The following is a 53,767-nucleotide window of genomic DNA, read 5'->3' as shown; positions in this document are numbered from 1 at the left end:
CTCAATACTCAGACCCACGTTGTAATACGGCTCCACACAAAAGTACGAAGCTAGAATTCATGTGTTCGAATTAATCCATAACGATTTTTGTCACAAACAATGTTGTCTTTACGATCTCCAGAGTGGGCTCAAGCACCCACGGGGAGTGTACGCGACGCGACGTGCTGTCATTCTTTGAGCTTTAATAAGAATACCTTTATAGATAGATATTAATCGAAAATCATATCATCCCGACGGCTGGGTTTCGCAAACAAACTCATACAAATTGAGAGAACAAAGGGCAATTTCATGAGTGACACTATTGCCTTTGAAAGCGGCACGTACACTGCGCCAAATGAATACAGTCATGAATGTCATAGGCTTATAAATGTGGATGTGAGCTTGACAGACGCTGCAGTGATCGACTGATAATCTTGAAACGTACCCTTCATAACGTATTTTATAGTATAACTCAGGTTTTTGTCGTGATCGATACAACATTCAAAACAAATCATCATGTACATTCAAACGTTTTGGGACTTATACAGACAGGAGATAAAATTTACTCGTTATATAGCAAGGGCACATTGTCCATGTTGACAAGTTGCGCTGCGTATACTGACACAAGACACAGGTATACACTCGTATATACCACAGAGCACAGGTCATCTTGGAAAAATACACTGCATAATATGTCGCGTACATTTCAGTGAGACAATACTACATGTAAATCAAGATCGTTGGGATAATAAGGTACTATAGCTATTCATGTATTATGCACCGATTTCGGCAACATACACGGTGCAGCATGGCCAACGTAGAGTTATATATCTCCACGTACTGCATATACTTACTGTAAAAATGGAGATGGAAATGTATGCCTCTGGGAAACTATATACCGAAACTCGTTCGCAGCTCCGCTCAGTGAAAGTAGATGCAGATGAAATGCCCAAGGTTTTCGCGTAAATTTTGACCAGCAGGTCCTTGGAAATTGATTACGCTCAGCTTCACCGGTATAGGTCGAGAATAATTATTTTTACCCGCGATAGCTGGCTTGCCAACCCCGCCTCCCGATCCGTCTCCGAGTGTACAGCGTCCGTAGTCCGCTCCGTTTCTACGTACGCTTAAATATTTCACAACTGTACAGTAGTTCGTCACTGCGGAAAACTGTGTGCAGTACATACAACGATCGCCATAGCAAGTGCTACACGTCCTGCGTCGATATTGAAAATTTCTGACTCCTTCTGATCATATTTCACTGTTTATCTTGCTCACAGAGGTGACAAGAAGGGATTCTAACCACGGCTATTAGGTATCACTTCTTGGTGTCCGTTTCTTTCTATTCAATATTGCACATCCGCGTCACTTGCTGACTAATCGTGTTCTGTAACAATGCTGGGTCTACGTTGAACTGAACTGAAGCGTATCTTCAATTACAACTCGGTTTAGTCTCCTCCCTTCGCTGTCTATACGCCTATATCAACAAACAATGCTTTTCATCACAGTATTGCAGAAGGCTAAATTACACCCCGAAAAAACGTCCATGTATACTCAGTATACGAGTGATTTACAGGTCTGCTGTTTTCGTTATGATGTCCTTTCACGAGACTTTCATATAAGTCTGCGCATGGAAATCACAATGTTACCTAAAAAGCAATCCTAGCATAAGATTATATAAATGCAAGCAAAACTTTGAAGGTCACAGCTATGGTCTTGTGAAATACTGTGATCTCAGCTGCCTTTACCGAGCTCGTTTGTTAGTCTTCAATCGAAGGCCTCTTGCGTATTAACAAAGAAGGATTTTAATCATTCAAATTCACACAAGCTTTTGGCACAGTCATTTCTATTTTTTTAGAACATCGTAGGAACATCACAGCGTCAGCTAAAGTAATTTACCATTTACAGGTGGAACAAAATCCCAGTTTTACTGCTTCAAAATAGTTGTAAAATGTGAGTTTAAGGACAGAAACAACCAATGTGAAAAATTTGAACCAGCATAACTATTGTTAAGTATTGTTAAATATACAACATGTGAACAATAGTTATAATAGAAATGTTTCCAGATTAAACCGTCTACAGTTACGGTTTGATGAGAAAAATAGTGATATCTCGTTATTATGTTGGGCTTTATTGGGAAAATTATATATAGTATGATGTTTTGTGATACAACTGACCTACACAATATGCATCACAAGTGATATCATAAACATTTTTAAAATCACTGCTTTCAAAGGTAAACAGGACCTTTAACATTTATTTTTTGTTGCGATCCAGTAGATAGTTGTGTATTTCTAATCCGTGAGAATGTTTATATCGGAAGAAATGTAGATGACAGTGTTTTGGTCCCCTCTAGGTAAAATGAGGGAGGTGAGAAGAAAAAAAAAATCAACAGTTGTATATGATAGCCTGTGGCATAGCGTGAACACCCGTCCGGTCCGTAGCTGCCAATGAGTATGGTGTCGTGAGAAGCTTTTTAGATATCAATTTGTCGTTGATCAGTTCATGACATAATTTAAAAGGATAGCAAGATAACGTCAAGTGGTTTATACGCTTATACCATGGGATATGATCTATGTTATCCAAGATTAGTGAAACCATTTCTGACCTTATTGAGGAAAGCGTATGATTCGTTCCAAAAGTAATACCTTCCATGAATAGCCTAATGTGTCGTCCTTTCTAAATGGGAAATCTACAACACTTTGTGAGGTACTGCAGTAGTACATAATCTACATGTATTATTGCATACTAAGTGTATATAGGTATGATTGTATGAGATATAAATATATTTTTGAATGATTTCATTGCCGATCTGTTACCGAGATGTAAAGGGAAAATAACACATACCACCATGCCTTCTGTAAGGGAACTTTAGTCAAGGCGATCTTCAGTTATTCTAAAACAATCATAGAAAATCAGTTGTGAAGCCGTTTCTTAACTTTTATTCCGATTGCATTCTTTTTTTTTTCTCTCTCTCTCCCTTTAATAGAGTGAGGTTTGAACGTGAAATGATAATTAATGAACGTTATGGTATTTATTTCTTTACACATGTGAGTTCAATCATTTATTTTTGATATTTCACAAGAATGTGCAATACACACTGGTTTTTATTAATTGGATGCAGAGAAATAAACGAAGTCAGTAAAGTGATATGAAAGTGATACAGAAAAAAAAAAATAGAAAAAATAATGCATACAAGACTATAATTATGACGAACTCGAAACTAGACAAGACAGTAATGATAATCCCAACCTATTTCTCAATCAATCTTATACATGTATACTGCTACTTTGCTACGCTCAATCTAAATGTTGTTGTTGTTTTTTTCAGCACAATGTTTTCGAAAAAGTTTTCCACGAAGTAAATCCCACGCGAAAACGATCTTAAGCTCTCAGCAATATGCAATAAAGTCTGTGTTTACAGACATGCTTCATGGGTTTTTGTTATTGTTTTTTGTTTTTGTTTTTTGTTTTTTTGTAATATTCCCATTGATTCCTCACCCCCTTCCACCCCACACACATCGTCTCCAATACATTGAACAGCAGCATCACAGCGTCACAAAAGAGCTGCTTTTCATTTAGTATAACCAAGGAGGAGAGAACCTCCTTGGTATAACGTAATTCGCGAAGACGCTGTTGTCCTTTAATGAAATTAAGTGTCTTTATCGATCGGTTGAATGAATGGTATAACGTAATTCGCGAAGACGCTGTTGTCCTTTAATGAAATTAAGTGTCTTTATCGATCGGTTGAATGAATAGTCTGTCGGCCCGTGAGTGGAACGGCCATGAAAATCCGTTGGATCTCTTTTCCTTGCGACACGATTCCCATTATTTTGATCTTCGTCAATCGCCTATTGTTCTCTTTCGCCTTATTCAAAGCTCGTCACGAAAGCCCTCATCTATACGACTTGCCGCTGTCGTGAAGTGTCCAATTACCTAATTTGATGAAGCATCAGGGACGAAGTTTGTACAAGATTAGGACGTTTTCCCTCAGCCTCGTCATGTAGGTATAGTCATAATAGATGACTCATGATAAAATGAGTACAAGGGTTTATTTCCTTCTTTTCTTTTTGATTTTGCTTTGTAACGAAAGACCTATACCGGTACCCAATATTGGGTAGAATGGGTAAGAGTGAATAATAATCGAGCGCGGGAGCGCCGTGCGAATCACGCTTTTTTAGAGTCCCTTTTTAATGACGTCTCGCCTAACAGTGTTTAATCCTTTAGGCGAATAAGGCATTTTTCCTTGTAGTGGACGCCATAATACTTTCCACTCGTTCCTCTTCAGTCATTAAGGGGGAAAAAGACAGAAAAGATACCGGGTAAACAATGTCGACTGTTTCAACAATGAATCGCGGAACACGCAATATTCATGAATCGTGATGAATGGATAATTATAGAGGGAGAAAGAGAAACTCTTACTTGATCCTTCGGACATGGAGGGGTTTCAAATACATGTATTGTGCTGTCGGAAAAAGTAGCACAAGACGCAATGTTATGCTGAAAGGGTTCAAATAATAGTAATGATAATAATAATAATAATAATAATAATAATAATAATAATAATAATAATAATAATAATAATAATAATAATCAAAGTAACCCCCTAAAAAAAAGAAAAAAAAAAATCTCTTCTGCAAATCCCAAATATCTGTGTAAATATGTAATGACTTTATCAAAAAAAAATAGATATCGTATCTCGTGAGATTAAAAGTAACGAGCACATAAAAGGGCTTTTCAAGAAAAAGAGTTAGATTACTATTCTAGTTATGCTCAAGATACTTTTGCCTTTTTTTTTTAAATAATGAATCACGTTGGCATTTATACGCAAAACTTAAAGGCATAATTTACCATTTGCAGATGAAACAAAAACCCAGCATTAGTGTTTTAAAATAGTTCTAAAATGTGAGTTAGGGATAGAAACAACAACTGCAAAAATTTGAATCGGTAAAATCGATGTGAAGTATTGTTAAATGATATACCAAATGAGAACAATGGTTATAATAAGAATGTTTCCAGGCTAAACCGTCTACAGTTACGGTTTATTGAGAAAAATACAGATATCTCCTTGTATTTTAGGCTTTATCGCGAAAATTTTATATGTAGGATGTTTTGTGGTACAACAGACCTACACATATGCTATTAAAAAAAAAAATTTAAATCACTGTTCCCAAAGGTAAACAGGACCTTTAAGACAAAAGAGCAGGATCGTCCAGGCTTATTTTTAAGCAAATCCATCATAATGATAAAAAAAAAAGTTAGTTAAAAAGCTAGTTTGAATTTTGATTTTCTGAAAAAAAAAAGAAATTTGTTTAAATATTTTTGCATTTGTTTGAGTAGAACATTTTAATTGAACCGCCAGAAACTGCGCGTCTAAATCGCCGGAAACCGCCCGTTCGCTTTCTTCTTTCTTTGTTTTTTTCTTTTTTTTTTTGGGGGGGGGGGTAATAGTTTTAGGCTTTACCCTTTTCATTGTTTTCATATATACAGTACATAGAATATATTGTTATAGCATAATTTGAAAAGAGGTCAAAGGTCAACATAAGTATGTCAGAATTACTTTTGTAACACACCGTGAAGTCTCTTGATAAAGTCTATAGGCTTTCAAATAAACATAAGCTATAACACAAACAAAAACAATTTAATATGCAGTGAGCTATTTTACATGATTTAAAAAAAAATCGAAATGAGAGTAATATTGCTGTACCTTTTATTAAAGGGAACAATAGGCCATTATGTACGGAATCTTCAGTTACTAAAGGGTTAACTCTATTTTGATATTTCATAGGCTTGTGAAAACAACATTAATAAAATAACTACAATCACCACATCTAAATTTAATCTTCACATGATACTACTTGGCAGTTGTGTTTATTACTTGCGTGTGAAAACACTTTCATATCAAACGTCATTGAAATTCTAAAACTAGTGTTGTCCGTTTCATTATTAGCTCCGATTTTATGGAAGCTCATTCAACAACAAAATCTTCTTTTTTAGTATGGCTTCACACAATATTCAGAAGTGCCAATTTAACATAATGAGAACCCTATTAAGTCTTCACACAGCTGCTGTCGTTGCATTGCCCGACAAGCAACACGTATACCAGGGAGATGGAAGCTCTCTCTTACCCCTTCCTGACGTATACTATGATGCTTGTACTTGTCTAATTCTGGGGCTAGAGGGGTACATGTGGGTACTTGACTGACATCTTGTCACAAAATAAACGCACCGGTGTAATGGGTTTGAATCCATGATATTAAACATGTTAAACATCCAGAGCCTCATTTCATCTTACGTATCTATAGTTATCTCGAGCCTCATTATTTTACTATTCCTAATTGATTTGGTCTCCCGAATAATAACCAGAACGTGTGAGAAAGCTATGGGGGAGCAAGCAGTTCTGGAGAAAAGGGAGGAAATCGTGTTCTGACCTCTACTATAACAGTGGATAAACAGGCCAAGGGTGCATTCACTCATATTCCACAGAGATCAGTCAACTGGTGGGTGCATAGAATGTTTATTGCAGATATATGTTATGTACATGTACTGTAATTTCAGCTATAATGTTCGAGGCGCAAGATGGCGCCCTATCTATTTTGTTTTAGCTAGGCCAAAGAGATTTTTCTCCTCCCCACCACTGGGGAAAATCTCTTTGAGCGAGGCTCACCCGCTCTGCTGACATTGCGCATGCCCATTAACGTTGCTAGGGTAAACGTACAGGTGACAGTGGGGTAGTGTATTGTGAATGCGAAGTGGCTGTTGCTCCATGTGTATGTTATGAATGGGCGAAGTTCGATCGAAGGTGTAAGGAGGACCGAAGGGCCGAATAAAATCAATATTATTTCCCTTTCACAAAAAACTTTTGGCCTCTTCCAAGATGATTGTAGGTGAGGAACAAGATGAAGCACTTTCCAGGGAATCTTTCGCCATCTATATGGCGGAAGGGGACGTCCTTTTTAAGCAAGGAGAGTACAAGAAGGCCCTGCAGAGTTACTCCACGGTGAGTCTGTGACACTGTGTATTTGTTGACATGAACAATCATCATCAATCATAAGCAACTATCTGTACGATTATCGATTCTGAATGATAACCTGATAATATTATCATTGCAGACCCTTCGGCCAAATTAGGATAAGAGTATGGGGCTTAAGCCAAAATCTTTATGAATGATGATCTATAAATTATGATTTTTGTTGGAGGGTGTGGTGGTACATTTGTAACGTTAGGACCCTAACGTACGTGTACTGAAGGTGTAGTCATGGACATTGTCATTAAATTTTGAGATTATAATTATTCACTCACCTCAGCAAGTCGAGCCGTGTTTTCCTCCACTCAGGGTAGCACTAGGGCCTACTTCTTCTTCTTCTTCCGATGAGTACATCCCTCTGATAAGAGTATTGTCGTACTTGGCAGGCAAAAGCGCAGTCACAGAAACACGCAAAAATAAAGAGTGCAATTTGGGTGCAATTTGGGACAAATAAAAATAAATAACTAACGTTAAGCTACCGTGCGAGTAATAATAACTCCCTTCGGCTGTCTTAAAGATGACTGTTATAAAAGAATAATTTTGGTGAAAAAAATCCTTCCCAAAAAGTGAAATTTAAACACATATTTCCAATAAAATCAGGAGCACTCTGAAAACTGCGCGTTGCCGCGACCGTGCCCTTACACCTGCGCACTTACACTAGCAGGGCTGGTGTAAGCGCACTTACACCCGCGCACTTACACTAGCAGGGCTGGCTGTAATGTGGGCGAGAGCCCACGAAGTCTCTATCATTTGGACTAAACGTGTTAGACCCCTTGCCCCTCTAGGCTCTAGTAATTATAGAAAACATAGCCTGCTACTTAGTACTTAAGAATAAGAGTAAGACTCTTTACTCATGCACCAAGCGCTGACAACGACCGGGAGGCTGACGACATCGTTACAGCAATTACAGGACCTAACCTTTCTCTCAGAGTCTGCGGGGATGCTGATGGATGCTGATGCTGCATGCTGCTGCTGCTGCTGATGATTGGTGATGACCTTTTGCACTTGGAGTGTGAGCTCTCCATTCTGGATGCAAGTTTGCCCAGCGAATATATTCAGGGTCCCATATTCCACCCATCGTTTCATATTTTGTGACAGACCCCTATATTTATTGGAATTCATTTTTTACAAAATTCTATCTTTAGACAACCTTGAAGGTTAACATTCATTTTGAGGAAAAACCAAAACAAATAAGCAAATACTCAATTAGACTATTCCTTTAAACAAAGAAGGTGGTGACTTACAAATGAACCCTTTTTTTTTTTTTGCTGAGAATGCATGGCATTTTTGACAAATGAATGACATCAGAAGCTAATTCCACAGTGATTAAGTGTATGGATTTCTGTTTTTAAAGAGCTCTGCACCCTACAGAGATATAAAGGAGTAGACTCCATGTGTTGCACAGGACATATCCTAGCTGTATTTTGGCACTGCGGTTTTTAAAGGTTTGTTATTCTCACACCTGCCCTCCCACCCCTTTTTAAAAGTCTACACGTCCTTCAAATCAATACCTCTCGATAATCATGATCAATACAACTTTCCATGACGGACAGCTGTGGGCCAGTAGTGAAAGTGAAGACTAAAGGAAGAGAGAGATTGTCCTTCAATCTATTGATGTTGTTCGTCCCTGCATGGCAGTCCCTATTCTTTTTCCGCATCATGAATATGCACAGCTGTTTGCCATAATCTCATGAATATGCATGAGGCTCTGTTGCTAGGACTTGAGTGAGGGCAAAGGGGCTTGTGTACAAATCAATGGTGAAACAAAATGGTTGCACGCTGTCTGCAGTAGCCGTATATGTGGAAGTGCACAGAACAAGGGCTCTACAGGAAAAACACTCAATTTGACAAAGAATCTGTGTGAATTTGATCGTGTCCATGATGGATGAATACGTGGATCCAGCGCTAGAGCGGGAGGAGCAACTGAAGCTCCTACAATCCTACATCGGAGAAGCGGAGGACCACATGAGAAAGAGGGACTACAGGCGGGCAATGGAGGGCTATAACTTAGTATGTAAACAACATCCATGGCCGCCCTTGTGAAAGCCAGTTGCTAAATCCTGTATTGCTGCGTGATGTGTCTCCCAAATAGTATAGAACAGAGAGTGCTGAAATGTTATCCCTGACCCTGTATCTTTATGTGACGAATGTAGTATGCAGTGGGTTCTACTTAGTTGTGTTAGATGTGTTAGATGTGAAATTACACTGTATGAGCATTCTAAGATCATGACAACGTGGTCACTTGATCTCTAGGGTATGCCCAAGAAAAATTAATGTATTAAGTAGAGGTTTTCACCTTCATGCAATGTGTCATGACTATTGTTTCATCAGTTGCCGCATAATATCTTTGAACACGTGTGACAATTTCTGCTTTGGAACAGCTTCTTGTGTTGGTACAGTCCTTAGCTAGACAATTTTCTTGGATGCATACTAACCCAGAACAGTAAAACCATGTGTGTGTGTGTGTGTGTAATAGCATGGTATAGTAAAAGTGAAAATATTACCATGCGCATTTCGCGTGACCAGCTACTAGTGTGAAAATAAATACAGTATGTACCACTATTAAATGTCTTGTTTCTGCTGAATTAAAAACGTGCAAAATTGATCTCATCTGGCCCAATGCAAAAAATTACTTGCGCAAAATTATCCAATTTTACAGTTTTCCTTCAATATGGAATATACCTTTATCAGCTACTTATACTTGAGACAATCATGTTGCATGCACAATTTGTGAGTATAGTAAAAAAAATAAAAAAAAAAAAAAGCAACAGTTATTTTGTGATTGATTGAATGGAGAAATAAGCTCAATCTGCTTCACAGCAAAACAACGGAAGAGACTAGTCTGCAGAGATAACAGTGAGATCCTGTTGACAGTTTAAAAAACAAACAAATAATATTTATGCTAGGAATGGCATTCAGCACATATCTTCATTGTCAAATATGTCATTGCCAATGTGGTCATTACATTATCATTATATTATTATATTCTTCATCTTTTCCCAGGCCCTGGAGATAGAACCGACAGACAAGAATTGCCTGGTGGCCCGCTCAAAGTGTCATCTCCAGCTTGGTGACTCCAAGGCAGCCCTCAAGGATGCTGAAGCAGCGCTGGAGGATGATGACAAATACATCAAGGTTTTCAACAATGACCTTTTGTCATTTACATGTAGAGTCCATTACCAGCAGCTTATAGCAGGTCAAGTCTTTGCAAATTCATGCTCAAGTGGACATTTGTAGGCATGTGAGTTGTAAGGCACAACACGGATGAAATCAGTAGATACAATGTATGGCCATATTTGTAACTCTTTGAACAATATGAGAGTCTCTTATATTTGTGTCACAATAGAATTCATGATTTGGCAGCACAACATCTATCAAGGTACATGTATCTGTAGATGTGGTTATTGTAATATTTTGTTTTAACAATTTCTTTCTAGAGAACATGGTCCATGTCTTCAAGGTTAATCGTTCATTTTTATTTGTATTGCATTGAAATCAATCATTTGCTTTGTACAACAAGTCATATACTTAGAAATGCAAACTACTTGTGTGTGCGCTGAATGCATGATACCTTTGAAAAATGTTCACAAATTTGATCAGTGTATTATTTCTCTTACTATGATTAATAGCAGCACAGCCTTCACATGAAATATTTGGAAATATCCACATGATGCCAGCAAAAGAGTGTACTGCAAGGAAGACCTAAATCTAAAGCATGGCCTGTCCATCTGGGGCCATTTCATGAAGCGTTTTGGTCTGATATTTTGTGTGTGTGTGTGTGTGTGAAATATTTCCTCTCTGCCAATCCGATGCAAGGATCGCAGTAGCTTGAAATAGTTTGTCAGAAAAAAAGAATATCTGACAAAACGTTTCATGAAATGCCCTTTGATCATTCGATAAGGTTCAATGCAGAAAACTGGGAAGAAATTTGAATTTGAAAGTGAATGTTAATCTGATTACTTGACAGGGTCTGTACCACAAGGCAGAGGCCCTCTACCAGATGGGGGACTTTGAGATGGGCCTGGTCTTCTATCACCGTGGAAACAAGCTGAGACCCGAACTACAAGAGTTCCGTCTCGGCATCCAGAAAGCACAAGAAGCCATCGATAACTCAATAGGAAGTGAGTGCAATCTGTATTCGATAATCAAGCAGAAGAAGATGTAATCCTGATGGATCATAAAAGATCATTCTTCAGAGTTATCGATCAAGGGAACATGGGAACAACTGAGATACTTTCACATTTGACAATTGTTGAATTCTTCATGTTGTTGTCTCCTGCTACAGTATAACTCATCATCAAGTATCATCCATTACATGTGCATGTATCGTGACACAAGAACCTGATGAATCAAGCATTATAATATACACCCTCACAGTGAGAGTTTGACTGGCTCCAAAGGTACAAATTGTACACTACATCATGTCCACTTCAGGTACAGGCAATGATTTTTTATTTTTTTATTTTTTTATTTTTAGAAGAGCATTATAATATCAATGTGCATAAACTTTGTGACAAGAAGGAGAATTGCAAATTTTGTTTTTTTACTCTCCCCTTCTCCCCAGGTCCATCAAAAGTCAAGCTAGAAAACAAAGGAGATCTATCATTCTTCACAAAACAAGATGAGGTAAGCATCAGTTAATCTTGTGTGTTTCAGACATAAAACTTAGACTGTGATGAAGTCATTGTTGCCATTATGTTGTTCATAATATCAAGAATGAATATCAAAATACTTTACAATTCTTTCACAATTTTTTTTATTGCTCGTTCTACTTACTGGTACTGTGTTACTATTTCATCATGCAGGTATTCTATTAGAGAATTGAAAAATAGAATTGATTTAACATTTTGTTGTATAAATCTTAATATCTGATGAATGATTGAACATGCTCACTGTCTCTGACTGATTTTTGCCAGGCCAAAAGCAAGAAGCCAGCCAGGATGGGCTACAGCAAGCCCATGGCCAAGCAGCAGGAGAACAAGAAGAAGCGGCCCACCAAGCCGGAGCAGACCGACGCCGAGAAAAAGACGGCTAAGCAGCTCCTGGGTGAACTCTACGCCGACAAAGAATACCTCGACATGCTTCTCAGAGACGACGGTAAGTGCAGTCTGCAAAAAGCGATGCTGGTCACCTCCACCGACACCCCTTGAGGCTGCTTCAAAGGCATCAGTTGGTCACCAACAACAAAAAATCTCCAATTAGGATGCAAGCTACTGACAGTCATTATGTGCTGTATATGCAAGACCACTTTGGCATACATTGAAGATGTGCAATTTGGCCCGTAGTGTTCTATTATACAGACAACCATGAATGTTGCAAAGACAACTGTATTATATGATTGATCACAGGATATGACACTATTTTTTTGCCTGTTTGGGCCACTAAAGTCTTTAACCCTAACTAGGCCGGGCTATTTAGGTAGATCATAGAGCCGGGGGGGCAGATCTCGGCCGTCGACCGCGCGATTGCAACGAAAATTGAAAATTGGCACACACATTGCCTATGATGTAATCTAGAGTACCACGAAGTTAAATTTTAAAAAGATTATCATTTATGCTAAATTATGCTAATTTATGCATAATGATGCATGAAATCAGACAATTTAGTATAAATCACTAAATAAAGCTCAAAATGGGCACTTTTTTTGTGTAAATATTCTTTTTAGTGTCCTGAGCAAATATAAGAGAAAGAAATTGTACCATCAGAAAAAATTTCTTAAGTATTTTATTAATTTTTGAATTTCTTATGTATTTCTCTGTTTTTTCAACTTTATGTTTTTCATTGTTTTCTCGATGAAACTTGTCCGCGACATTGTTTCAAACAAGAAAATATGTTATTAATTGATTTTAATCAATAAAACCCCAAAATAATCATGCTTTTATGAAATTTGCCTGTAAGCACAGTTTGCATTGAAATTGTACACGAATTCACGTTTTTGAGCAATTTTTGGTCTGACATGCACGTACATATTTACGCGCAACTTCGGAACCGCGCACCCGGGCATCGCAAATCTGGTGTCAAAAGATGCGGGAGACTCGAAAGAAAAAAGTCATGAAACGTTGCAGCGATAGCTTTTCACATTAACGATACATCGCGCGAAATGTCGAGGGGGGCCCCCCCCCCCCCCCCCCGGCCTAGTTAGGGTTAAATTTGAAACTTTGATGGTCCAGATATGTATTGCCCCGAAATAAAGGGAAATGTAACAATCTATTTTGGATCTTATAATAGCCCGATCAGGCTACCAACAGATAACTTTTTTGATACTTGGTGGCCCAACATGAATTTATGGTGGCCCTGGGCCTTTGAGCCACTGCCAATGTCGTGGAGCCATGGATTAGCATGACAGGACATGACATGGTTTGTTTCTAAGATGAGCTATGATTATGTCAGGTCTTCCTTTTCGTATTTCCCATTGTGCAGAATCATTGCACCCTGTTTAACATTTATTATCTAGCCATGCAATTGTTGAAAATTGTCTGTACATGTTGTATGGCACCAATATCACACAGCATGTTTCCATATTTTATAACATACCGGTATGGATAACACAAACTATTGAAATCATTACGTGGAAAAAGCACAATTCTTCAAAATAAAGTAAGATAACAACATTACCTTGGCAGAAGACCTTTTGTCCATCTTGACCGAAGCTGCAGTGTTTGTTACCATAACTACTGTACGAGCTGAAATTTTTGCGGTGGTTTTATTTTTGCGAATTTCGCGAATCGCCTTTGAACTGCGAAAATAACAACGCACGAATAACTAAGTTCAGTTAGACTCTCACAACCGCGAAATTAACAACACGCGAAAATGTCCTCCAAGTAGCATTTCGCAAAAATATCTGTATGCAAAAATTTCAGCTCGTACAGTACCCCAGTGTGCATATTTGTATTCAGCTTTGAGTCATTTGAGGATCTTGAAATCTTTGTGCCCGACTGCCTTCTTTCAGAGGAAAAAATAGTTAAATACACTTTTCCATATTTGTCCCATGTCTGTTGCACATGTTTTCAGTCATCATGCTGTAATCAGTCACCACTCAGCATGAATTACGATGCAGTTTCTCAGCAGTTCTTTATAGTTTTGAAAGAATTCTTTGGAACTACATGTACTACAAATGTACCACAGAGCTGATAAATACAGCTCCTGTAACAGCACCAACTGTTGTTTCTCGTGTGATGAGTTAATACTGTGCACACACTATGTTCCTTGTCAGATTTAACGAGGGCTGACACAGACAGCGGAAACCGAATCTACGATCTCGTGAACGAGGGCCTGCAGTATCTCGACACGAGGACGGAGTTCTGGCGGCAGCAGAAACCCATGTACGCCCGTAAGAGGGAGAAGGAGGAGGCGAAGGGGGCGAGGGAGAAGAACAAACAGAAACCTGCCGATCCTGCCAAGTACATCCTCAAGAACCTGGAAGACATTGATGCAGGTAAGGAGACATACATACTGTGGTGATGGTGATGATGATGATGATGATGATGATGATGATGGTGGTGGTTATGATAATAATATGGTTATTATGGTGATAATGATGATCACAATGTTGATCATGATAGCGATGATGAATGATGATGATTATAGGATTATTTGTGACGTTCATGATGATGATGATGGTGATGATGGTGATGATGATGATGATGATGGTGGTGGTGGTGATGATGATAATATGGTTATTATGGTGATGATGATGGCCACGATGTTGATCATGATAGCGATGATGATGATTATTATTCAAGTAGGATTATTCATGTTCATGAGGAAGATGATGGTGATGATGTTGGTTATTATGCTCATGATGATGATGTGATGAAGATGATGATTATGTCAGTGATAGTTGTAATGATGATTGTAAGAATGAAGATGATAATGTACTTACTATTAAGGATAATGATATTTTCAATGTTGCACAGGAAGGAACTTTGTTTTGAAGCCTGAGAAGGGTTCAAGACATGTGTGGAACAAATTTAGTCATTTAAAAAAAAAAAACACACACACGATTCGTAGCAAAACCAGATAATGATCACCTCTCTAAAATATACAAAATAATCATTATGCGAGAAACAGAAGTTGTGACATGTACTCAAGACATATAGAAGATCTTTATGTACACTGTATGACTTATGCATTGTATGCATTTTTAAAAAGAGAAAGATAGAAAAATAGAGCCATTTGATTGCGTACATGATAAGTTCCTCGTCTGAAATACCTTTCATGTCCAGCCCTGGCTGATGGCAGGCCGCGTGACGCCCTACGGCAGGCCCAAAAGGTCCTGAGGAATGTGGAGAGCTGGTCGCAAGACGACGTCCCAGAGAAGCAGGAGTTCATCGCCAACCTGCACAGCTGCATCGGCAATGCTTACCTCGACATGGGCAAGATGCCGGATGCTCAACAGAACCACCAACGGGACCTGGACATCTCCAAGGAGAAGTGAGTTTCTGCAACAGAATGAAACAAAATAGAAACTATCAATATATTTCATGAATTCTTCTCTTTTTTTTTCCGCGGGGGGGTGAGGGGCTTTATTTCTGTATGTAGACATTGTTCATTCACCATCAGCTTCATTTTGTCATTGAGAAGACAATATGAGTCGTTAGACATTCTCAATGTAAAGCTAAATATAATTCTGGGGAAAAAAATGCTGAAAATGTTACACAAAGCTTGAAGTATACTGGTTCTTATTGTCAGCTTTTGATAAAAATGATTACTTTTAGGAGACTGACAGTTTGTGTACTGCGCAAGCATCCATGCGTGCCTTCTATACTTCATCTATTGATGTTGATTAACAAGTGATATTATTGATAACGTTTATGGCAGTGTCATTATTTTGTCTTTTAATTTGATACTATGGTTTACATGATTGTGGACAGAAAAGAGAAAAGAAATGGTGTTATATCTCTGTTGGGCATGTCAACTGAATAGCACATGGTGTGATGTTGAAGGACTGTTCAATCATTTATCTTAGCTTGGTTTAGAGCAACAATACAGCCTCAACTTCATATTTTATTTGGAAGCTTCTATTTATTTATTTTTCCAATAAAGCGATAATGAGGAAGGCAAGTCACGGGCGTTGGATAACCTGGGTCGCGTGTACGCCCGTATCGGCAAGTTTGACGCGGCCGTGGCGCACTGGTCAGAGAAGCTACCACTGGTCAAGTCGGCGCTAGAGGGCACCTGGCTGTACCACGAGATCGGCCGCTGCCACCTGGAGCTGGGCGATTACCAGGAGGCCAGGGACTGCGGCCAGAAGAGTCTCCAGGCAGCCCAGGAGGCCGGGGACGACGTGTGGCAGCTCAACGCCAGTGTGCTCATCGCCCAATCAGAAGGTACCGATCCCTTGATGTCATTTTTTTTTTCCTTCTTATTGCCATTTTCACTTCATGGCTGCACTTTGCATGACGCTACATTGTTTTTTATATGAACTATGTAGAAACATGTACATACATCATAATCTAAGTACTCAATGTCAAGATGTTAATGATGCCTAAATTTTGTTACTTTATTGTGAATGCACCGTAGGTGATTGCTATCTCAGTCCTTTTTTAGCTGTGTAGCCTGCCCGTATGAAGAGCGATGAAAACCATTTTTGTCTTCATTCGTGCTATCATTCGACCAATGAATAAATCTTCCTCAAGTACCAGACAAATGTAATTGTTGACCCCTGACCCTTAACTATTTTTCTTTCTTTTTTTTCATTTCAGTCAAGCTGGGTGATCTCCAGGAGGCTATCGAGTCCTTCGAGCGTGCCCTAGAGATGGCCAAGGTCCAAGGGGACGAGCCGGCCCAGAAGGCCATCTCCAAGGCCCTGGAGGACCTCAACGAGAAGATCGTCCAGGGGCTGCAGGAGAAGGAGGCGGAGGGAGACGTCCTACCGGAGGAGCAGGATGGACAGAAGAAGGAGGAGGAGGAGGAGGAGAAGAAGGAGGAACAGAAAGAGGAGGAAGGTGAGTCACTGGAGTAAGAGTCGGTGCCAGTGTGAAATGGTTCATGTGGAATATGGACCTATGATGGATGAAGTAGCATGCATCATTTGGATAGGGATCCATAGGGCCCTGTTTCATAGAAAAAAGTTTCTATGATAGTAACTCTTCCTGCTGGAGTGGCAAATGTCATGGTAACAACCAAAATCCAGCTTCCTGATTGGCTGTTGCAACAAAAAATTGCTATTTTAGCAAAATTTGCTATCCTAACATCTTTTATGAAATGGGGCCCTGATTTCTGTCTTGTTTATTCGAATTCTTAGCATCTATTAAATCTGGCTTGGTTAGTGCATTATTAAAAATCTTTCCATCATCCTTTTCTTTTCTTTCTTTTTTTTTAGGGGTGGGGGGAGGGGGGTCAAAAGTGCACCTTAAAGATAATAAAAAGTTTTGGTACCTCAAAAATTTCCTTGTCTTAGTTTGTGTTTCAGGTTAAAGTACCTTTCATATAACTAACACTGTGAGACTTACTCACCCCAAAGTGCTCTCATGTCTTAGTAATCATGCAATTAACTGCGACCAGCAGCCCCATACGCATAGCGACCGGCAGTCCCATATGCATAGCGTAATTGGGCTTCGCATTGTAGCATTCAGGATCATGACAGATTTAGTATTGCAGGATAAATGTTAACTTAAAATCCCAAAAATTCTTCAATTTGAAGACTTACCAATTAAGGTGAAGTATTGAAAACAGGCTTCGGGCAACGTTTGGTTCTGCCTATAGTCCCTTTCTGTTCGAATTGATGACTGAATGTGACTCGGCCAATTTTAAATTGACATTTACCCGCGATACTAATTCTGTCATGATCCTGAATGTTACAATGCGAAGCCCCATTACGCTATGTGTATGGGGCTGCTGGTCGCAGTTAGCTATGCGTACAATGGGCTGCACGCTGCTGGTCGCAGTCAGTGGTTTCTTACAATATTTATCGACGCTGTACGGCGACGGCTCTGGTACGAAACCATTATTGCATGATTACTAAGACATGAGAGCACTTTGGGGCGAGTAATTCTCACAGACAACGTACTTTAACGTGAAACACAAACCAAGACAAGGAAATTCAGGGAAACTTTTGAGGTACCAAAACTTTTTATTATCTTTAACTGTGTCTTTAGAAAAAATGTGAGAGTTCTGAGTTTAATCTGATTTCAAATTTTTTCCTTCTACCCAAAACCCATTTTCAGACTTTTTGTCACTTCAAATGTGTTGAAATGTTCACAGTTTCATGCACTTCAGACTTTTCATTTTGTAAGTTTCAGATTTTTCCTTTTTTTTTTCTGCAAGTACTCTCACATCCCTGCAAGACAGAAATAGATGAAAAAAGGATGAAGGTTGTTATGCTGATTGTATGTCTCGTGTTGAGAGGAAAGAGTATGTTAATGTAAGGTGGAGAAAAAGAAGGAAAGTAGAATTCAGTGAGATGATAGCCTTGTGAGAATAGACCACAATTGAAGTTTCCACCATATACGAGTTAAAGGACAAGTCCACCCTCATATACTTGTGGATTGAATGAATGCAGCAATATTCGCAGAACACATCAGTGAAAGTTTGAGGAAAATCGGACAATCCGTTCAAAAGTTACGAATTTTTTAAGTATCTGGACAGTCACTGCTGGATGAGAAGACTACTACAGTGTATGATGTCACATGCGTAGAACGATATAACGAAAATACAAAGAGAATTTCACAAAATTTTATTTTTTGAAAAAAAAAAATGCAAATTTCCTTGACTTGTCACTGACGTATGTTAAGTGTAATATTATTCCCCCTGCCTACTGAAAGTGGTAAGTCAAGTGTTCTTTTATTATGTGGGAAAAGTGAAAATATGTTGAATTTTCTTTGTTTTCTCTATATCGTTCTACACAATGTGACATCACAAGCGGTAGTAGTCTTCTCATCCAGCGATGGCGGCACTGAAACTTCAGTGGGCAAAGATGAGCCAGTTTGATCTTTGGCATTTTGAGTCAAGTCTGGAGCTGTACATTTGTATGTTATTGTTGTTGTTTTTTCAGTGATGAAGAGCTTTTGATAGATGCACTTTGCATTCTGTCACTCTGATCGGAAGCATGGCCGAGCAATTTAATGAGACAAGCTTGAGCTTGATATGTCTCAAGCTTGAGATCAACAAACTTTAAGATCAGTTAAAAATTTGAGTACTGTAAAAGTGGATATTTTTTTGCGCAACTAATTTTTTCGCACTCTCCAGGTGAGATGAGTTTTGCATGTTTTTAATTCCGTGAAATCAAGATATCAACTATTGGAACATTGTGGCAAGCAAAAATATTCACATGCTTTAATTGTTTTCACGCTAGTTTCTGGTTGTACGAAATGCAAGAAAATTTCAACACTGCAAAAATTTCCACTTTTACAGTACATGTGCAGATTTACACTTTCTGTCAACCCAGGGAATAATTTTCAAATGAGATTTTGACATTGCCAGCCATGTGCATTTGGAATATACAAGTATGATGTATAAAGATCCCTCCTAAAATCACCTCGCCTCCATCGTGGAATAGTATTTGGCGGTCAGCAAAAAGAGGAAGAGGCGAACGATGCCGAGGTGGACGTCGGTCAGGCAAAAGAGGAGGAGAAGCCTGGGGAGGCAGAGATGCCTCAGCAGAAGGAAGATGACGTACAACAGAAGGAGGAGGAGGAGAAGGAGGAGGAGAAGGAAGAGAAAACGAAAGCTGATGGTGAAGACACGTTGTGTGGCTGGATGTTTAAATGTGTCATTATATATATACCCTCATGCTTGCTTTATCACGTCATTGGTGCATTACTATATATCTCGACATCAATCCCCCACCCGCGCTCCTTATCCCTCGTGACATCCTGTTCCATTGACTGAAGATGTTCCTCCAGTATGATGTTTTGTATGCACATTATTTCACCAGGTTCTTGTGGTACACTGGGATGTGATTTAAAAATTGTTTTGTCATTGTGGAAGCTCAGATATCTGCTCCTATAGTTAGTTGATGCTCTTCAAGTGACTTGACTTTTGTTTCCAAATATGAATAGGTTGAATGAATACTTTTGAATATCTGATAATTGTTCAATTATTTCAGAACATCAATTCTCTCATAAAACAATGGAACTTATGAGAAACAACAACAACAACAACAAAAAACACCCCCCCCCCAAAAAAAAAAAAAAAAAAAAACCAACCCCCCCCCCCCCAACAAACAAAAAAAGAAAAAAAAAAGAGAAATAAGTAGATAATGATAATCCTAGTATTCTGGTAGGCTTGCATGAAATAATGGGATATAGTTCCAAAGTCCTACTGTCTGTGCTAACTATTGCTACATCTGAATTATACATGTACTTGTACCTACTATACCATTCAGTAAGTCACTTAAACCCAGAAGAGGATCAAGTTGATGAAATTAGTAGTCTATGTGTTGGAAGGAAAGTGTTGTGTCCTTTGTCTAATTGCTCTCCAAGTTTTCTTCACTCTGTTGATTAGACATGGATAATTCTAAATTTTTACATTATATGATAAGTAATTCCAAGAATCTCATGCATCACACTGCAACCTGGTGAAATAATCGAGTGCATGATGGCTAATTCACAAGATGTCGTAGTTAAATTGACCCTAATGACTACATATTCCTACTCACATTCACTTGTTGACTGGATCGTGATGGCACAGTAACATGCTTCTTCCATCGTTGCTTCATACATCATATTGATCTGTTGCTGGCTTTAATCCCTTGTGCTGCTAGATATTTTCACATCCTTGAAATGCCATTCAGTGCTACATTTGTGCAAAGCTACTAGTCTTGCTCTTATCTAATATACACTTAGGCATATCGTATATTATGAGAGATTGGTTGCATTACAGGCCAGGAACATACATTGTATGTCATCTTTTTTCATTTTCATGATTTAAAAGCCTCCCGCCCTCCCCCCCCCCCCCAAAAAAAAAAAAAAAAGTAAGCAAACAAAATTGATAATGAGACTTGATAGTATTGATAATGAATCCTGTAGACTTTGAATAAGACAAATAACTTTCAAGACAAGGAACCTTCATGCATTGTTCGGATGATTAAAAAGGACTAAAATCAATTTTCATACAGAATAGCTACAATGTATGTCTGTGCTTTTTTTTTTTTTTTTTTGAGTGTAGATACGAAGCACCTCCTTCTAAACGTGCATTCTGTTCATTGCTCCCCACACAGCACATTCTCTGGATCTGTTTGTGCTGCGTGCAATTGTTTGAAAAGTAAACCCATTCCTGGGTTGCTCATTTTGAGCGAGTTAAAACATGCCGCACTTGTGCTGTGTTACTTGCCTGTGCAAGTCGCATATAACCATTCTTTTTTTTACACTCGTCCGTACATGACTTCAGCACTGTGTTTTGATGTATTAAAGCATAGCTCACCATCAGCAACCCTGAGTGAACAAACACACCACGTATAATTATTATTCTTTTTGCCATCACCAGACATTCGACTCTCTTCCCACTCCCTCTCATTGCTGCTCATGAGATTTTTTTTTTTTTTTTCGTGCAGATGAGTATGGAAAAATCTGCTAAGCTCTTATGACTAACTTGTAACCAACTTGTAAGGCACAGGTAGAATACATGTATTTGGTTTTATTATTTTTATTTTTTATTTTTTTAAATTGATTAATCAATACCATCTGAATAACACCCTGCAGCCAGGGTCTCACACACCTCCAAACTTGTAATGTACAATCCAGCTTAAGTATAGATGGGAGTTTTAGGTGGTCAGCAATTAAACAACAGGTATCAATCACCACTGACACAGACTATACTCACACATACTTTTGACAAGGTTACATGTACATGATCCTGTCTAAGTCTCTTTTCTCATCTCGCGGCCTCATGGGTCTTCCAGAAAGCATCACTACTCATTAGTATCCAGAATCTCAAGCAATGCTCCAACAGGAAGAACAGCCTTTTAAGTGCACTCTCACAATCAACTACTTTACCTTAGTGTCGTGAACCATGGTTTCAAGCATTTTCTATGGCTCTTAGTGACCTTCACTCAGATATCACACTACCCAATTCAAGATGCCACTTTCTTCAAAATAGAAATGGGCTACGAGATAGGTGGTAAAAAGTACTGCCAATAAGCGCTTTTAATAAAGGAAGCATCTTTTTTTTAAAGGGATTGCTTCGTACTTGAGATGGGAGATAGTGCTAATCAGGGCCGGGGTTTGAAGAGGATACATTTCCTCAAGCCAGTTTTTGAATATTTATTCATTTATTTTAATCACTCTTTAGTTGTTCTTTTTTGTTGCAAATTTCACAAATTTCAAAACTTCAAATGCATACAATGTACAAGTATGTGGTATGCTTTGAAATGACTGGCATTTCCACATGAGGTCATTTTGCTTCAAATACTTCAAGTCAAATAATGTTTTGTGGTGGACACTTATTCCTTTAAAATGAACGGATTTGGAATTCTGCCTATCGCTTTCTATATCCCATATACTCCTAGAAAAAAAAAAAATCAAAACCATGTATATGATTATGCATTGATCCAGGTTCAGATTTCATATTTTTTTCATGGACATAACCATAACCATTACCATAACCTGTTATCACATGTGGGTTGTGCGGAAGCTAATTTCCTTTTTCACATCTGTATCAAAGCTGTAAAATATCACCATTTGTAATAGTTGCAGTTGGTGCAGTTATTTTTTTTTTTTGTGCCTACTTTATTGTTTTCATTATTGTATACATAACTTATTCTCAAGAATAACAAGAATTGTCACTGTACTACCTCATTATTTCTTCTGAGTATTTTAAAGTAGATTTCAATATCTTATTTAATTTCTTCATCAAAATGTTGATTTTTAGTTCAAAATACCTCAGAAGACTGATAAGCCAGGGCTCGACACTAACGGTGGCCGGGTGGCCCGGGGCCACCAAAAATGAAAGTCGGGCCACCAAATTTTAAAAAAGGGCAAATTTGGTGGCCCGCCTCGGGCCACCAAAATTTTTTGAAAAGTATGTCAATAAATTCGTAACTTTTTGCGCCGGAAATTGGCAGTTAAATTTGTTTAAAGGATGGATGAAAAGGAATGAATGAGTGCCTGAGAGTGAGTGTTGCAAGTTGTTGAAGTTTATTTATGAGTAAATAATTATGTCCAACTTCTAATTCTTACTATCATAAAACTTAAATATTTGACTCATTAAAAAAAAAAAAGGATTTTTAATGTTTTTTATTGGGTTTTCTTCAGGACACCAAATTTTTCTCTCGGGCCACCAAAAATTTGAAATTTGGGATTTTGGTGGCCCCATTGGGCCACCAAACAAAAAAGTTAGTGTCGAGCCATGGATAAGCTTAATCATGTGGCAAAGAAGTGAAAACAAAATTTTCCTTCCAGAAGAAGGTAATGCATGGTCTTACAAAATGCAAAACAAGTTTTCAGTAACTAATATATCATTCAATATTCAAAGATGAAAACAGGGGTGAGGGAGATCTATGCCATTGACACATTTACTCACTTCAGATTAATTACTTTAGGCACATATACAATCGTAGGACATCAATGTATTTTTCAGAAAAAAAAAAGAAGAGAAAAATTGCACTAAGTTCTTCTTTGTGTACACTTTTGATATAAAATGTCTGTGACCAGAGAAGCAAATCAAGGAAGAAATGAACTAATAGCACGTCAGGACAGTAATATAATTTTGTTCACTTTATAACTGAGCAAAACTCACTGGTAAATACCAATGCTGGCCCATCACACAGACTCTCACAGCAGTAGTAGGTCGTCCAAGGCCAGCAGCAGGAGCAGCAGTCGTTCGTCCCACCGCAGCAGAAAGAAGAGCGGCAGTAGCAGCTCTAGTGACGAGTCCAAGAAGGATGGCAAATAGTTACGGCGAAGAGGTGAAAGATTTTTCATGATGGAAGTTAGGAAGGAGGGTTAACAACAACAACAACAACCAAAAAAAAAAAAAAAAAATCTTGTATACACATATTGTGAGGTGTAGGGGAAAGGGATGGGGTAGGGACAAGAGGAAGTGTTCTACAAGTAAGTTCATGAGTCTTTGCTGAAACCCACACATTTTCTATTGTACTTCAAGTTTTGAGGGAGTGTTTTTTTTTTTTTCGTTCTTTTTTTTTTTAAGGGGGAAGGGAGGGAAGATGGCCTAATAGTATGTTATTGGTGGATTTCCTTGTTCGTAGCTTCTATTTTTCCACTATTTCAGAGACAGAAAGATTTTCCTCAAATTTAGTTTGTGGTGGCCAAAATGGCTACACACACATGACTCTGCATTCAGCTGACAGATGCACCTTTTTTTCCCCCTCTCTCATCAAAAATCAAATGTAAACAGTACGGATGCCAATACGAGTGAACTGAAGTCCTGTCACACAGAATTGTGAATGACAATGCCTTTGCATCCAAGCAGAAATGTTGTCAATTGAAAAGACGGTATCCCAAGTGAGAACCCAAAGTGGGTCTTTACATTTGTCAGAATGTGCTGAGAAAATGCTGGACCTTGAGACTACTACTTCAAATCTCTAATTTGTTGTTAGTGTCTGTGTCATGGTCAACGTACAATTTTTTTCTGTGCCAATTACATGATGGAGATTCCTTGTTCTAGTCCCTTTTCCTCTTTCCGTCTTTTTTTCCCTCTGTCTGTCTGTCTGTCTGTCTGTTTCTTTCCCCTTTTCTCTGAGCTTCGTGGTTGTTTAAGAAATTTGAGATACAGCGTGAAAGGGAATGAAGTCCTGTGCATATTGATATACACTGTACAATGTATTGTATGTATGTCCTTCATAGGATTTACCGTTTCATTGTATCTTCAAAGGAGTACCCGAACTAGCATGTACATAGGCTCTACATGTTGTTATGTAGCCCTTATGAAGGTTTGAGTTCTTTGTAGACCAGGATCTGCATGGGTTTTGCACGACGACAATTGCATCTCCATTGCGCATGTTCGTGCAATTGTCTCGATATTCCTGTCAACCATCATCGTGCTTGTGCAAACTGTGTATGTCACAAGCCTAAAATTAGCATATCATTGTTTGTTTTTCACCTGAAAAATATTTGAAAGCTCGGTGCATAATACGTTTTGTGTGTTTTTTGAATAGCGCATTTTGTATCTGCCTTCAATGTAATGTCACCTCTCATTCAGTACCATCTTGCCTGTGTTACCGTAGAGTTACACATGAAGACAATTTTTTTCTTTTTTTGCCTGTATCATGAAGAAGTAGAATAAATTACTCATATATTCAGAGTCTTTATGATATACTTTTTCAACAAATGTTATCCACGGCAGTACAGAATTGGTTTGGGCTGGCATACATCTGTGGGGAGTGTTTCATAAAGTTGTTCTTAAAGGTACGATTGACTTAAGAACGACTGGTGATCAGTTCTTGTGCTGAATTATTGAAATTTTGATAAGTATAGCACATCAGAACGTGTTCCAGTCGTTCTTAAGTCGTTCGTAACTTTAAGAACAGCTTTATGAAACACCCCCCTGGTAAATTAGCAATCCATAATGCAGGCATAACAATGAAATTTCAGGTAAAGTTTCAAGAAGTAGGTGCAGTGAAAACTTGTCATCCTTTTGCCTTGGGCAAAGAAACTAATAAATGCAAATGACACCATCAGCGTGGTGTGATAGTGTCAAATCCTGCTGCTAAATTAACCACTTACATTGCTGTAATGCATAAGTTTATGCTTCACTGAGTGATGCAAATGACTTTTGCCATTGACCCTAGCTGTGCTGTGTGAGAGCTGGTACCGTACAGACATAAAAAAGAAAAACATTAATGAATGCGAGGGAATATTAATCATTATTTTCACAAAGCATGCAAGTCAGAGATGCCACAAAACATGCTTTAAAAGTGTATTTATACACTGCATGCTTATCTGTACAGTAATTTTGTATGATACATTACATCTCATGCTGTTCATGCAATGATTTGAAAAATGAACTGTCTGCTATACCATTAGCTACATGTACCTCAAGATGGGCAAACTGATTTTCTTCATATGATTGTGATACATGTATGCAGATGTATCCTTTAACCTGCATTGACCTGACATTATGTAAAGTCTGTTTCGCAAAGAGTCTGTCTGACATTTGAAAGGAAATATTAAATGTCATGGAATGCGATGCAATGTGCCCAGAGCATTCACAATTAATTTATGCTAGCTCTTTTACAGTGTTCGTTATTAAACATGACTGTAATATTACCAAAAGAGTTTTGATGTGTGTTGGTGAGATTAGATGAGATGTGATTGCTCATCAAGAAATCTAAAATTATTTAATTGTATGGGTTAATGTCTATATTTCTTTACATGTCACAAAAGAGTGGTTATAATTTAACACCTTTTATTGATGAATGTTTGATAAATGACATTATTCCTGTATTTATCTTGCTATCTATTTTCTTCATTTTCTGTCTCTCGTTTAGAGAAAGATGAAGAGATTACGCCACCTGAGGAAGAAAAGCAGGAGAAGGAGGAAGAATAAACCCCAAGCAAGACTTCACAAACATTTGCCAGACAAGTCCCTAGATTCTCGATTGGAAACAATGTTGGAATATATACAGTCACAAGAACATATTGGACCAAACACTGCCTTGCTCGACATCATCTACATCAATAGCTTGAACACTTGGGGATGCTGGTGTAGCTTCGAGTCCGGTGTAGAAAGCGTGGAGGAATGTACTGGATTGACTGGTTGCTGTACTCTGAATATGCAAGTTTATTGTGTATTTTGAAAAACATGCTGGTTTTCTTTTTATCTTTCTTCTTCCTTTTTTTTTACGCATTAGCAAACAAAGATCCATTTGCCAGGAATTGACTAGCAAGACCACGTTCTGCAAAATCACATAACCCTTTATTATTAGTATTATTAATTTGGAATTATTCAAAGGATCCAGCTCAGACGAATTGTGTTAGCTTGTATATACATCGTACATATTACATTTTGTAGAAACTGCACCCAGTGCAGTTTAAATTGCCACGGTTCTTTCAAGCAGTACAATAAACAAAGTCTTCAGTGTGTTGGGCCATGTTACACAAAAAGAGTTTTTGGTTTTTTTAAATCCATGCTTCATTGTAGTAACTCACGCTATTAGAGCAACTACCACTGCATTGTGGAATACCAGGTCTCATGCGATACAAAGTCCGAACATGGTACGATGTAATTATACTGTTTTTGTGGTATACTTGAACCCATCAGGACTATATTATATGACCAACCAGCTGTCTTTATTCAAACTTTCCAGATACTTACAGTAAATTTGCAAGAGAACTATTTATTGTTGTCATTTCTCATACATCCCATACTTCCGGTTTGAAACTTTTAAAAAGTCTGGAAACCAGTCAGTGTGAAGTTGAAAATAAATCACAGCACCCTTCATGCCATTCTTCTGTTACATCCCAACTTGTAGCCCATTACCGATTACGGTGTGTTTATGCAATTCATTCCTCTCTACAATTTCCTCCACACATGGATGTATACAACACTCGTACAGTTGAACCTCTCGTATCCGGACAAGTCGGGACCGGGGCTCATCCGGATAAGGGATTTGGCCGGATACGGGAGACTCAGTGCTTTATACATGTACATTATACATACACATGTACTGATGTAGCCCATTGTAGTACCACATGTAGTAATGTGTATACTGCAACCTTTTCATTGTTACATTTGGGGATGTTTCGGGATGTTGAAATGTCTGAAGGTAAGCAATTTGGAAGGAAATTTGATGCAATGTATGTTAATCATATTGGAAGTAATATGTAATTCATGTGTGTTTGGGTAGGAGTTTCTCAAGGAGTTGGGAATCCCCCTTTCTTCCCGTAATTATAAAAAAAAAAAATCACTGCGAGATTGCGTTCGGATAATAGAGAGATCCGGATAAAGGGAGGCCAGATAATAGAGGTTCAACTGTACTTCAAAAAGTTGTCTTAAATGTTTGGGTTTTGTTTAGGACACGACTCTTTGACGACAATGAACACGTCACAAATGGGAATGTCGAAATATACGTAATAATGTGTATTCAACGTGAAATGTGTGTAAATACTGTAAAATTGTACATACGACATGAAATCATGCTTATGGTTTGAATATCGATGCCTTCTGTACTCTGTAAGTCTGTCGATTGTACAATTTTTGTACACAGCAAAATTTTATCCAAAAGGTATTCACTGTGTATACAGTGTATCCTACCACAGTGGACTTTCATGAACTCCAATGAAATTACCTTGGTACACGTACACTTTTATGTCAAAACTTTGCTATGTTAGGGTAATTAAAAAAACATTAAGATAAATTAAAACGAAACATTAAACTTAGGGGCAAGGGAAATACTTTGTTATAAATAAAAGATTGTTATATCATTGATTGTTTATCTAATGAGAGTCCACTGTATTACTAAGTGAGTGGAAAATCTCCTTCATTTTAGTGCATATGGCTACAGAAGGACAGGGTATCCAACTAAAAAGGAAGAAAAAAAAAAGGTGTTCTTGTTCCAGACCGGAAGAGGAGTACAGTACAATGATGATGAATATAATACTCTGTGAAACCTGGAAATATGACATAATAGTAAATACAAACATTCCAATCAATTTTGTGCGTCTTGTCCTCCGAAATATCACATTCGAAAATGAGTCAAAGTTTAGTGAAAGCCTCAAACTGTATCTTGATTTAACATATCACACAGGTGTACACTGTATGTTAAAAACTGCATACAAATTTCTTGTGAATTGGGACTTCTAACACCACAATTTTATGAGTGATTTAATTTGCAGTCAAGGAGTATAGCAGAGTATTGAAATTGGAAATAGAGTTAAATCTTTGTGTGCTCTTAATTTCAAGATTAACACCCAACTCGCTATTTTTGCAAAACAATAAACCCATGTGAATATGTATACATATGCCGTATGCACATTTGCATCAGCTGAGCCTTGACCTTTCTTCAGAGAACACCACTGGCATGTGTTTTACTGTACATCTCACAAATAAAACCCCAGGATACAGCCTTAACCCGCTGAGAACTAGTCCCGAGAATACTCGGGCAAGTGTCTATGGGAAATGTGTGCTGTAGCAAAATCATCCTGTTCTCATCAGGCTAACAGAGGGTGTAAAAAAGTATATGTAAAATGGAATTGTGCATCATTAGACTTGAATCTTTCAACTGTTTTTATACTCACACCTAACAAAGCAAAATCAAAAGAAGAATACAATAATAACACACAAAATGTTGGATACAGATTAGATACATTAACCAGACAAATTTCAATTTAATCTCTGTCTTATGGCTCTGCCAGAGATCGTAAATTTTGATACAGTAGTACAATGTATGATGCTACAGCCGACTGGTATCAATTCTTGAGGCGCAGCAATAAATCATACTTTTAGGGCTTGATACTCAGAATCCAAGTCTATTTCACAGTCTGATACCGAGCAAGAGTGTGTTCAAGCCTTTGATGATTTTGTTATGTAAAGTCTACTTCAGAAGGGATGTTTAAAAAAGTTTCTAGATGATTTACATACTCTGACCTTCATTTTAATTTCACTTTTGTGTTGTCCTTCCCTGGTGTAAAGAAATGAAGTTGCCTTGTATTTACACTATGAGTGTATCTCATTGTATCTAGTCTCTTTCTTACTGTATAAATCTATTATATGACCGTCCATTCAATAAAATGTTTGATACTCATACTGAAATGTTGTCACTGGCGTGTTCAGTTTTCACTGGCCTCTTTGCATGTTCATGCTGCAAAGACATTGATGTAGGCATGTACCTTCAAGCAAAAAGCACCCTGTGAAAGTCACAATCATCTTTACAAGACTTTATGAAGGAAATGCACCATAGAAAATAAACTATAAATTACTTTACAATTGCATGTGTGGAAACTACAGCTGCAAATATTGCATATCTGTGACAGCTGCACAAATTGTACTGACATACATGTTGTATATCATCATTTCCATTCAGAGTGACATTACGCTGTAGTAGAACTGGTAATCACCCCAGAAGGCTACACCAAAGTCAATGCACTGTGTAATAAATACAAACAACACTTTTTCCCCCCACTGGTAGTTAGTTGCTTTTGTACAGCAGAGAGAGAGAGAGAGAGAGAGAGAGAGAGAGAGAAACAAATACACAACATCTGCACATCTCTAACATGTTTCAATATTTGATCAATTTACACATCAAAAAAAAAAATCAAAATTAAAATTTCACTTCTTAAGTATGTTTCCATAATACTGAGGTCTTACTGAATAAATACTTTTCCTGAATTGACTTGAGCTGAATAATCGACTGAAACAAGTACACCACAGTATCACAATTATTAATTATGACCCGCTCCAACAAAAGGATCCGAAAGTCGGGGAAGGACAATTTTCTGAAAATGACATGACCTTATTCCCTTACTCTTCCACTCTATTTTCATATATTTCATGACTCCTAAAAGTACTCAGTTGCAGAGATATTGATGAATTAATAGCGCATGTTGAGTGGTTTAGGCAATCAGCGTTTCGAGAAAACCGATTTTAAAGTTTTCCTTCCGACTCTATCATGATCAAGGGGAGGCGCGACAGTTTTCACCTCTTGACAATAGAAGGCATGCTCATAGCAACCTCCGCGATGTTCATTCAAGCTTAGAGCCAGCTGGCTACGCACGACCAATCAGTAATGAGGGTGCCATGCACTGACCAATAAGATCACTCAACTGTTGATAGGGTCGGAGTCTAGCTGCAGCGCTAAATCCAAATCTTCAGACACGTTTCTGTTCTGTCGAAAGTTGGAAAATCATGGCCCAGAAAAACGCTAATTTCTTGCCTTTCCTTTGATCATTTAGCTTCGAAATTTTGGCAGATGATAGACAATACATGATACTACAAAATTATACCAAAAACAAATATCCGGTGGTTTTGACCGATCTCGATGATCTGACTTCAAACCCGATTTTCTCGGCTCAGCTGTCAATAGGATCCTTCTGTTGTGGCGGGTCACATATTATACATCTTGTACAAATGGATACCTGGTAAATGAAGTGTAATCCACTTTACAATGAGCTAAAACTTGGATTCTGGTTCCACTTCAACTGTTGGGAACATCATGCATGATTCATGATTTCACAGCATCTATTAAAAGTTGTGGCAAGAACATAGTGCTTGATCATTTTTCTTTGCATCATAATGAAGTATGTCGTATCAATAGATTTGTCGTCAGATCACGGAACCTGCACAAAATGTCACAAAATTTAAGGCTTCTTTTCTGCAAAATCTTGAGAGGACTTTCTAACAGCTCTTAGAGAGAGCCTTGACTATTGATCACATGTAATGGCTTGTTTTCATACAACATAGATGAGAAAAATATGCAACACATATTATAAAACACACATATACATGTATGTTCAATTGAGGTCAGATTCTCACAAAACAGATTATGAAGTTAAGAATGATGTACAACTTGTATCTCTAGGAATGTTGCTACTGAGGAGAGAGGTCTTCTGAACAGGCCATTGAAGCACACCGACTCAAATCTGATTGCACACAAAGGGAATTTCAGCTTACTCCATTACATCATTCTGCATGAAGGCATTACCAAATTACCCTGAAAATTTCCATAATGCTCTTAAAAACATGCTACACTGCTGATTGTTGTGTTGTTGGTTGGTGTTTTCTTCTTCTTTTTTTCATGAATATAACTGACTATTTGAATTCAAGTTTTGTGGAGTTTTCACTTGATGTAACTTATGGACTTTTAAAAAGTAATTATTGAGTAGTAATAATGTCACAATCCAAAACAGGCCTTGAAACACTTTTACTCCATTCAATAGCCCAAAACTTCAAATCAAACTGATAAGGATTATTGAAAAGGAAAAAAGAAATAGATTGAAAAATACATGTTGTTGTAATACAGAAATATACATGTGGTAATATAACATTGCAAGTTCATAAGATAATTCCAGACCTTCTGGGAACTTACCATCAGGTAATTTGGTCATGTACAATCAGAACTGCAGCTAAGATAGTTTAACAACTGAAATACCAGCCTCTGATTGGCTGCTGCCATGCTGCTACCATGGACACTGTTATTACTGTTGGGTGCAACTGACATTAAAGGGGATGGCTAGTAACTGATCAGTGTCATATTCAAGTAATGTGCAGTTTAATGTTTCCAGGTTAGCATGCCTGTACAGTGACGGGGCCTTAAACTGCACATAACTTGAATATGAGACCATTCTGAAGCAAATAATTTTCACACAACAATTGATATATAATGCACTCTGAAATGAATCCCACAAGGATTGGAACAATCATCCCCAGCATTCCCACTGATTCCCACTGATCAGTTACTAGCCATCCCCTTTAAATGGAAGTGGTTTGATAAATTCATAAGACATCTGCACAAAATCAGAGAGATATTAACACAGCTTTGCCAATTTGAGAGAGAAATAGCACTTAAATCATCCAAGCCATGTTGAAAAACTGAAGACTCAATCATAAAGTAGTAATTACATTTTTTTTTTTTTTTTTTTTTTGGGGGGGGGGGGGATTGTGCACGAAACAAAAACAGAATTATATATGAATAACAAACAACACTGAATCTGATGAAATGCTACCAGCTAAGAGTAAAATTAATGATTAGGCCCTTTAAAAAGATCTGGCACCAAACCACACGCACATGATTGTGGCTTGCGGGACTCAAGCAGTTAAAATGCTACTTGTCAGCTGCAGTAATAAGGCCAAGTGGCGAGGACATGTTTCATAATACATGTAGAGATGGGCTGTGCTGTTAGGCACTGCGTACAATGATCATGTGTACAGCCGTACATTGTCCCGTGGGTGACAACACCTTGTATCTCAATTGGCATACCTGGTATATAAAAAACCTCCTAACTCAATTTTAATACATGTATATCAAAAAATAGGGGCTAGTGATTTGAACAATTATCAAATGAATGTAATCCAAAACAATATTTCCATACTTTTTTTAATGTCAACAATGATAACATTTTGTGAAAATTTTGCAAAAAAAAAAAAAAAAAAAAAAATGACAATTGAAAATTCATATCTCTGGGGGGTGTTTCATCAAAGAGTTCGTCGGAGGTTTTCACCGACAAATTTGCTATCAGCCAATCAGACGCAAGGATTTACACTGACAACTGTTAAAAGCTAATGAAATCCTTGGTCTGATTGGCTGATAGCAAATTTGTCGGTGAAAACTCCGACGAACTCGTTGATGAAACGCCCCCCTGAAATATGACATCTTGTCACCCCATGGACGACATGCCAATAAATGCAGCCACGCAAAATTAATGATGTATCGGTAACAAACAGTTAAGATATTACTCTTCAGCAGCCATTGATGCACGAGTTTCCTGAGAACGATGAACTTCCCATCAAACTGCAAAAGATGGAACTGATCTGCATAGATTTTTGCTGTCAATTAAAAGAGGAAATACCGTTTCGACAGCACAATTATTTGCATCCTTCTGTAAAGCACCTATTTATGAGTATGATTTATATTGCACGCAAATTAAAATTGATATGCACACAGAGTATTAGGACCTGAACAACTGACTTCACAGCTATTACCACCAGTCCTCTGTGATGTTCACTTATTGATATAAATGATCGTTTTTGCATTGATTATTGCTTACTTTGATTTGGTGTCTGTAAATCCACAGGTTGACTCTGAAGGTACAGTGTACCTGTACTTCTTCTCCGACTGATTGCCAGCTTTTCGTTCTTTCCTTTACAATGATTACTTTGTATTTTCCTGCTAATATGAGAAGCATAACACAAAATTATAATGAATCTGTTCCCTGCAGTGCAGTAGATGCAGAAGAGCTAAAGTGAAGGGGGGAAAAAAAAGGAGAAGAGATATTTGTGCTTGGTCCTACATACTGCACTTTGTGTTTGCTGAACAGCTCTTGACAAATCCGGGAACTGACTGATCAGCTGACACAATGTTGAGGCAACCTCGCTCAATGGGTTCCGACTGACATGTTGGCATGCTAGTACTTGACAAGTTCAACAAGTCCCTGGCTCCACTAAAATGATGTGTCGTGAGAGAGTGTCCCTGGTTTGCTGTAAGAGGACCACAGGATGTACTACCTCCACACTCCAAAAGTCTTGTCAAACACCTGCATAAAAGATAGAAACAGAGAGCCACTCAGTCAACCAATCATAAAGTCCAGCTGCCCAAAGATTGTTGTGAGGAAAAGGCGCAAAAGAACAGTCACACAAAGCAATGCAATGCTACCATTTCTTGCTACAAGATAAGGCCAACTAGCAACAGTGCTAAGTATTTGAAAATCTTTACAAGGGAATGTACCACTAGGAGAACGAAGTCAGGAAGCATTTAAATATCAATGCATAAGGTATAATGGCTATGAAGATGTCAAAAATTACCTGGGTACTTAATGCCCTATTCGTGGGGACCTCAACTGAACTATCCAAGTCACCTGGGTAGATCTATTATATAGTGTACCAATAATCTATCTAAAATTCTGCAAGAACTCATGGGTATTATAGAAACAAACAAATTACCATTCATATGATATGGGACAGATTTGATTAAATAGTCAATAAGGAAATATGAGTCACAGTATCTGACTTTACCCAAAGAACTTAAAAAAAAAAAAAAAAATGTACCTAACTACAAAAGTATGTTTATTCTAGTCTGTGCATACCCTTAACATTTGCAAATATAAATCATCTCATCTTTCTAATACTGTAAAAGTGGATATTTTCGCGCGACTAATTTTTCGCGCTAGGCTGGGTCAGAAGAGTTTCGCGTGTTTTTAATTCCGCAGAATCAAGACATCACGCACAGGAATGTATGGCAAGCCAAAATATTCGCGTGTTTTTATTTTCGCGCTAGTTTCTGGTTGCGCGAAATGCGCGAAAATTTCAACACCGCGAAAATTTCCACTTTTACAGTACCTCTATTTGAATTTTAGTCTCCATGTCAGATAAATTGATAAAAGAGTTAATATTTACACTAAACATGTAGAAATCTTGGTCAGCAATGGTCATTCCATTACTATAAAGCACAAGCTTATTCAAGGTGAAAATCATGGTCTTGTATTTGAATCACATTCTTACATAGTTTTGGTTATTCAGACAATTTTCAGAGGAGATGTGCCCCCGAATGTGTTGGACGAGATGTATACCCTAATATAAGAAATAAACTCATGAGCACATCGATTACAAATTCTTGCTTAAAACTTCACATTCACAGAGATACAAAAATGGATATGAGTGTACAAAATGAGACATCACAATGTGATTTTTTTTCTCCTACTTATGATAATTCTGTTCCTCGAAAACTTGAAATTGTATCTATATATTCATCTGATATGTTTCCCTTCATTTGTGTACTACAAAACATTCATTCTACAGTATAAGTGAAATTACCCCCCCCCAAAAAAAAAAAAAAAAAAAAAAAAAAAGAATTTTCAATCATTTAGGTTCCATTTCCAGCAACTCTAAAGAAGGGCTACAAAATCTTTACAAACTTGAAACTACAAAAGAAGAAAGGGAAGAAAATATGAACCTTTTCTTGCATCGAGCTGAAAAGTCGTATCTTGCCGGACAGTCTGACCTTGAAGTGCCTTATATTCATCTCATATGTTTTCCTTCATTCACATACTGCAAAAATTGTTTTTACAGTATAAGTGCAATTACAAAAAAAAAAAGTTAGAATCATTTAGTCATTTCCAGCGACTCTCAGAAGGGCTACCTCAAATCTGTATAAACCTCAAACTAGACAGAAGAAAATACGAACCTTTTCTTGCATGGAGCTGAAAAGTCGTATCTTGCCGGACAGTCTGACCTTGAAGTGCCTTCTCCACAGGTGGCTGCGTTCCATCATCATGGTTCCCACGACAACGTCCCCCTTCATCAGGTCATACCAGTCATCCAGGATGAATACTGCTTGCTTCCAGTGGGTGAGTCTATTTTGAGGAGGCATCACAGTATAAACAAGTAGGCAAATATAAACAAAACATTGTTGAATGAATGAATGAATGAATGAAAGAATGAATATATAAAAACGAAAATAAATAGACAGCTATACAGGGTGTATATAGTAATTGACTGAATGAAACTATCTAATAAACAAATATATCACATAGCACAAATGATACTATGTAAATTACAAAAACAAATTGATTAATAGATAAATACATACATGAGTGTATAAATAAACAAATACATAGATACACTAAAAAGAGAATAGATATAGAAATTAAACTAGTGAAATAAATTAATAGATAAACATACGCACAATCAAGCGCATAGCACGGGAGAGAGAGAATGATATAGGAAGAGTTTTATCATAAAACAAGCTATTTAAAATCCATTCTTGTTAAGTTGAGATTGTGATTAAAGCTGCTAAAAACAAAGAAAATATTAAGAAAATACAAGATATTATTAATCATAGCTTCTAGAATGTTCCGTGTTATGTTACAAGTGAGGTATTCTTGGAAAGATTTATTTTTGCTTCATCTGATGATGGGACTTACTTTGAAATGTTTAAAAATGGCACGTGGCTCATTTTGCAATAAAACTCTTTCATATGTTTCACTTACGGAGACTTTGGCCCTGTGTCCAGTACAACTTGGTCGTCCAGACTGTCGCCCAGGGGAGCAAAGTCCACAGAGAACCAGGAGCCAAACCCGTGGAAGGTTCCGGGTGTGGTCACTCTGAAGCTAAACTCCATCTTAATGGCCTGCATAACAAAAACAGGAATCATTATAAGACAGAAAGAATAAGAACGCAAATGTCACTTCCACATTCACAGATAACGTATAGTTGTAGTTCATTTCATTTCGCAAAAAATCCATTCAAAAAGAATAAAATCTCTTGTTGCTCATGGTTTTGTTTCATTTATCATCTTATGTTGGTATAGTCAGTTCTGTACAAAAACAATTTTTTTTTTGCTAATTCTACTGAACCCCCCCACTAAACATTGAATGTAATTCTATCACAAGGGTTCATTGACAAGTGTCAATTTTCATACACACAGACAGATGTATATACATATATACTTGTGTTCATAGACTTCTGTTGCCCAAAGGTTGACAATTCGTGGCATATTTTTGTTGACATATCACAGACATGAAAAGTCTTCAGTATATCACAGTTTGAGAGAAAAGGAGTGACTTATATCCAAAAGCCCCTTCTATTTTCTTCTGTTTTTTTTTTTTTTTTTTAAATCACATCACTACTGACCTCTAGCTGCTGGACAGTCAGCTTGCAGAGGTCAAAGGTGAAAATGAGCGCTGGCTCCGATAAGATGTCACCAGGGTTTAGCTGTTCATTGATGAGAGGCTTGGAGAAGTACTCAGATTTGGCAGCTGCTCTGTCATGAAGGCAATGAATGCAGGCAGCGTAAAACATCATTACTTATTAACATCAAATGAATGTTCCTGTAGACATACTGGGAGTTAATGGGGTCTGAGCTTTCGATCCCAGCAGAATCTTCGTCAGGGGTAACGACAAACAGACAGGGAAAGTAATCACATAATAAAAGGACTACACACAACAAGAACAGTCAGGGGAGGGCTAGGGACACAGAACGAAGAAAACAAAAGGGAAGAGTTGGGGGTCATGGGCAAGGAGCCCAACAGGTAAAGGGAGGGGGATTAAAGCAAGAGGGTTAATAGACAAAAGGCAGAGGTGGGTCAATGATGATCCCAAGAATCAAAGAGGGCAACCTGTGAAGGATAAAGATGAATAGGGAGGCAACATCAAACAGGGTAAGGAACAACAGAGGGATAAAGAATAGGAAGAGAGTGAAATAGCAACAGCACGAGTGGAGGGGGGGGGGGGGCTGAACAAGCAGTGAGCCCTAACCTGGTGTACCAAGGCATACTTGTGAAAAGCATCTTCAACAAATCTCAGAATTACACTACAGTCGACTCCCATTATGTCTATGTCCTCGTAACTAGCAGTTCCTTTTACGTTATATTGAAATTTTGTTACAGCTGAACAGTAAAAGATATAAAGATGTATACATGATGATTTAGGGACCTGAATTTAAACTTCATTGTAACAATAAATTTGTTAATACCTTATTCATTTAATACAAGAGTGCACTGCACTACAACTGTGAAAGTTTTCTTGATCCTAATTTTGTTTTGGAGGAAACCTTGCCATATACTGTAGTAACAAACACCATTTTTACCCTTACTGTACTTGTCAATTTGCTTTCAATCTGGAGCTCTTTGTTTGCCTACATGCACAGATGTCTGGAGACTACTTGTCAGTGAATAATGTTTACCTAATCCCCCTAATACCTATCGAGTCATATTGGAGTTCCTGTTAGAGTGAGGCCCACTGCTACACCTGAGTGAGGCTTCCTAATCTACAACTAGGTCAAGTTTGGATGGATTTATACTGAACACTGATGAAAGAACTACAGCAGTTTAAGCTACACATATAAAGCACTTGAACACACAAAGGATTACACATTATTGATTTATCTAATGTATTATACAAAAGAAAGAAAAACCACCATGACACTAAATATGAAGCTCGGATATGTACTGCAATTGCAGCAACATATAAGGCAGACAAGGGATACAAAGATAACATAGTTCACATTACAGAGTAAACATCACTGCACTACAAATGGAAATGACAATGTACAAAACTATACTATTGCAGAAATTGACACTTCTATTGCCATCATTGTTTTAACAGCAAGAAATTTGATAATATTGAAATATTTTTAAACATAACTGTAAGAGCATGAGACAAGGCAAACCTTGCGATAGGCAAATTATCACTTTAACCAAAGCCGTATTCACCTATTGGCACATTTATTGGAAAGCTATCATTTTCAATCAGCAAATCTGGAATTTAGCTGTTTATGAATAGAGATCACCTTAAAGGGGATGGCTAGTAACTGATCAGTGGGAATCAGTGGGAATGCTGGGGGATGATTGTTCCAATCCTTGCAGGATTCACTTAAGAGTACATTATATATCTATTGCTGTGTGAAAATTGAAGACCTGAATATAAGAACGACCCAAGTCCAATTTTTGGCCAAATTCAGTTTGACATGGGAAATTGTAGCTCATGCATGGATTAATCTTGTGTGTAAATGATAAATCCTAATAACCCCCGGAAGTGCCTGAAATAAATGAGTTAAATCTTATATGAATGTAAGAATGAAGGACTTGGGTCATTCTTACATTCATATTATAGTCCTCTCTCTCATCCTTCTCTCACCTCTATAGCAGAATATTATGTTTATGATTCAAAGAACGACCCAAGTCCATCACACAAAATGGTCTCTCCACAATTAATGTAATTGTTAATTGTCATAATAATATATGTTCTAGTTTGTATATACAATGTTGCCTTCCCATCACAGTTAAATAGAATATCATTGGACAAATAAAAGAGATATGAAGTTTTTTTAAGTTTACTCGAAATGGTCTTCCATGGACTTGGGTCATTCTTATATTCAGATACTCAATTATTTGCTTCAGAATGGTCTCGTATTCAAGTAATGTGCAGTTCAATGTTTCCAGGTTAGCATGCCTGTACAGTGACGGGGTGATCGTTAACGGCCCGAGGGGCTATGTTTATTTGATTTTTTTTCAGTAATGATAATAATTTTTTAGTAATGATAATAATATAATAATGATAATAAGAACATGGTCTTTTCTTATCCAGGGTAGCCACTAAGTATTGACACTGTCCTACCAGAGGGCCCTGCCAGTATTAATCCAGCAGTAATCCTAGCCTGTCAAATACAACATGCAAAGTCTGGGTTACAATCAAGCAATTCATGGCCATATCAAAGGTCTGGCAGATTTCACAATGAAGATATTTAGTCCTTTGTGTTCTGTCTGCTAAATGAAAATTGATTTAAAAAAAAATAAATACAAATAAGAAAATGAAAAGTAGTCCATTCTATGCTTCTATCAGTTTTTATGAGGTGAGTTTGAGAGATAGTGACAATGCTTACTTCAGAGATGAGTAGTCCAGGTCGCACACTGAATCCCAGAATGCAATGCGCTCCTGCTGCTTGGGGGCCGAGATGGGGGCCAGGGTGAGGTGGGCCTGTGAGGGCCACATCCTCCCATCGTCCTTCAGCCACTTGTCCCTGGCAATGATGACCGACTCTATCATGAATTCAAACTAGAGAGTTCAAATTAACACAAGCATGCTCCCGAGAGGCTGTCCATTAATATGTAGATGAAATGATTGACATAAAGTCCCGATACAGTGGGGAAACATGGATGGCCCGACTGAGTCAAGCTTCATTCACTACCCACCAGGGTACATTTGAAAACCATAAATAGCGTAGATCTACTGAAATAGAACTGCCGATCAGCAAATAACATGTGCTTTGAAGCATACATTTGTATCTGTTGACTCCAATTAAGATTCTTTGACTGTCAGTGTACTTACATAGAGATCGGTGATAAATCTGTACACAATTCATCACGGGGATTCTCGAATATACCCGGGTCAGGCTAGTTTTACAACTCCATGGTATCCCCATGCTACCAGGTCTTTAATCAAAATCTTTTAACTACCGTGTTTTATAAGCAGATGGAGAATAAATGAAATTTCCTCTCTCATATTTATATATGCAGCAATTGCTCAGTATATTTTAAAAAGAAAACCAGTTGACTTTACCCAAGACTAATAGGTTTAAAATGGTATATGTCTCTCTCTTTCTTTCTATGTTACATGTTTATCTATCTTACTATCTTGACAAGCGTATACCTGTAGACATGAATTTCGTATCTGAATAGAGAGAAGAAAAGAGTGACAGATAACTAGAAAGAACAATAACTGGGGGGAGGGGGAGATTATCTTTCCAACAGAATCAGAAAGAAGAAGACAAGAAAAAAACTAGATATATCGCTACGGCGACTGATATGCCTCCGCCATAATGCATGGTTCTCCTAATAGGTATATAGTACAATGTCTTGACAATGTGTGATGACAGTTTCAAACAATAGGCAAAATATCAAAATGACAGGTTTGACGCAAATGTGCTGAATGTTCACTTTCCTAGAACTAGGTTCAATTGGATGAATGATTAAAATGTCAGAGTGCAGGTATTTGGGGAACTGATGATTTTTACTTGACTTTTGACCCTTTTATAAGTTTATGCATTGAGTAATTTTTCAAGGTATTGAGAAAAAGTATAATTTCAGTATCAAAAGGGAAAATAGCATTATCTAAACCTGGCCTTTGACCTTTGACCTCACAGTTCCAAAGAGAATCACTGTTAGGTTGAACATGCATAAATATGTAAGTTTCATGATGATACACCTTGAGTTACTTTTGAGATATGGAGGAAAAAGTGCAATTCAGCACTTTCACTTGACGACCTTTTGACCTTTGACCTTTTGGCAAGAAACCTCCCACAGAATATATATTGGGTAATACATGTATACATCAAGTTAAAAAAAAAAAAAAAAACCTTCATTCATTGCATAAATATAAGGAAAGTAGGGATATTTTGAGAAGTTGACCTTGACCTTTGACCCCCTGACCTTTGACCCATGACCCCAACTTCTGTAGATAATCACTGCCCATCGGTACAAGCATATATACTAAGTTCCATGAAGATACCTTGAACCATTTGCGAGATATGGAGAAAAACATGAAATTTCATTTTTTTTTCACAAAATAACCTGTGACCTTTGACCTTTGACCCTGTGACCCTAAAATCCACACAAAGTATTATCCCCCAAGGATATACCCTCATACCAAGTTTGATGTAAAACCACGACATGGTTCTTGAGATATCGACAAAAACAAAACGGGACGGACGGACGGACGGACGACCAGAAAACATAATGCCTCCGGCCACTTTGTTGCGGAGGCATAAAAAAACATGATGAACTTACAATGAGCAGAGTCCCCATCCACTCTGAGATTATGAGGTCTACTTTTTCGGGAAGCATCACTCCTTCAACTTTGCCATGGAAGACTTGGATACGCTCCGATAAGTGGTTGTGCTCAATTAGGTTCCTTGCTGTCTCTGCAATTTCACTGGCTTCAATAGAATACACCTTTATCAAGAATCAAAATGAAGACCAAAAACAAGTGAGATCATAGTTTTCAAAAAATATTTGTGTTAAAATCATCTTGCTTTAAGTGAAATATTCCATTTACAGCTTGACTCTCATAAATTGAGTAAAGTTGATCAAACGGAATGGTGGGTGCTTTTTTTAACAAAATCAGACAAAACTGTATAAGTCATGGAAATTCTAATGTTTCTCATGTTTTCCAGGAATAGTGGTACTAACTAAGGTGACAGGTTTATCAATCTCCTGTACACATCTTCACTGAATTCTTCTTGCTAAATATCAAATCAAAAAGAATAGTTTATGGCATTAGCATCATATTGAGGAATGGTAATACCCTCAATAGCAATAATGAATATTAATGACATATGCCAAAACAAATTTATATTGCCTAGTCTCATTGATGATCATCAATGGATTATATTCTTCTTTGATATCAATGTGAAATTTTGTCATTTTGTATTTTTAAGACTTTCTTATTGTTCACCTGTTTGTTTCATATTACCCTGTATTTCAAAGTCAAATTGAATATGACGCAGAGTTTCACTTCATGGATAACTGACAAAAACCTTTAAAATATAGTGATGACAGTCAACAAAATGAGACATAAGAATGGATTAAACATTTTCATATGAACAAAATTGAGAAGTGAAAAATGATTTAATTCAGGGAGTCACAAGACTGAAAACAGAGGCAATAATGAAGGAATGCAAGTGATATAAGATGGTAGAGGCCAAATGTGGTGGCCGAAAATGATAGGATGTGAAGAAACAGGAAAAGAAAATATACAAGATGCAATATAAAAAGAAGGCACAGATGAAGTACAGTACATTAAGTATGTATTCACAGGTTCAGGGAAGTATATGGATATATATGTTAGACAGACAATCGAGAAGGAATAACCTTTGACAAGGAAAGTGCTGGATCGGATTACGTACAGAGACTGTTGTGAAAATAAACACACAGGGGTGCTCATATATCTGTCTGCATGCTGCACAGACAAGGAATTACATTGTACCTAGGTCTGTGCGCAGAGTACACAGAGGTTGAAAGGGAAGACCGTGTGTGATGCCGATCTACAATGAGTGAATATATTCAGCTATTCCACATTCTCAACAAATATGTACACATGAATTAAAACGGCAAAAGGAATGCAAACTATACATATTTTTTTGCTAGAAACTAGGCACTGATTATCATGTTTTATTCTTCTTCTTTTTTTGACTCACCTGCTTTGCTGCTCCATGTTTGGCACACAGCATACTTAGGAAGCCTGTCCCACATCCCACATCTAGGACCACCTGCAAGTATATAAGCAAGGCTCATGATCTTTTTTTTTTATACAGCTTTCTGGTGTAGAAGTCCTTGAATTATGAGTGCTATTACCCTTAACTTGTTCAGAAAAACTCCAGGGCATATTCAGGCAGATGGCAATGATAGGGAAACCAGTTAACTGCACTGTATATCATAATTCTATTTCATTGGAAATATCATGAGGGAATGATATTAAAACACATTTCCTGGTAAAATGTGTCCCAATTATCAAATTCTATGTATACATATTGAAGTAATGATAAGTCTAGTACCTGGTATATTATATTTGGTCACCTGTCAACAACAAAAAATGAAATGATGGTTACGATTTCATCCCAAATTAAAAACCAAAGTGAAGCAGTGTGATAATACTGTGTGTAAAGAAATGTGGGCCAGTTCTGTCCCCCCCCCCCTTATTTTTCTAAAGTGTCTCAGATGTACTTACCCCACTCCTGATGACATACATTGTACCTCTTGTAGAAATTACACATCAACAAGGAAATGAAAAACTGATTTTAGTTGATCTTCATCATCTACAAACGGAAAAATGTTTGATCCAAATATTGCTGAGGTCTTTTCCACATGGAACAAAAAAATCACTAGCTGTTGAATCTACAAGGCAATGATTATGGAGGGGTACTGCAGAATTCGAAGGGTGAAATCATACAGTATATTTTACAGAGGTTGTGAATGTGTGAAATTAAGTGTAATCATCTGCACCCCTCCCCAGGGGTGGATCCAGGAATTCCGTTAAGGGGAGGCACCTTTACAAAATAAAAGGGGTGCATGTGCCCCCCCTTTTTTCTTTTCTTTTTTTTTTTTTTAAACAAAAAATTAAGAGGGGGAATGCGCCCGGTGCGCCATTGTCTCGATCCGCCACTGCCTCCCTGAAACAGGATAATAATCAGGCCAAGGGACATCAGATGCTTTTGAGTGAAAAGCCAAATCAGCAAACAGCATCAACCACAAACACATTAAAAAAAGAATGTGTATTCATCATACCGCTCTCATATTTCTCATCTTGCAAAACAAATATTGCATTTCTGGCAAAGTGATATATATTTGTCACAGTTTGTCTCTGATACATCTTAAATTCCAGCAATAGTTTTCCCCTACCACCTGAGTATCTATGGATCGTCCTTGTCATAAAACTGAGGGGAGAGAGACTGGGAAAGAGATAGAGAAAGAACTGATCTTACCTTTCCTTCTAAAAATTTCTTGTTTTTGACGATGGCATTAAAGTAGGCCTCATTTCTGGCTGTGTCACTCAGCATCTCCTGTTGCAATTTCTGTAAACATGAGGAGAAAAAAAAAACCAGTGATAGCAAACAGATATCTATTTCGTGTACATTTCGTGTGCCTAATAAATGTATACATATTTGTAATACCATGCTTATCATCACACATTTTGTTAACCACATTATAGAGGCCATATATATAACCTGTACACAGCATCTAGAATACGGTGGCCACAATACAAGATGTAGTAAACAGAGTACTATTTCAACATTCAAAACAGCGTCGAATTGAGGTGTGTGAAAATCAACTTACAGTAATACATTAACTCTGTTTACAGACCTATTGTTTAGGTTGAAAAAGCTTAATTACATTCTAGTTTTAATCTAGCTCTGCTTTTTGAGCAAGAGTACAACTGAAAACAGTGAACATTGTAAATTTATCATGCAAGTAAGTTGCACTGATCCATTATAAACTTTTTTTGCTTGCAAGGGAGAATATTTGAAAACTAATAGAGTAATCAACCCAGTTTGCAGTAGAGTGCCTGTTTCTGGCAGGGGCACTTTCATCCATCAATAAAACAGCTTTATGAACATCATGTCGTCTGTTGAGAATGAGAAGGGCGTTAAGTTGTCTCGAACATTATGGGTTTTGTGACAACTTAACGCCCTTATCATTCTCAACCGACGATGTGTGCTTAGTCCCACTTCAGAACACAAGCAGGAGTTACTCGCAAGTGTTATTAGAAGTGACACCTGATTGGGCCTTTTCATCAATGAATGAAATGGCCCCTACTGCAAATAGGCATCCTGCACAAGGCCTGCCGTAAACAGGTATTTACTCTAGCTGTTCTTGCACAATTCTCAATTGTTTTATTTTTTCCTTTAGTTTTACAGAGCATCTATAAAAATCCAAGAATGTATTTGACTAGAAGAGAGAACTGGAATTTCTTTATTAAAAAAGAAAAAATTAATGCAATGAAATTAAGTATAATATGCAGCTTTACCAGTGTGCTGTAGCTTCCAAAGTATTCCTCATCTTGCCAGTCAGGTTTGGTGATGGCACAGTGAGGGGGCTTCGTTGTGACGTGATTGGTGGGAATGTAACCGGTTACGCTGCCCTTGCGTGCCCACCACCAGTGTCCAGTCGTCTTGCACAGCACAGACAGCAGCTGTCCACTCTCAAAGCTTAGCTAAAAAGCAGAAATGATAAGACACTTTAAAGATTATGCAGAAAATAATTTTCCTGGTATTGCATTGCAATTTGCTATGTATTTTTTCTTTTAGATGACTGCTACATAAAATTTCTTGTGTGTGGTGTTTGCTTGTTTGTTTGTTGTTGGTGGGGTTTTTTTACATAGGAATGTACAGAACTTTGTTAAAAATATTTTCCCATTGATCAAAACTGCTAATCAAATTTGAGAAGTAAAATTATTCCCTGTTATGAAAGGGATAATGATTAAGAATAAAACAAAAAAGAAATGCAAGACTATCCAAGAGCAGTTCTTTCCATTTTTTTTTTTTTTTATTTGTTCATTTATTTATTTTATTTCATTTTGTCACCTTAGGGACATACAGCTGTTCCTCCTGGGCAAATGGAATGAACATAAATCAGTTTGTAGCAGGACAGACAGTTAAATGGATGGTACAGTTTTGGTTGAGATGGGGCTTCAGGTTTTCGAATTTTTTTTTTTGTAAGATAATGAGAAGCGCCTCTTTTGAAACATGAAAAAGCATACAATTCTTAGAGGAATTCAAAGGTCATTTCATAATTGTTTTTGAAATGGCAGAAATATCCAAAGACAAAGAGGTCCTATTGAATATAAACGGTGGGACCCAACTTTGTAACATTAACAGGACCACTGTGTTTTATTTTGTTTCTGAGTATCTCAGCAATTTCAAAGCCGATTTTCATCAAACTTTGAATTCCTCTTGGAATTGTATGCTATGAAATATTTCAGAAGTGGTTTTTAATCATCTCACCAAAAAAAAAAAAACAACCAAACAAATATGTACATAGAATTGAATCGCTACCTGGTACCTGATGGCTGAACCAAAACTATCATTAGTACCCAGTACCATCCCTTTAAAGGACAAGTTCACCCAAATATGTGTACGGATTGCAGCAATATAAATTATAGTACAAGACAATAGTGAAAGTGTGAAAAAAATCTGAAAATCTATTAAGAAGTTGTGATTTTGTAAATTTTCAAAGCTTCCATCGCTGGAAGAGAGGAATAAATTACAAGTTTGTAATGTCACAGCGGGGCAACGATAAGATCTAATTTTGTTATAAATTCTAAAGAAAATATAGGATAGATCTAAATAGAATTCAACATATTTTCAGATTTCTGGCAAAATGAAAGAGCACTTGACTTACCCTTTTGAGAAAGCAGGGGGACAATATTATCCTTTCTTAACATGTGGGTAACAAGTCTAGGAATATACATTCTAGATATTCTATGTACCGGTACTTTTCATTAAAAAAAAAAAAAAAAAAAATATGGAACTCTCTTGAAATCTTTGAATTTTATTTCCTTTTTAATCTTTATATCGTTGTGTCTTGCAAATACTGTGGAAACCAACACTCACTTCTATGAAATAATTATCTATGAATTCACCATAGTTCAACTTGACTATGCTGCTAGCTCGCTAAGCTCACCAACGCTCCTAGAGTGACTCGTAAGTTGGCTAATTCAATTCGTCAGGTTATGTCTGAAGAGTACCACAAACACTACACACACTGTGACGTGCGGGACTAAACAGTAAATGACAACAAACCTGAGTGTCGTCCTTGGCAGAAAAATCGGCAAGAGCAGTAACGACTTCCAAAACATCACTGTCATCAATCTCACTACATTTCCCATTACCACTTGCCGGTACATCTCCATTACTATCGATATCAATCGAGTTTATACTGACGAGACTTGATTTGTCTTCGTCGCCCATTTCCTTCCGATCGCTGCTAGCAAGATGTGAATTGAATGGAAAGCGCGCGTAGGCCGCCCGGCTAGCTCTCAATCTCAATCGAGCTTCCATCATCATACGCCCCTCAACGTCAGGGTAAGTGTACTCTTTCGTCCGACCGAACCACGCCACTCCACCTCCTCCACCAGCTGCTTCCCGAGAGGGTTGGTGGCGTCGTAGTCTAGTTTCTAGCCGTTTTTGTTTCGTCTTTATTTCTCCGAGTTGCGGTCGATTTGTACGTGCTGTACGCCCACTGTATTGCGCCAGGCCGAGTGAGGGCGCATACCCAGTGATTGCGTCGCAATCACTGGGTATGCGCCCTCACTCGGCCTGGCGCAATACAGTGGGCGTACAGCACGTACAAATCGACCGCAACTCGGAGAAATAAAGACGAAACAAAAACGGCTAGAAACTAGACTAGCGGCCAGGCCGCGCAGTCTCGTTAGCTCTATTTCCGCAATTGCGCAATCGTTTGACGACCCCCCCCCCATATTATGCTAGATGAACTTTTCGCCCCCCCCCCCCGCAATCTTTATTCCACTTGAAGGAACAAAGTCTATTACTAGTATTCTTTTCCAGCAACTTTGTGGATGATGTGTGACACTTTGTGGGAGCTGGGCGCCTTTGAATGTTTCAACAGATAAATGGCGCTATATAAATGCTGTTTCACGATCTGATCATCATCATATTCCATGTAGACACACAATATACTGTACACGGAAAATCTGAAAAAATGTAGACATGAAATACAGTACTAGTTATAGGCCCTATTATCAGTGATTATAAAACATACTACACAATAAACAAAAAATAATTACTTCTTTTTTTAGTGTGAACAATAACGCCGAATCATGTTTTTTTTTTTGTTTTTTTTTTAAGATTTAGGCTTGCACGTCAACAATAACAACAACAACAACAACAAAAACAAAACCAAAAAAAAAAAAACAACATGCGGATTAGAAAAACAACATGCAATACAGGGGCCTAACGAGGTCTCTCTTACATCCTGGCTGTTGCCGTACATAGCCAGTACGTGCCATAGGCCTAGCCTTTGAGAGGAGATTTGAAATTACCTTCCGTATTCCGTGCATGGTTGCTACACATTCATTGCTTACTCAGCAGCCTCTAGAAACAAATTAATTCGATACCATTTTAAGAAGGTCCCACACCTAGCCTCTTCCTCCCCACACACACCATGCACTATGAGATATCTGAGAGCATAATCTGGGTTTTACCAATTTCACAATGAGGTACTATAGGAGCTAGAGCTGTATATAGCGGTAGGATAGGCCCTATAGTTTTTCAGCTGTGCACAAGCAATGTTTACTAATCAAAGTGGGAGGATATGACAAGTTAAAAGATTTAGGGCAAAAGAGCGTGTAAAGCAATTAAAATCAATTTTGATTGCTTTAAATTACAATTTTACGTATATAGGGAAGAATCGCAAATATGGAGTGTGTTAGGTGCATGTCTCCAGATCTACAACAACAGGGGCGAATCTGTTTTAAAAGCCTATTAATTATAATAGGCTACACTCCATATTTGCGATTCTTCCCTATATACGTAAAATTGTAATTTAAAGCAATCAAAATTGATTTTAATTGCTTTACACGCTCTTTTGCCCTAAATCTTTTAACTTGTCATATCCTCCCGCTTTGATTAGTAAACATTGCTTGATTAGTAAACATAGTGTGAGCAAGTATAATCATTCTTCGTGAATGAAGTTCTTCAAGAGTAGAACCTGATAACTGACTTACATTACACTAAGAGATACAGTACCTTCCGTAATGATGTGATGTTGTTTTTGGAGTCTTTATCATTATTATTATTTTCCTACATTACATCAGTTAATGTTCACCCTGGATGTTCACTGATAACATTCGGATAGTCACAAAAATCAGGCAACATAACGCTGCCCCACCGTAAACGGATGGTATAGGTTCAGATTTTAACTTTTTATAGGAGATATTTGATTATAGGAACCCCTTTTAATATGAAATATTAAGGAGCATACAATTCTGAGAGGAATTCAAAGTTTTTGATAAAAAATCGGTTTGAAATGGATAAAATATAAAAAAGTAAAACAAAGTGGGCAATAAAAGGTGCGATGGGTCCCATTAGAGTTAGGAACTATTATATTCATCAAAATAATAAACTTCAAATTCCTCTTAGAATCGTAAATATGCTTTTTTATATTTCATAAGAGATTTCTCATTTTCTCACAAAGATGATGGAAATAATTTGTTTTCTATACCAGTTAATTCTGTTCAATGAAAAAACCCGTCATGTTTCACTTTTCCTTGAGATTTTGTAGTGTGTCCACAGACCTTTTCCATCCCTCTCCTTTTCCCTCTCCTTTTCCTTCTCTATTCTTCCCTGCTCCTTTTTCCTCGTTCTTCATTGTCCAGTATCTGTTTGAGTGCATTTCCTCAAGTTCTGTTATTTCTGTGTTTTGTGTTATTGTTGTTGTTGTCGTCGTTATTTTTTTTTTTTTTTGTGGCCGATTGCATATCTTCCTTTCCGTTCAATTTTCCTGGCATACCTGGCCCCATAGTATCTGTGCCACAAATGTGATATGTTACATAGTTTATACGTTTGCATTCTAAAAATCCTAGTAAGTATTGTTCATAGTATCAGCATCGTTATATCAATGAGTAAAATGTACAATAGTATATAGAAGAATTTAAAATGAATATGTTTTATTGGTATAACAAATTGGTGCTGTTGTTGTTTTGTTCCAGTGTTCCACGTCTTACAAGCTTGGCTTTTTTAGTGGAACACTGTTTTCCATCATTGTGATTATTTACTATTTTTGTTGCCATGGCAAAGTGCATTGTTTTTTTTTTTTTACATCATTCATGTATATACTTTATATTGTGTTTAAAAAAATCCTTTATCAGACGAGTGTAAGAGAAATGAAAAAAAAAAATTGTATCACTTTGGATCATGTCAACTTTTTCTTTTCTTTTCTTTTTGATGATGGAAATAAATAAACTATTGAATTGAATTGAATTGAATTGAATTCACTAATTCACGGAGTAATTAACAAATTTTATGCTTTTCTTGTGAATTCCTCTTTTCCATGTAGAGTTATATACAAATTAAGATTGTATTGCTTACTTGTTTATTTACCCAAACCAAAGCTGATATCATTATAATATTGTATTCATGTTTTGTTGAAACTTACGTTATTCATGTTCCTTATAAAATATTATGCACTCATGTAAGCGTTACATTACTTTGTATTACTTTATATGGAAATAAAATCATTTTGAATTGAATTGAATTGAAATCTTAAGCCGCATCTATACCAGCACACTATCCCCTTAAACCATATCCCGATAATGGCTATATAGTACGCTTGCAGCTATAAACAACCATTCTTATGATATTGATTTGTTCAATTGGATTTGTTACATAGAATTCTTTTTTTATTTGATAACTTTTTATACTTTCTTCACTGTAATTTTGGTTCAAAAATGTCAAAGAGAAATCCTTACCAATACGTGGTAGGGCCTGAAAATAGGTTATGATTTTATTCATTCCTATATACCACGGTTAAAGGGATGAAATATCATTTTTGGTTGAGATGGGGGATTTAGATTTTTAACTTTGTGTGAGATGATAAGAAACCACTCACGAAATATTTAAGAGCATGCGCTTCTAGGAGGTATTCAAAGTTTATTTGATGACAATTCTTGGTTTTGAAATGGCTGAGATATCCAAAAACATAGTAAAACAAAGTTTTCATAATAAAAGGTGGGACCCACTTTTTATTATAGGACCTCTTTGTTTTCTAGTTTTCTTAAATAAATAGCACCAGTGCACTTAGAAACACCTGTATAAAAAAGCACCATATAAATGCAATTATTATTATTATTATTATTATTATTATTATTATTATTATTATTATCATCATCATTATTATTATTATTATTATTATTATTATTATTATTATTATTATTATTATTATTATTATTATTATTATCATTGTTGTTGTTGTTATTGTTGTTGTTATAATTATCATCATCATTATTATTTTACTTTGTTTTTTACTATCTCAGCCATTCAAAACCAATTTTCTTCCAATACATTTTGAATTCTTCTCAGAATTTCATAAGAGGTTTTTCATTATCTCACACCCCAAAACTTGGAAACATAATGCCCTATCTCAACGAAAACTATACAATCCTTTTTTAAAACTTCCTCACTGTCAGTGTGTAAAAAGATCCTGGCTTTCAACATGATCGTACCAGGGAGGTGAGACACCCGGGACCTCCCTGATCATGAAGACAATCTTATTAGGTGAAGATGCAAGATATCATGTCCATATAGATTTTTTAGGAGGAAAGAACACAAACAAAGTGAAGAAAGTATAACTATGTTACTAACTAGTATTGGGAATAACTGAGCGGGGGGGGGGGGGCTTAATCAAGGTGCGAGGGAGGTTATAGGGATGTGGATTAGCGGATCCGGAGGGCGGTCAAAGTTGGAAAGGAACTTCACGTTTTATGAGGTACGGATGTCGTTCTCACAATATGGCGCCATCTGTTGACTAACATTGTACTAAGCTTGCAATGCTTTTCGCGCGGCTAGAGTGAAATGCGAATGCGTTATGCACTTTACCCGCGTCGTCGCCGTGCGTGCATGGCTCGTGTGTGGTGTGGATGATCATTCATATACATTGTAGCTACTCACTAGTAGTTAGCTTACCGAGTATTACTGTAGCTTGCTAGCTAGCTCTGCACGAGAATTAGCATTGTATTTCGTGATCGTATGCATGCCCGACACATCCAGTACAGTACACGAACACACCATGTAAATGGCAGAGAAAGTCTCACATTACTCGGATACGACAGGTAGATCTATACCGTGAATGATGACGATCTTCACCTAGATCCTAGGGAAAGGAAGTCGAGTAAAACAGGACAAATATAGCTGCGTAGCATGCTTTCAAAGACTGTGTGATGTCGCAAATCATGAATAAAATCGTGTGTCTACTCTACCGCCGCAACCAATGTCTCTCGGAGCAGGAGTATTGAATGAGCAGCTGTGAGCTGGTTTTTGGTGCGTATATATTGCCTTGGGCCCTATGTTTATTTGTAATGACATGGTGAATGAGCGAATCTCTGAATCTGAGTCTAACTTGGTTACACCAACCAAGTGAGCACGTTTCTAGCAGCGGGCAAATAAATTTACCGCGATATCTGAATCTCTGAATGAAATCCTGACATGGATCGCTGGTCGCATCACCCAGACGTCAGACGGCCAGACTCCAGAGCAGAGTTGTTTCATTGACATGCGACGTAAACTTTACATAAATTACTAACAGTGACTAATTTACACAATAATTAGAGGTAGGTCCCTAACGTTAGGCCTAGCCTAACGTTAGATCTAACGTTCTTCCAGATAAGCCTTACTATTCCTACTAATTTATGCCAGTTATCAGATCAGTTATGGTTATCGCGGTTATACAATTACAAGATGGCATGCTTTGAACTTGTGGTTGTTGGTTTGTGTGCTTTTTTTTTTTCAGTTTTGTTTTGAAAGCAAGAAGCGATAGAGAAGCAGATGCACATGCCTCTAATTAAAACAGAACAGAGACAGCCTGCTAACTTTTCCTTCTCTTTTAAAGGGGGCGGGGGGGGGGGGGGGGGCAGTCAAGCAAGGGTCCGGGATTGTATGATAGAACTAGTCTATCTAGACGTTAGATTGATAGGCCCTTATGTTAATGACAGTAATGTGATGGTAGACATGAGACACACTAACACTAACAGTTAATTAGTTAGGCCTACCGTTAGAACTCTAATCGAAGTTAGTCCTGTAGGACCTAGATATCTACTGGTAGTCGTGCGTGGTAACGTTAGACGAAACATGCTGCTCACCTCTTAACGGTTAGATTTCTAACCATTTCAAGCTTTTACTTGCCTAGTTATGACTGACTGGAGGTTGGATTAGTGCATGCAGGTCCCATCGTAGGCCTATGGCATGCATATGGATGCAGCATTTTCCAGCTCTGTGTCATTTTTTAGAGTAGAACTGTTAGTGTTGACTGTGTTAGATAGAATTTGATGTGCAGCTGCAACTTGTCCTGCAGGGCTGTACTGTGCTCAACACATTTTTAGTTTAGTGTCTCGCTAGCCCTCCAGGTCTACGCTTATTTAATATGCTACTCAAAGTCAAATGTCAAGGACAATCAGAGACAATCAGAAACTGGGATAGGCTTCCTTAACACGT

General features: G+C 37.5%; 2 protein-coding genes across 3 annotated transcripts; one reads left to right on the top strand and one right to left on the bottom strand.

The window, feature by feature from the left end:
* The first annotated feature begins 6,739 nt into the window (after window positions 1-6,739).
* On the top strand, window positions 6,740-29,652 carry LOC140245500 (outer dynein arm-docking complex subunit 4-like). Of its 2 annotated transcripts, XM_072325069.1 has the most exons (11): window positions 6,740-6,975; window positions 10,006-10,137; window positions 10,970-11,123; window positions 11,567-11,628; window positions 11,919-12,099; window positions 14,216-14,437; window positions 15,228-15,435; window positions 16,048-16,331; window positions 16,707-16,949; window positions 23,711-23,848; window positions 26,390-29,652. In XM_072325069.1, exons 1-10 carry the CDS (start codon window positions 6,853-6,855, stop codon window positions 23,833-23,835), a joined length of 1,734 nt encoding a protein of 577 aa, XP_072181170.1. In that variant the 5' UTR covers window positions 6,740-6,852; the 3' UTR covers window positions 23,836-23,848; window positions 26,390-29,652. The 2 variants fall into 2 exon arrangements, with proteins under 2 accessions (XP_072181170.1, XP_072181171.1); XM_072325070.1 differs by lacking the exon at window positions 23,711-23,848.
* Window positions 29,653-34,016: 4,364 nt separating this feature from the next.
* On the bottom strand, window positions 34,017-47,602 carry LOC140245257 (protein arginine N-methyltransferase 2-like). Its single transcript, XM_072324841.1, has 10 exons — window positions 47,345-47,602; window positions 45,571-45,756; window positions 44,528-44,617; window positions 43,244-43,315; window positions 41,835-41,999; window positions 39,932-40,104; window positions 37,183-37,312; window positions 36,540-36,679; window positions 35,735-35,903; window positions 34,017-34,088 (listed from the first exon to the last, which is right to left on the bottom strand). Exons 1-10 carry the CDS (start codon window positions 47,600-47,602, stop codon window positions 34,056-34,058), a joined length of 1,416 nt encoding a protein of 471 aa, XP_072180942.1. The 3' UTR covers window positions 34,017-34,055.
* Between the last annotated feature and the right edge of the window lie 6,165 nt (window positions 47,603-53,767).

This window comes from Diadema setosum, chromosome 22, assembly GCF_964275005.1.
Source record: "Diadema setosum chromosome 22, eeDiaSeto1, whole genome shotgun sequence".
Classification (NCBI taxonomy): domain Eukaryota; kingdom Metazoa; phylum Echinodermata; class Echinoidea; order Diadematoida; family Diadematidae; genus Diadema; species Diadema setosum.
The sequence above is the reverse complement of the archived record's forward strand: the minus strand, read 5'-3'. Positions and strand labels throughout refer to the sequence as shown.

Bases quoted from the DNA above. Each gene is read 5' to 3' on its own strand.
- LOC140245257 (XM_072324841.1), bottom strand. From the start codon at position 47,602: ATGGAAGCTCGATTGAGATTGAGAGCTAGCCGGGCGGCCTACGCGCGC. The intron at 36,680-37,182 runs GTCAGTAGTGAT...TTTGTTATGCAG, and splicing joins TGACTGTCCAGCAGCTAGAG to GCCATTAAGATGGAGTTTAG. The intron at 34,089-35,734 runs GTTCGTATTTTC...TCTTTTATGCAG, and splicing joins TCAGCTCCATGCAAGAAAAG to GTGTTTGACAAGACTTTTGG.
- LOC140245500 (XM_072325069.1), top strand. From the start codon at position 6,853: ATGATTGTAGGTGAGGAACAAGATGAAGCACTTTCCAGGGAATCTTTC. The intron at 12,100-14,215 runs GTAAGTGCAGTC...GTTCCTTGTCAG, and splicing joins CATGCTTCTCAGAGACGACG to ATTTAACGAGGGCTGACACA. The intron at 16,950-23,710 runs GTGAGTCACTGG...CCCATCACACAG, and splicing joins GGAACAGAAAGAGGAGGAAG to ACTCTCACAGCAGTAGTAGG.